The sequence below is a fragment of the Prosopis cineraria genome, unplaced genomic scaffold (assembly GCF_029017545.1).
Source record: "Prosopis cineraria cultivar Desert tree isolate PC_DT_omini unplaced genomic scaffold, ASM2901754v1 PC8, whole genome shotgun sequence".
Lineage (NCBI taxonomy): Eukaryota > Viridiplantae > Streptophyta > Magnoliopsida > Fabales > Fabaceae > Prosopis > Prosopis cineraria.
This window is the reverse complement of record NW_026555339.1, coordinates 3,398,226-3,468,831: the sequence shown is the minus strand read 5'-3', so window position 1 is coordinate 3,468,831 and position 70,606 is coordinate 3,398,226. Positions and strand designations below refer to the sequence as shown.

General features: G+C 34.5%; 7 protein-coding genes and 2 non-coding genes across 23 annotated transcripts; 6 read left to right on the top strand and 3 right to left on the bottom strand.

Annotated features, from left to right (window-relative positions):
* The first annotated feature begins 3,176 nt into the window (after nt 1-3,176).
* LOC129317769 (ethylene-responsive transcription factor ERF069-like) lies at nt 3,177-5,979 on the top strand. 4 transcript variants are annotated; one of them, XM_054962141.1, is made up of 3 exons: nt 3,177-3,279; nt 4,633-4,715; nt 4,935-5,979. In XM_054962141.1, exons 2-3 carry the CDS (start codon nt 4,635-4,637, stop codon nt 5,607-5,609), a joined length of 756 nt encoding a protein of 251 aa, XP_054818116.1. In that variant the 5' UTR covers nt 3,177-3,279; nt 4,633-4,634; the 3' UTR covers nt 5,610-5,979. The 4 variants fall into 4 exon arrangements, with proteins under 4 accessions (XP_054818116.1, XP_054818115.1, XP_054818118.1 ...); XM_054962140.1 differs by having other exon boundaries at nt 3,182-3,279; nt 4,630-4,715; XM_054962143.1 differs by lacking the exon at nt 3,177-3,279 and adding an exon at nt 3,305-3,459.
* A 2,300-nt stretch (nt 5,980-8,279) lies between these two features.
* Nucleotides 8,280-8,603, top strand: LOC129318336 (uncharacterized protein C6G9.01c-like). Its single transcript, XM_054963063.1, has one exon. It carries the CDS (start codon nt 8,280-8,282, stop codon nt 8,601-8,603), a length of 324 nt encoding a protein of 107 aa, XP_054819038.1.
* A 7,650-nt stretch (nt 8,604-16,253) lies between these two features.
* Nucleotides 16,254-21,114, top strand: LOC129318440 (protein NETWORKED 4A). The gene is given in 6 exon segments (XM_054963200.1): nt 16,254-16,272; nt 17,088-17,171; nt 17,616-17,727; nt 19,009-19,173; nt 19,176-19,475; nt 19,478-21,114. Coding segments are annotated over 5 exon segments (1,812 nt in total). The 5' UTR covers nt 16,254-16,272; nt 17,088-17,156; the 3' UTR covers nt 20,698-21,114.
* Nucleotides 21,115-21,204: 90 nt separating this feature from the next.
* TRNAR-CCU (transfer RNA arginine (anticodon CCU)) lies at nt 21,205-21,278 on the bottom strand. Its single transcript has one exon. It is a non-coding gene; the product is annotated as a tRNA-Arg (tRNA).
* A 5,688-nt stretch (nt 21,279-26,966) lies between these two features.
* LOC129318243 (ATP-dependent RNA helicase DBP2-like) lies at nt 26,967-35,738 on the bottom strand. Of its 6 annotated transcripts, none has more exons than XM_054962905.1 (15): nt 35,323-35,736; nt 34,350-34,442; nt 34,089-34,253; nt 33,852-33,947; nt 33,234-33,308; nt 32,820-32,981; nt 31,968-32,048; nt 31,520-31,618; nt 29,819-29,914; nt 29,491-29,622; nt 28,382-28,456; nt 28,097-28,186; nt 27,945-28,019; nt 27,623-27,857; nt 26,967-27,462 (listed from the first exon to the last, which is right to left on the bottom strand). In XM_054962905.1, the coding sequence occupies exons 1-14, from the start codon at nt 35,599-35,601 to the stop codon at nt 27,681-27,683; spliced, it is 1,695 nt and encodes a 564-aa protein (XP_054818880.1). In that variant the 5' UTR covers nt 35,602-35,736; the 3' UTR covers nt 26,967-27,462; nt 27,623-27,680. The 6 variants fall into 6 exon arrangements, with proteins under 6 accessions (XP_054818880.1, XP_054818878.1, XP_054818881.1 ...); XM_054962903.1 differs by having other exon boundaries at nt 26,967-27,410; nt 35,323-35,735; XM_054962906.1 differs by lacking the exons at nt 26,967-27,462; nt 27,623-27,857 and having other exon boundaries at nt 27,960-28,019; nt 28,097-28,282; nt 35,323-35,738.
* A 12,360-nt stretch (nt 35,739-48,098) lies between these two features.
* LOC129318156 (trans-cinnamate 4-monooxygenase) lies at nt 48,099-51,678 on the top strand. Its single transcript, XM_054962769.1, has 3 exons — nt 48,099-48,961; nt 49,218-49,351; nt 50,831-51,678. Exons 1-3 carry the CDS (start codon nt 48,177-48,179, stop codon nt 51,427-51,429), a joined length of 1,518 nt encoding a protein of 505 aa, XP_054818744.1. The 5' UTR covers nt 48,099-48,176; the 3' UTR covers nt 51,430-51,678.
* Nucleotides 51,679-53,795: 2,117 nt separating this feature from the next.
* LOC129319134 (small nucleolar RNA snoR100) lies at nt 53,796-53,899 on the top strand. The gene has a single exon (XR_008595444.1). It is a non-coding gene; the product is annotated as a small nucleolar RNA snoR100 (small nucleolar RNA).
* A 394-nt stretch (nt 53,900-54,293) lies between these two features.
* Nucleotides 54,294-55,646, bottom strand: LOC129317199 (probable glutathione S-transferase parA). Its single transcript, XM_054961566.1, has 2 exons — nt 55,159-55,646; nt 54,294-54,895 (listed from the first exon to the last, which is right to left on the bottom strand). Exons 1-2 carry the CDS (start codon nt 55,486-55,488, stop codon nt 54,551-54,553), a joined length of 675 nt encoding a protein of 224 aa, XP_054817541.1. The 5' UTR covers nt 55,489-55,646; the 3' UTR covers nt 54,294-54,550.
* Nucleotides 55,647-63,162: 7,516 nt separating this feature from the next.
* On the top strand, nt 63,163-70,002 carry LOC129318274 (B3 domain-containing transcription repressor VAL1-like). 7 transcript variants are annotated; one of them, XM_054962988.1, is made up of 14 exons: nt 63,164-63,346; nt 63,636-63,788; nt 64,424-64,462; nt 64,876-64,957; nt 65,086-65,187; nt 65,882-66,531; nt 66,633-66,729; nt 66,886-67,060; nt 67,153-67,229; nt 67,334-67,759; nt 67,903-67,952; nt 68,345-68,458; nt 68,543-68,610; nt 69,162-70,002. In XM_054962988.1, exons 2-14 carry the CDS (start codon nt 63,676-63,678, stop codon nt 69,839-69,841), a joined length of 2,673 nt encoding a protein of 890 aa, XP_054818963.1. In that variant the 5' UTR covers nt 63,164-63,346; nt 63,636-63,675; the 3' UTR covers nt 69,842-70,002. The 7 variants fall into 7 exon arrangements, with proteins under 7 accessions (XP_054818968.1, XP_054818967.1, XP_054818963.1 ...); XM_054962991.1 differs by having other exon boundaries at nt 63,164-63,390; XM_054962987.1 differs by having other exon boundaries at nt 63,164-63,402.
* Nucleotides 70,003-70,606: the final 604 nt, after the last annotated feature.

The window sequence follows — 70,606 nt, the reverse complement described above, 5'->3', positions numbered from 1 at the left end:
CCAACACCTTAGTGCTTCTTCATCTTGAATCCATTCATCACTATCATCTTTTAGAGTTACTACCCTGTTCCTCCTTCCCCTCATTATTATCTTAAGATGGTAATAGCGGGTATTTCTATCACCATTCTTAATCCACTCCGTCCTTACCTTATGGAACCATTTAATTTCTTTAAGTTTAGCAAGTCATCTAGATCTTTCTGTAAATTCCTTTCCAAATTTAATAGAAAGGTAGAGTGAGGGTATGCTCTAGACTTCTGAATTCCTTTTAATCTGGCTAATAGTTCATTCTTCTTAAATTTCACATATCCAAAGACCTCTTTATTCCAATGTAGCACAGAAGCTTTAAATTTGAGGAGTTTTAAATCCAGATCAAATTCTCCATTCCAATTTTCCTTAAGGAAATTTTAGAAATTATCATGATTAAGCCACATTGCTTCAAATTTGAAAGGTTTTAACCCCAAGCAAGAGAACCAAACGCTGTTCAACTTAATCAAAATAGGATTATGATCAGAGTAATTAGTTCTTACAAGTACCTGAACCATCGAATTGGGAAAGGATGACAAGTAAGAGCTATTCACCAATGCTCGATCCAATCTTTCATGCAATCAAGAGAATCCACGAGTCTGAGGACCCCTCCAAGTAAATTTAGGACCAGATGATCTCAAGTCAGTCAAAAAACAGTTGTTTATTCATTGTTGAAACCAACAAAAATGGTTATAATTACCACCTACACCTCCCACACATTCATTTGCCGAAAGAATGTCATTAAAGTCACCGCACACTATCCACAGATCAGTTATGAAAGGGACAAGATTGCTTAATTTCGCCCACAGTACCTCTTTGAAATTGGAGTGAGGAATTGCATAAACTACTGTACAGAGGAGATCATGATTCCCGCTCGAGCTATATCTCATACAAATAAATTGCCTATCTTCTTGAAAGATTGTGACAGAAACAAGTTGACTTTGCCAAACTGTAACAATACCACCAGATCGACCAATGCTAGAATTATTTTTAAGGAGTCAAAACTAAGAGAACAAATACACCAAAATATGGATTCTTCTTAGAATCTCGTCTCTGCCAGTACAAGAATAGTGGGCTTAGGGCCGTTAATCATAGCCTTCAGATTTCTAATGAGACCCTTTCCACAGGCCCCATGATTATTCCAGTAAATAACATTAATCATTGTAAATTAATATTAAATATTATACACTTAAAGCCCAGAACATCATTGTTGGGTTGAAAATTGTGTTTTAGCGACCACAGTACCTTCAAGCTGAGTCTGCATGGTATAGTCATCCAACATTGGGCTATCCACCAGCCCAAAACTACTACTCTCTTCGGGGTCTACTTCTTCAATTCTTATATCTCTTACATTCCCAGTTAATAGGTTGCAAGAAGAGAACTCTGGGCTTGTGTTGTTTTGGGCCTTCATATGCTCATTGTGAGACCATTGGCATGAGTACTATCTTCCCACGTTAGCATTAAAACTTCATCACTTTTTGCATATTCTCTCACCATATCTCACGTCCTTTTCTCAACTTGATGCCTGGTTGTCTCTTGTCGTACAATCTCATTATACGCTTGTTGAGCTATTTTCTGCTGAACCAATTGTTACACCTACTGTTGCACACTTTCCTACTACTTTTGTTCATCCACCATTTTAATCACGACAGCATTGTGCTCTGCAATTTTATCCCAATCGATATCCTGCTCTGTATTAGCAAACTCCCTTTTTATTCTTCTCTTGTCTTGCTTTAATTAGTCGTCCCACCCTGTTTGTATGTAGTTCCTGCATGGGAAGTGCTGTGCCATCATCACCTTATCCCTGCGTCTTACCGTCTTCGGTGAGGACTCCAAAATGAGATCTTGAATGGTCTCGACGGAGGTCTCAGGACCCTTATTCTTCTCTATTCTTTGACGCCTTTGCTTTTGAACCACTATCCATTGGTCTGGATTAGTTACCTCCTTTTGCTTCGCATTCTCAAGAACTTGTTTAGCTGTGGCATGTGTTTGCTCTGTTTTTTTATCTCGAGCATTCTAAGATTGTTTTGAAGGACAGATTTCATGTCGATGGCCATAAATCCCACAGTTTGTGCATAGCATATGTAAACCTTCATATTCTAAGTAATAATCTTCCTTATCTAACTTGAATCCAGCCATTAATTGTTTGCCTAAATAAACTAGGACACAGATTCTAACGAAGTGTCCTCTGAGTTGACAAGATGTATGAATGTCCACTTTGATTGTTTGCCCAATTCTATTGCCAATGAGTGTAAGCACTTCCTCATCGTAATATTCTAGAAAAACCTTTGGCACTTTAACCCAGCAAGTTCCTTTATCAATGGTGGCATGTTGAGGTTTGAAGTTGGCCTCCTGTGGATGGACAGTGAGGTAATGATCATAGAGCATCTATGGACCACTAGTCAAGGCACTAAAATAATCGTTTTTATTGGATAACTTTGCAACAAAGTATCCATATCCAATATTGATGAGTTTTATCACTCATTTCTTTGCCCAGAGAAACTAAAGCTGAGACTCAAGAGCCTTGAATCCAATCTGCCTGTCTAAAAGTTTGACAATCACAGCCTTCCTCCATGCTTTGTACAGCCTCCTCTTCATTCTCATGGAAAAAACAAATGTAGGGAAGTTGTGGTCAGGGTCTTCTATAATTGAGAATTCTGGTTCAATGGGAGCAGCCTTTTCTTTACTAGCCTCTGCTTCGCTAGAAGGGTTGCCATCTTTAAATTCTTCTTCTTCATCTAAGGAGTCATTATCCTTAGAAGTGCCTTTAAGTTTCTCCACAAATGTTGGTTTGCCATAAGAGCTTATTGGTACCTTGTCTCCCAGTTTTGGCCAATGTCCTTGCAGTTGATTCATACTCTATTCACCATTTGCATTCTTAATCTATTTGGAGCTTCGAGCTAGTTGATCATTTTCTTCATCAGATAGAGTATGGTGTTGCATGGAGACGTTCATTTTTCATACTTATTTGGCTATATTTTTGCAAATTGTTAACTCAGAGTCAGAACAAAGTTAATGGGCATGCTCTTCATTTTTTTTTTAAAAAAACTGAGCTACTTTAGAACAAATATGGGCCTACCAGTGGCCCACACTTGAAGGCCCAATACTACTGAAATAACCCACATTACATGCAACGAGGACGGGGAGTGGACAGCTCCTTTGCGAGAAAAAAGATATTATGGAAGGCTAGGCGGTAACTGATGCCACCTTCCCCCTTCTCTCTCCCTCGGCTCTGAGCATATACTTCTTTCTCAGGTTCTGATTCCCTTCCAATCTCTCACTTGCTTTACCATTTTATCCTCTTTCCTAGGGTTTCTTTGCTCTTCATTCATTTCTATTTTCTTTCTGCCATTTCTTCTCCGTTATTTCTTACTTCTTGGTCAAGCTTGTGTGGGCTCGATACAACAATTTTTCACATTTTTCTGTCCGACGCAAGTAGGCGCTGGACTAAAGTTTTATTTTTATTTTTAATTTCATTCTCCCGCTTTCCGTTGTGGAATTTGCTTCTGGAATCGTGTTAATTTTCGTTATGTTTGTTTTCGCATGGACGCATACCTTTGAATTGTGCCATTTCCACTAACTCTGGTGCCATGGCGTCATACTGAGAACAACTGCGACTTATTTTAATGCTGCACTCTGAACTTTATGTCTTTGTTTTTACGTCCATGAGATTTTCCAAGGCATTTCTTTGATTACTGTGGTTGTCCTGTGTATCGCAGCAGCGTGCTGCTGCTGTTTCTTCTTTTTTAAATTCTTGGTGGCTATTCGTGTCTCCTAGTGTGGCCTTGTTTGGTTCGTTTTGTTGATTTTGTTATGAGTATGTAGACGAGTGCACATGAAGTTCTGACATCCCTAAGTACTGAAGTGATTGTTAATTATTATTTTTGCTCACTCTTGTTATTTCTCGAAACTATCAGAGTATATAGGCATAATTTTTTTTTTTTTTGTACTTGGAATATTACGGCTGTTGCCTGTTGGTTTATAATTTTAATCTCTATTTGTGCTCCTCTTCATCTGGAATTCCGCACAACATCGGTGTCTTGACACCGAGTGTTAGCTTCTTGGCTAATCAAATCCGATGTCAAGAAGGGTCATGATACTCATTGTTTCTTGTCTGAGCTTATCAAAGTTGCAGCAGTCCGTTTCATTTAATCTATGTGATTTATCACAATTATACCTCTCATCAACAACTAGTGCAGTGTTTAGTGAAATGTTATTATTAGACTATATATATAAGAATTTGGTTGCTTATACTGTCATGTTTTTGTAATTCACTTGTTCTTAAATTCTGTAAAGTTGAGTGGTCATGTGCTACTGATACTAATTCTTCTTGTTACTTTGGGACTGTCAGAGCGATTAGACATAAACAGTTAAAATTTTAATGTTTGCAATTTTAGTATTGTGTATTGGATTCATGTATCTTTTCTATGCGTGATCAAGAGTAATTGAGATGGTTCTGCTAGATTACCAACAATATAAGTTTGCCGACAAGAGTTCTAAATGCAGTAATTCTGGCATACCGTTAAATATCGTGATATTTGCCCTAATTATCTCAATGCTTGTGGACACTCCGCCAAGTGCTAACTATATTTTACTGTTGTGCAGCAGTCATGGCAGATGACACACATGCTGGTCTTGCAGCAATCATGGCAAGTGAAAAACATAGTGATATTACGGAGGGCAGTGAAGAAGTTAGTGTTTACACCTTCATATTTATTTTATACAATGCTTTTTCTGCTAGGTGTTTCCCTGATTGGCATGAGGACATATAAAGAAGTTTTAAATCATGCTCTAGCGGTTGATATTTCTCATGTTGCCTTGGATACCTAGTCATGAGCGATGTTGATTGGTTGTTATTCTACTTTATTGAAACAATGACACGTTCTGTTGACTGTAATTCTAAATTACAGATACCTCCGTCTGATCCCTTGTTTAAGAAGAAAAAGAACATTTTGATGCAAGATCCTGATGGTGGTTGCTCCAATGAGGGGCTCCAACTGCAGAATCATGCAGCTAACTCTTCTGAGGTGTGTAAAACAAGGCAGAAACCCCGACAAAAGCTCGTCAGAATTATAGTCACTGACCCTGATGCTACTGATACTGACTCTTGCACCAGCGAAGATGTTGAAAAACCTATAACGCCACGAGGAGGGGAGAGGCAAGTAACACAGATCTGCATTGACATTCCCTCAGATTCTGCTTCCTTATTTGTCTCTACTCCTTTTCCTGCCAAGGAAGACTTGACCCATGTTGGGAAACCAAAGAAATCATTCAACAATCATGTCTCAGTTGGCGGCCACAAGAAGTACAGGGGTGTTCGCCGGAGGAAATGGGGTCGGTGGGCTGCTGAAATCCGAGACCCTGCAAGTCGAAAAAGGCTCTGGCTTGGAACATTTGACACTGCAGAGGAAGCTGCCTCAGAGTATGACAGAGCTGCTGTGAAGCTCAGGGGTCCTGATGCCATCACCAACTTCCCTCTGTCGGTGACAAAGGAGGTGAAGCCTGCCACCATCCGTGATAGCTCAAGCACTGATAGTTTTATCTCATTCGGTGCACTGGCATCCCCAACCTCTGTGCTGTCTTAGGATGTGGACTATGGTTTCGTTACATGGACATGGATACCTCTGGTTTTGATTATGTAACTTAACGTGGATATCCAGAGACCCTTGTCAGCAATAGCCACACAATTTTATCTTTAGTCTTAGGACGTGATCGTGGGATGTCATCCTTAATCACATGGGATGAAATGAAACCATCTTTGTACAGTATTAGTATATAATGCGTCGATCGGAATCCCTGACCTATGGTAGTATTGCCAGAACATTGGTGCCATGGTGCCCAATCACTAACCAGTAGGCTTAGCACTGCGGAGCGAATAAATAATTATGTGTTTGCATCCTATTATTGCCCATGTTCCAGGCAAACACTTTCAAATTCATATCGTTTCATTTTGCCTCCTGGTTTCAACTCCTATCATTGATAGCCTTAAACCTTTATTAAAAAAGCCAAGAGGCTTTGGTGGGAATATAACTTATTTTGGTGATTTCTATATTTTAAAAGAGATTAGTCTTTTGAAATAGATCGTTGGCTAATAAAAAGAAAGAAAAAGAACTGTACCATTAATTAACAACCGTGCAACTTTATTTGAAAAGTTACCTACGATCAACCCAACGTAATTCTAGTTGGACTTCGATGTTTAAGAGATTTGTTAATGCCTATTGGTAATTAAATGATACTACTATTTAATAATTAATGAAATTAAATAATAATTATTAGTTAATTGGAGAGTGTGGTCCGAGTCATTTTTTTCCTAACAGTGAATCAGTGATACATCAAAAATAGATTTTAAGGCAAAAAATTTTGAGTGAGTGGAATTTATTAGAGCTGACAATATATCAAGCTAACAATATATTTAGGTTCAAAGTATTTATAGAAATATTTAAATATTATTTACTAAAAAGTCATCACATTGGAGGAAGGATTTGATTTCACAACTTTATAAGTTATGGGTTAAATCTTTACCAACTGTATCAATATTTGTTAGTTAAGATTTATTTATAAATAAGTTTATTATATGTGACTCCTTTGTAATTTTCTCTAATTTTATTTCAAGCAAACGAAGCTTAAAAAGAAAAGAAAAGAAAAAAGGCCCAAACGGAGCCAAACCAAGCCCACTTGAAACCCTGCGATAAAAAATAAGCCGAGATCTGTTCGCTCCATGAATTTCCTCCCTGCAGGCCACTCTCGTATGGTAATCAATTGAAAACGGAACCCTTCTCTCCGCTGCAGTTCCTTAGTCCGGCCTCCCAGTTACAGGGAAGCTTCCGCTCCTCAACCTCCGAACAAGAATATAGAGCTGAAAACCACTGAAAGCCCACGAACCTCTGTTTTGTCAGTATCTTCTTCTTCTGCTAATTAGCTATTCTGTTCTGCTTTACTTTAAAAACTCCGTTATCTGGTTGTTTCAATCTTGCTTTTCCTTTTCTTATTTTCCCTTGATTTCGATTCAAATTAGGACATGAGTTTTTGTACTGTTCCGGGTACAGTATCCAGGACGCTTCCCAATCTCAAATAACCGTATCTAGAATTAGATTATTAAAAATAATAATAATAATAAAGTATGATACTTTTGAGATATGGATAGTTTCCCTTGTGGTAAAAAAGAAAAAAAGATGTGGATAGTTTCCCCTTTTGCCGTGTCCATGCGAAGCTGATGCTTGTGCAATATTGTTAATTGCAGTTGTTTGTTTTGTTTTGTTGTCAGAAGTAAGGGTCAATTCTGGAAGTAGGTTAATTAATGATTATGTTGCTTGTCTTGACCAACTTTGCAAAAGAATGATCAAACATTTATCAAACATGTAAGAAAGAGAGTCAGAGTTGGGGAAGCCTGATATGAGTGTATATTGCCTTATTTCATATTCCTTTTTACCTCTTTAACCTATAAATTAATCAAATTTTTCTCATTCAATCTGGAAACCTTAAGTTTTAACTGATGAATAAATATAAAGGAACTTTCATAACTTATAGTTACCGAGTGGAACTCTGATGGAGCCCCAGCACCTGAATATGAAATTAACACAAGATATATCTCAGAAGAACCCTAAGGCGACACTGACATTATATTAACGTTCTAAATGCTCTTCTGGAAGAGAGTTACAGCAGAAATAAGCTCACACTCCATGGAGATAGGCTACTGGAAATGATAAAACTAAGCACTGACGAACAGATTACACACTCAAATCATTAAAGAAAGTGATTAAGAAAGATGGTCTTCCTCCACCTCCAACCTGTTGTTCAAGGCACCAGGCACTCTCCCCCTCACAATGCTCACTTTTTTGTTTAGCTTGACCTCTAAACCCTTCTCCCCCATATGTATACATGTCACAGTCCCCCCTAATATACGAATAGGTCACGCACGCACGCTCCACATGACTAGTTTGTCACCATCTTTAGCCTGGGTTATTCACTTATTGTTCTTGTAATTGATGTATATCTTCATTCTATTTCAAAGAAGAGGAGAGGGGCTTCTATTGTAAGGAATGGCAAAAGCTTTCTAAATTTGGGCTTTGAGAGCTTTTGACTTGTCAGTGTAGAAGACTCTAAAGTGTTGTAGCTCTTTTATGTTTACATTTTTGTTGTATGTGGAAGATCTCACAATTTTACTACGCATAATATGCAGCTTTATTTTCACTCCAATGACAAAGAACAAGAAGAGTTCTAAAAAGACCCCAAGTCAACATCAAGACACTACGGCTATGGAAGAGCAAAAGCCGTCTTCGGCACAGAAAAAACAAGGTAGTGAGATTGATGAGATATTTGGGGGAAAGAAAAGGAAGAAACCTGAAGCAGAAAAAACAGAAAAATCTGCAGATGTAACTAAGAGACCTAAGAAGATAAAGAAGAATATGAAGAAGAAAACCAAAAGGTCAGATGCTGGAGACTTTGCAGATCCACCTTCTCGACCGAGAAAGACAACAGACGATGGACTTGCCATCTTCAGTGAAGAGGAGTTGGGTATTAACAGAGCAGATGCTGGAAATACCCCACTTTGTCCATTTGATTGCTCCTGTTGCTTCTGATGGTGGCAATCAAGATTTTCCTGGGACGCTTGGTGATACATTTTTGGATCTATACGCCATGGCCCAGCAGTCTGGCACATAGCTTTTAGCTTTGCAGATTTCAATCAAATTTCTGGAGTACTTGTATACGCTGAGCTTGACTTTTTAAGGCTAGTATATTAGCTGCAATTGAAGTTATGGAGTTTATTAATTATTGATTATTAACTAAAAAATATTTAACTTTTCTGTTGTATTTCCAGAATCTTACATGCTCAAATTGTACCAGTCTCTTTCATGTGGTCTTGCATCTTTGTGACTGCCAACCGATTTGCCCCACGAAACTACAATTTGTACTTGCTCTCGATAACATTTAATCTGTGCTAATATTGTTTAAATTTTTGTTGTATATAACCTTGTGTAACACTTCAATAAATTCAATGATAAAAGGTCTTCAACAAATGTAAATTGTAATGCTATGATTTTACATGGTATGTTCTTAGGGCCTAATTGAGCTCACGACCGAACTTAAGTGTAAAGATGTTGCATTTGCAGTTGTGGCCAGCGGACCGAAAAAAGCAAGACCGACCGATTCCAACTTGTTAAACTCGTCACCTTTGTTCAAGAAAATTGATCATTACAATTTTGATTTGTAAAAAAAAAAAAAATCAATGATAAACAATTGAAAATAAAAAGGCTTTGTGGCAATAATATTCTTTTGTTTTTTTCGAGTCACGTTAATGTTAATTAATTATTTTTTTTGCAACTAATGGGGTGTTTATTTTAAACTTTTTTACAAGAAAAACACCTTTATTGAATTTTATTATATTTTTATAAATTGATTACTATTCTGAAAATAAGCAAATGTAGTAAATAAGGGAGAATGCCATAAAAATACGTAAATATACAAAAAATATAAAATTTGAGATCAACTAAATAATAAATTATTTTTTATGAACACAAATGTACAGAAATACATAAAATTTAAAAATCACTAAATAATAAGAACTTTTCTATGGTTTTAACAAAACAAAATAATGTTTATTTTTACAAAATCTATACAGAAAAATATAATTTTAGATCCCTATACTTTACTTACATTTTGCTATTGATTCTTATATATTTTTTTGGTGTTTTTATCCCTATACTTTTTTTTTTCTTATTCTAGGTCTTTTCAAAGTATGGAAACTTTGGAAAGATCTAAAATAATAAAAAATAAAATTACATGGCCAAAAATATTAAAAAAAGTATAGGGGCAAAATATGAGCAAAGTACAAGTTAAAGTTATGTTTTTCTAATTTATACAAACTAAATCATTTTTTAATAAAATCTCTATACCATATAAAAATGACTTATTTTTTGAGCGTAGACAAACAAACCATCAAGGTGGAAGAGATTATGTTGTGTAATGAAATTGAAAATGGAGATTATTTAGGAAAGGAAGTATGATCAATAGAAAGGTAAGGAGAGACTGAGAATGGAGCAATGAGAGAAATAAATATTAAATAACTTAAGCTATAAAGCTCTATAGCTTAGGTTAGGGGTCTCTTCATTTCTCTTTCATCATTTTTCTCCATTTTCCCAATCACTACCATTCATGTTATTTTGTTAAATAATTATTTTTAATTATAAAATTAATGAATGGTAAAGATTGAGGAAGTGGAGGATAAAAGGGGAAAAAAAATGGAGAGGTTCCCTTCGCCAACAGTGTCTAGTCCCCTTCTTTTTATAACAATAAATTGCTATACAATAAAATTAATAAAAAGTATATTATTTACAAGTTACACAAACTTTTCTAATTGCTCTGAAACAGGAACGAAGCCCACAGTTTACAGGATACATAGATAAAGACGATCAAATTTTCTAAAATCTTATTTTATATTTAAATGTCTCGTTACGCTACATGCTCCCTGTGATTTTTAAAAGAGATATTTTCAGATTTGCGGGGTTTAGAATCACTTCCGGCCCGAAACCGGAAACCGGAAACGGAACAGAAACAGGAACAGAAAAAGCCCGAAACGGACGGCACACTCCTCGCGTTTTTTTTAATGATGCTACATTTTCTTCTTTTTTTTTTTTTGGCAACTAATGATGCTGCATTTCTCCACTGTAGTATTTAGTTTGCAAATTGAAACGATCAACGCGGCCTTGTCTCAATTAATTAAATGACTTAAACGTTAATTAGTGATGCCGACATTTACCCCAAAAAATAGCAAAGCCACCAATATTGAGGTGTGCATGTTCTAATTTTTTTTTTTCCAGCTTTCTAGTAACTAGTAGGTGTGCAATGCACAAGATGTGTAAAATTAATCTTTGGGATAAGTTACAAATCTACCTTTAAAATTTTCAGCCAGACGCAACTCACATTCTAAAATATTTTTTAATGTAATTTCACTTTAATATTTTTTTATTTTATACAATGTGGTCCTGAATTAATAGAAAGTAAATGATGATTATTAGTTGGCCCATTTTGCTTAGGTGGCGTGTCTAGTTGGCATCCACCTTACTTTTTTTTCCTCTGACTAAAAGTCCCATGTTGGCTATCTCTCCCTCCTTCCTCATCGTCACTTACCACTCATCCCTAATTGCTTCATCACTCTTTCCTCGTTGAAATTTTACACACACACAAAATTTTCAACAAAAGAAAATTAAGACCCATACTTCACAAAAATGAACAAATCAAAAATAAAATAAATTTTAAAAATCATAGAAGAAGCTTCAACAATTCAACGAACATTGGGTTTCATGACTCTGAATTCAAATAAAAAAATCATAGCAAATTAATGGAATCATAACAATCAAAAGTTGAAGCAAGTTACAGGTTGGATTTCGCTATAGAAGAAATTTTACATCCACACTTCACAAAAATAAACAAATTAAAATATAAAAATAATAAAACAACCAGAGAAGATGAACCCAAATCCACACTACAGTGAACAAACCCAGAAAGATCTAACCCATAAATATAGCAAAGCAAAAACTAGAAAGGTCGAACCCAGAAACATAGAAAATCATTACAAGATTAGACTAAAACCAAAAATAAAAAAGATCGAGGCTATAAACTAGAATGATCGAAGCTTTGAATATCCAGAAGATATCGAACCCATAAACTAGAATGATCGAAGCTTTGAATATCCAGAAGATGCAATCGATCGAAGCTTGAAAGACCCAGATGAAATCCTCGTGGACGAAATCCATCTCTTACCCTTCCTATCGCTGCTTAACCAGAACCCATTGCTACTCACCCATCGTTGATCGAACCATCTAAACTCTGGCACCTCAGAGACGTAATCCCTCTCTTTCCTCTCCCATCGCTGCTCACCCAGAACACATTGCTCTCCACCCATCATTGATAGAACCCACCTCAGCTCAACCACTTCAAAGATGAAATCCCTTGCCTTGGAGATTGTGCGATTATGCGAAGGGGACGATGAAGCCAAAGCATGATCTGCGATGCTTGGCTACGTTTTAAGGTCCAAGTATGTTGATTTGCCAAAGATCAAATTTTAAGGGGAGGAGGAGGTGGCAGCGATGGCGGGAAGGAAGAGGGAAGAAAGAGAGGAAGAGAGTTGGAGAAGGTCAGAACTCAGAAAGGGACTGAGGTTTGGACATGACGTGGAAGTGGAAGGGGAGAGAGAAGATATTACGTGGCCTTATTGTGTGGGTCTATTTGACATGTGGCATGCCACTTCAAGTCTTCACAGTCAAACAACGGTCAACATTAACGGAGGACTAAATCGTACCAAAATAAAAATAGTGGGGCAAAATTATGTCAAAAAATATTTTAAAATATAGGGTGCACTTAATTAAAAACTTTGAAGATAAATTTGTATCCTAATCCTTAATTTTTTAGTATAAGTCATAACTAATTAATTATTATTAACATGTGAAATAATAAAATACAATTAAATAATTTTTAAGAATTAATTAAACGGCCTCAACTCCAAATCACAGGATCATGAAAAGTAAATTTTTTTGCCACTTAACACCTTGGTTTTGTAATCATGCAACTATCCAATTTTTAAATTTTAAAAATAATAATAAGATTATTGGAAATTAGTGGTAGGGATGACGAGTGAGGAATAAGGGAAAAAGGAAATTAAGATTAAAAATATTGAACATGCAATTTTTATATAATTCAAGTAAAAAGCACAAATAAAATTTACTGAAGGGCAGAGAATGAAACTGAAATATAACAAAAATATTTTATCACTCATGACCGCACATATATGAAGGTTTATATAAAACAAGAAAAAAATTTAACACTTTTGTTTGGGCAAGTAATATAGTTATCTATCTTAATCAAAAAATGTAAAAAAATCTAACATCAACTGAGAACTAATAATTATCTTCAACTGAAGTGTTTGTGTTACAAAACTTAATTAAAAATAAAATAAAATAAAAAAAAAAGGGTGACAACCCAGCAATACAAAAGCAAGTTGAATTAGAATACCAAAATTTACAGAGCAGGTTTTGCTAGGAAATTTTTATGCCCACCAAATGTGACAATGGTTACAGATTAAAATAAGGTAATGCTTATATCAAATAGATAGAGAATTAAAAAAAAAAAAAAGAACTCAAGAGGTAATCACCATATAAATCAAAGAATGAATAAGTGAAATATATGATAGAGAATGTTGAAAATCAATAGATTGTTTTTCAACATAATGCACATGGGTTAGTAAAAGGCGCACGTCATTTATGCATAAAAAAGAACACATAAAAATCATAATGATAGTTGAGGGAGGCATTGAGGGAACACATCTTGTTAATTAAGAGAAGGTTAGGATGGGAAGCAACATACAAAAACATGGACTTAAGAATTAGAGGAAGTTAAATTAGGAGGTAATTATTAAAATAAATAATTATTAAATAAATTAATTTAAACGTAAATAATTGCAAATTATGATACGTCACTAATTTTGAAATATGAAATTAAAGAGAATATGAAATGGTATTGGATAATAAGATCATGGAATAAGAATTCATTCATGATTTAAAAATATTGCATTTACATATAAATTTATTAATTTATAATTTAAAATATTTAAATTAATAGGCGTTAAAAAGTATTTATTAGAATGAGAAAATACATTATGCTAATTACATAAATTGATTTATATGTAAATAGTTTTAAAATAAGATACATGACAAATTTTGAAATCCGAAAATAAAAGGACGATGATATTAGAGATTAGAGATAATGTGATACAGAAGTTATTCTTTAATTCAGACATTTCATATTTAAATTTAATTCTTTTTTTTTCAGATTATGAGTAGGTTTTTGCCTCATATTTTAATGAGAATAAAGGTGAGTTGATATGAAATTATTGTATTAGGTATTTTAAATTTTATAATGAGATAAGGTGATATGGAAGTTAGGATAACAAAAATAATGAAAGAAAAAAGTTGAGAAACAAATGAGGAAATTAATAAGGGAGTCAAGACAATGGAAGTTATGATTATGACAATGGAAATAATGAAAATGAGAACTAAAAAATAAATAAGAAATAAAATAAGAGTGCAAATTAAAAGTGATTTCTCAAACTGATCTTACATGACTTCACAAAATGGCAGTATTTGAAAAAATAAAGCACATGTCATCCACAAATGCAAGCTAGTTATTCTTTTATTACACACACACGATTAGTGGATAAAAATTTTATTCACTCGTTAAATTTTTTTCTTGCATGCAATATATTTATTTGGTATTGAATTTTATTTTTTAGAAATAGAATTGTTCTCAAAATTTACGTTTGAGTTGATGTAAAGAAAATTTTTGTTGAAAAATACATATTAATTGTTAATATATTAAAAATCAGACAAGTCATTAAATTGATTAAAAAATTAATTTAAAAATTAATAATTAAAATTATAGTCAAATCTCAAATCGACCATGAACAAATCATTTCATTACATCATTTAAAACATTGTTTAATAGTTCACTAGTTTTCCATGCTGTGGTGGTAGCAACAGATATTTTTAGATTAGAATGTTTATATATAAATAAGAGAAATATAAATTCATGTCTGAACAAGCAAGATTTGCCCAATTTACTTTCAATCCAAATCTTGATACGATCATCTCTTTTTAGTTTGTCAGTCAGTTAAATATGATCGTTTCTTCAGTTGAGAATAGCAAAATGATACTCCCTCCATTTTAAATTATAAAATATTATTAAATAAAATTTCTCATATCCATCACTCTCATCAAAAACACTTAATAACTTTATTTTTTAAAATATAAGTATACAATTTAAAAAATATCTTTCATTTAATAATATTAAATTCACACCTAATTAATACTCCTTTCGTTTCTATATATAAAAGAAAAAAATATATCACACAATTTAAGAAAATTAGTTAATTACAGTAACTGTGTCTAAAAATAAAATAATTAGGCTGAAATACTTTATAGTAATCAACATAAGCATTTATTAATTATTTTTTATTAATGTAAATTATGAGGGATGATTTAGAAAATGTGTAATAAATGTTTGTTGAAATAGGTATTTTACTTATATAAAAAAATAAGTGAAAAGTAATAGTTTTTTCTATAAATAAACATGGAGGGAGTATTAAATGGAAAAGGAAAGGGTAATATTGAAACAAGCATGTTTAATGAAACCTTAATTTTTTTAAAATATCTCATATTTTAAAATGATAAATATCCTTTTAAAATATTTTATAATTTGAGATAAAAGAATAATATTGAAGCTGATCACATCACTGAATGAGGAAGAGGTTCAGTTTTCTATTCTTTTTAATATTTACCATTATTTTTTGAATTTACCTCAAATTAAACTTTAACTGATCCAAGTTAAGCTGAGTTAGACTCCCTCATCTCAAGCACATTTTTTCCTTGTTGTCACAAAACTTAAATTCAAAAAACTAAGTCTTAAAACCACAACAAGGTAATTCTCCCCTTTATCTAATTAATTAGGCATGCACCCTCTCTATTCCAATCATTTTCAGTTTCATCTGAGAAAAATTATATACACTCTTTTATGCTAAAATTGCGATACAATAAATACATTTTCCGCTATTAATATCAATATCATGTAAATACATTTTACATTTTTCGGTTAGTACAATTTAATCTTTTTTCACGTGAAAATATATAATTTAAAATTGAAAGCTCAAGGTTTAATTGTGGAGCATAAAATAGGAAAAGGTAGTGAAACTGATAAGTTTGACTAGCAGAGGAGGAGGGAACATGTGAGCTGGTCATGTGTGCGTGGCCCTTAAATCGGGAACCCCACCTTCCTCCCTTCCTCTACTCTCTCCCTCTTTCGTTCCTTCCCTCCACCCCCCCCCTCTCTATCTCCTCCCTCTAACTCTGCCGGGCCACCAGAAATCCGCCCGAACTGTTTCCTCCGTCTTCACCGTTGCTGCCGAACCGATCTTCCTATCAAAGTAAGTAAACTCTCTGTTTCCTTTTTCCTGCTTCCTGCTATTGCGAATTAGTCTGACTGTTCAATATTCATCTTCCTCCTATGTTTGTTGAAGATGAATTCTTGAGTTTTGTTTGGGGAGAACTGAGCTCTGTGATTAATTTCTATTATTGGATTCTTTTTCTACAAGGGAAATAACGAATTCTTGGAATTTATCCTGGTTTTGTGTCTTCAGTGCCCATTCTTCCGAATTTATTCTTCCGCCCTCTAGAAGTTAGGAGAATATCAACAAGAGCAGGTGTTCGTGTCCTGAATGGATCTTATTGTACATTTTAAAAAATTTTTTGGTGAACTTTCTTATTTCAAATTTGAGAGTAAGCATGCCAGCGCATTTCTGGATTATACAAGGATTACAATATCGCGCTTCTCGAGGCAGAGTTCTCCTAATTGTCTCCATTTGTTCCCGCTAGTGGCACCGATTTTGTTTTCGTCCGCTTGGACCATTATTAATATTATTATTATTATCATCATCCTTTAAAAATCACGTATAGGAACAAATTATTTTGATTTTCTGGGTATATTTTTTCGTCGATATTAAGAAAAATAAGGAAAAATATTGTGAACGTGATTGCACCACCTTGATGGAAGGCGGCTACAGATGTTTACGCGTGGCGATAGTTAAACGTCTGGTTCGCCAGTGTCCTCAAATGCGGATGCATAATTAGTCAATTTCCGCCACCAATTTGAATTTCGCGTGCATAGTTAAACGTCTGGTTCGCCAGTTGTCCTCAAATGCGGATGCATAATTAGTCAATTTCCGCCACCAATTTGAATTTCTCCGCGTGCTTCTCAGGCGCGTTCCTTCACGCCCCCTTTTTTTTGGGGGGGAAAAAAAATCGTACAATGCCTTTTTTTGATAAAATATTCTTTTTTTTTTTGGCCCATGATATCCAATTGAATTCGTATGTGGGATGCTTCCATCACACTCATTCAAGTTATTTGCTCCTTCCAAGCGGCAAAAAAAAAAAAAAGAAAAAGAAATCGTGTGCCTCGCTATGTAAGCTTATCACGTTTATGCGTTTCCGCATTAATTTCGTGGTTTCCATAATGTGCAGGGCTTTTTGTTGTATCCAATAGCTTTTCTTGATATCAGATTTTTGGTCAACGAGTACGGGAAAAAGCTGATGGCTGCTTCTGGGGTAAGATATGAAACTGGACTCTCAACACTTGATTGATTGCTACGCTTTATGATATTTGCAGGCTATCAATAAACAGCGACAAGATGATACCGTTTGTCCATATCTTATAGTAGGAGTCATATCTGAACTGGTATTGCGTTAGTGAGGGCATGGGGCAAACATAAAAAAGAAAGAAAAGACTCTGCATTTATGGATAGAGTTTTTCAGTTAATTGACCGCCCTGTAGATCTGGTAATTTTATATCAAAGGGACATCTAAAGGATGGCTACAACTAATATCTAAAGCTTGCCGTGTTTGAAGTGTTGAAAACAATTATTAACTTGCAAGTATATATGATGCTCCTTTCCCACCTTTTCATTGGTTTTGCTTCAAAGATTGGCTTTGTGCTGCTGGTTGATTCTCGTAAGTTAATTCAGACATAATTGTGCTGGGTTCTTTTATCAGATCACCACTAATAAGCAAATGAAGAGGATGGAATCAAAAAAGTCACATTCCTGGTGGTGGGACAGTCACATCAGTCCCAAGAACTCTAAATGGCTAGCTGAAAGTCTTGAAGGTAAGTAACTATGAGCGCAATGGAATGCTTAAGTTTCTTCTTCCTTTGTTGTTAACTATCAAATAGATGGAAAGCAAACCTAAACAAGAGATGCAGCTTCAGATCATGCTTAAAAGGAAAGAATACCTCTTTTGAATATGTGAAAATTTGCCTAGAAATAATTGTTCATTGGTCAGCTTTTAGTCTAGATTTAATGGTCAGGTTGTTGTATACCATTGAGGAATGCAGAAATTAAGTCAAACTAGTGATGGCTGCTTGGGAATTAGAACAGTCTCTCTTCCTTTGTGGATCAAATAATGTATTGTTAATCAACGGATGTTCTGTTGTTTGACGTGCAATTAGAATTAGAATTTAAATTACAGGTTTATATCACCCTACTATTTTCATAGTCTTCGGAGGTTCTAGCTTAGATGGATCGAAGGGAAGAATGAGAAACTAAATATGGCAGCGCTGATAGGATAGAAGGTTAAATTACTCTATCCTCAATATGTTCCAAAATTACACTGCTCTTCTTCTATCACGAAAAATTACGCATAACTCTCATGAAACCAGATGACCAAAGTACCCTCAGGAATAATTTTTGTTAATATTATTTAATTTTCTAATTAATTGATTGTAATTTATCTTTTATAACGTGGATGTGTAATGTTTCAGAACATATTAGAAGGCTCTATAATCTTGGGATCTCTTAGGAGAGGAGAAACTAATTTACGCTGTTATGTATGTTTAAAAAAAATTACAATATGGAGTTTGGAAAATAAAGCATCACTATAAATTAAAGCGATTCTTTATATTTTTAGTACATTGGTTATGGTTTATCTAAGACCGGGTGCGCCCAATTTTGTTTAGAATTATGCTTTTAACTTTTTTTGGGGCCTTATTGATGCTTGTTGATGGGTTTGGCCTATCTTGATGCCTGTAAACATTTACCTTCTACGCGTCTATGCAACAAACCAGGTTCAGGTCGAAGTAAACAAAGCCATTTCTTTTGTTCTTCTAACGACGCTTGTTGCTTCTATACGGGATAATTAGCTTCTAGGCCATCAATGTTGGGATCTCTGTTATATAATCGAAAGAAGAGAAAGTTAATACGAGTGAAGAAATTAATATTTGGCGTAATCTACTGAAGTAGTTACTCTTTTGCAACTTCCCAGCTGTGGGGGAGGGATTAGATAATATCAATTTGTGTATTTTAAATCTCACAGTAATTACCAATTTATCTTCCACTTGTTCTCATCACAATGTACTTCAAGAGAAGGGTTAAACGATCTTTCTTTACAGAAATGGAACAGAATGTGAAGCGAATGTTGAAGCTGATAGAAGAGGATGGAGATTCATTTGCAAAAAAGGCTGAGATGTATTATCAGAAGAGGCCTGAATTAGCTTCTCTTGTGGAGGAATTCTATCGAATGTATCGTTCTCTGGCTGAACGATATGATAATGTACAGGAGAATTGCGAAAGAATATACCCTACGAACTTCAATCCCAAGGCTCAGGTATGTCAGATGTTGCATCTGAGCCATCCTCTTTTTGGCCCACTCCCAAAAAGGTGGGCCGTCGTATATCTGCCAACCGAGCCGCTGGGTTTGATGTCTTCCTTGGGTCTGGTGGAAATGGCTCTGATGCTTGCCAAAAGGAAGGAGATGAATCATCTACATTAACAGATTCTGAGGAGGAATCTGATTGTTCTTCGGTTAACAATTACTCCATTTTCTCAGGGAATGGTAGTGATAATGGGCTAAACAGAAGATACTTGACTTGGAAATTGAGCTTCGTGAGGTCAAGGGAAAGCTCTGGATGCAAGAAGAGGAGAATGCAGAGGTTTCATCTGGAGGGCCAAGAAACGAGAACGTTGATGCTATTCATGCCAAAGTTAACGGGTACGAAGAAGAACTAAGGATTGTAAATGATAAGTTAAGGCTTTCGAGAGAAGAAATAACTGAACTGAAGACTGAACTTGAAAAATACAAGTCCTCAGAAGCATCAAGTTTGCATGCTTCTGACAAGTTTACTGCAAGTGAAGACATCAAGACAGGAGGGTCACTGCTGAAAACATCAGTGTCTTTGAAGGAGCCGGAATTGTTGGACCCAGATGGTAAGATAAGGTCATTGGAGGAGGAGCTAAGAATCACTAGACAAAAACTTGAGGATTCAGAAAAACAAGTCGCTTCGTTGAAATTTGAGGGCGGTAAATTCTCTGAAAGGATTCAAAAAGTGCAGGATCAGCTTGACTTGGCTCGTAAAGATGCTGCTTCTTGGAAAACTAAATTCAATTCTGAGAAGAGAGAAAGCACCAAACTCCAAGAAAGACTTTTGAGGTTAAAATCTAGTCTTAGAGACCGTGATCATGAGATCAGGGATTTAAAAACAGCTGTATCTGATGCAGAGCAGAAAATCTTCCCTGAGAAAGCGCAGATAAAGTCTCAAATGTCCAAATTGCTTGAGGAACGGACTTCTTTGGAAGCGCAGGTCCGGGAATTGGAAAGCCGTGGTCGTCTCTTGGAAGATGAGATTAGGAAGATCAGCACCAATAAAACGGAGATGGAGGAAACACTCAAGGGTGAGTTAGAGCTGTTAAAGGCGGACATTAAAGAAAGAGAGAGCATTATAAAAGATCTCAAAATAACCGTTGATGCTTTAAAATTAGGGAGAGAGAATCTCAACGCAGAAATTGGTTCACTCAAGGAAGAGGTCGACACTAGGGATACTCGAATCCAAGAACTCGATCAGCATTGGAACCAGCTCCACCAGGAACAATTGCAGCTGGTTGCTGAAATGGAGGAGCTAAAATCGAGAGCGAAGAAACTGGAGGAAGAGGTAGAGAGACAGAAAACTGAGATCTTAGAGGGAGCAGAAGAGAAACGAGAGGCCATAAGACAGCTATGCTTCTCAATTGATCACTATAGGAATGGGTATCGTATGCTAAGGCAGGCTTTCATGGCGCACAAGCGAGTCCCAGTTTTGGCCTAGTATGTGTCCGCGTGTGATGCTCTAAATGTACACGTACCCTTCGTATTATTTCTCTCTGGAGTGTGTGGTTATTATTGGGGGGTTATAAATGTGATCCAAAGTCCATGAGAAGCGGGAACCATGGTTTCATGGCGTAATTGGGATGAAGCTAGTTAGGGAGTTGAGCAGGGAATCATTTCATGGGTGCCCATAGTGTAAGATATTGAGGAATTGCCTTAGATTTACTGTTGACCAGGAAAATGTGCGATGTTTTATCCCATTCTGGTCTGAAGTAGGGTTTTGGTGTATTATTTGTTGAAATTCAATCAGAACTTGGTATTATGTTGATCATGATTATGTAATGTTCTTGAAAAATTCTGTCATCATGTATACTTAAATGCAAAAATCTTGTAGATTGTTTTGTTCTGTGTTGTTTTATATCGTGGGTTGCTCCAATTATTCTTTGAAAGTTCAGCAACCTCAACCCCGCTCAAAAATCAATTACTCAGGTAAAAATACAAGTGGGACTGCGCGCAGGTAGGGGTCGAACCTACGACTTTCTGCTTAGGAAACAGACGCTCTATCCACTGAGCTACAGGCGCTTGCTACCTGCAACGCCAAAAAGTTTAAAATAACTGGATCTTCTTTTATATTCTTATACTACCTTAATTGATTCGATTCTATTCAAATCATATCAAGATAAGTATTGTTCCAATTCAAAAATAATCAAGATGAGGTGAGACATGGGATTGCCTTCGAGATGTTTAGTTTCATCTTGAACTATAAATATCATTTCTTACTTTAAAAATATATATTAAATATGTTAATTATATTAATGTAATTTATATTTATACTAATTATATTAATTATAATTTTAATATGTATAATTAGTATTTAAAATTAAACTTTTTTATATTATAAATTTAATGACACAAAGCAAGCAGTGCAGGTTAATATCATTGTTTATAATATACTAATTAAATTAATATAATTTATTCTTATATCTATTTATTTAATAACTTTTATTTATATTGTATTTCTTACTTTATTTTTAAAAAAGTAATTAGCTTAACATATCTCAATTAAAGAAGAAGAACAATTATATTTATAATTGGCTTGATGTTATATTTAATGACTTGATGTTATAATTGACTTGTCTATTATTGTTGTTTTTATAACTTAGAGATAACTTATAATTGTTATTATAATGTGTTATTACAATTATTATCATAAGGTTTATTTCATAGTTTTCATAGTTGTGATTATGTACTTCAGTAATTGACTTTAAATTATTATATTTTATGCACTTGTATAGTTATGATTTTAAACTTAATAAATTATGTAATTTAAAATTTTAATGAATCTTATTATCTAGACCTTTCTTTCACATTATTTGATTTATCGGAATGATGGTATATCTTGATCCTATCTCAATTTTTAATTGGACCAGATAAGATATAGAACAAAAATTTAGCTATAATCTTTTTTCAAAATAGGATACAGGATAGGGATATCCTAATTCCATCCCATCCTATAAATAACCCTAGTTGATATTTAGCAAACCTTACGAGAATGGACCAGGATCTAGAAATTGGAAATTTGAAAAATTATATCTATACAGTAAAAGGCATACTCTTGTCCTATGCATTCAAGATTGTATGTGTTCAGCAAAATTTAAAAAATTACGTATGCATTGCAAATTTATAATGTAATCATACAATACGAAATGATTTGTATATGCGCTTTTACTTTATACATTGATATTCGTATTAAAGCAATCTCATGAATTTATTATTTGGGTGAATTTAATAAACTTGATTTCAAGGTATTGAAAATAAAAACATAAAAACTGGATCACCCCTATGGCCCTATACATAGATTACCCAAAACTTAATTTTAGATTAATAATGAGAAAAGTCTCTTAGTGTGGTTGCACACAAAAATTGAATTCAAAACAAACAATCATTCTAAAAACAACAGTAACTTTTTTGTTTAAATAAATACTCCTTCTGATCCTATTTATAGGATAAAGAAACAAAAATTTATCGTATTGATAAATCAGTCATTAAATTTTTATAATAAATTTTTTCTTTTACCTTCCATTAAATGTTGGGGAGAAAAAATATATTATTAAATTATATATATTTAATAGGAGTAAAGTTAATAACTTATTAAATTTTAAAATAAAGTTAATGAGTTTTAAGATTTTCTTTGGTACTAATGAAATATGTTAAAAGTAATTTATAAATAGGATCAAAGGAGAAAAATAGTAGTAAAGTAATTGCAATAAGTGATTTTGTTTTATATATATATATATATATATATTACATTGGTTCTGTGTTCAAAATAAAGAAAATTAAAGACTAATATGTATAATGTAAAATTTGGAAGAATGGAGAAACCCTAAATGCATGGCTTTATTTTCATTGGAGAATCATCTTGGAAGATTTTCCTTGACCGTATTTTATCTTTCGTTTTCACTGGTCACAGATAATCTTATCTTTTAGGAAATTAGATTTAAGTATTTGCATTAATCTCCGCATACGACAAAGTCAAATAAGAATATATTGTTTTTAATTTTCCTGATTACATTATAATTACCACACACACACCAACGGGTTATATGATAAATATTATTGTCATTTTGCCAGAGAAATGAAAAATAGGAAACAGAATAATGCACGATATTGGAGGTTTCGAAATGAAAAAGGCAAGACATATGGAGCTTTAAAAAGAAAAAGAAAAGAAATAAATTCAAATACAACAAAACGATCACAAACAGAAATCACAGCAAAAATTCAAAAGGAAAATTTGGCGACGCATGGACGAAGCAGTCACAGAATTAGGGAATTAAAAACGAAAGACGATGAGGACGAGGAGGAGGAGGAGGGTAGTAGCTGGAAGGAGCACAAACTGGACAAGCTTGGCTCCAAAATAAACCAAAGTGATGAATATGATCACCATAATCACTACTTGCGCTGATAAATCACTCCCTGGAGCATCGCTTGTCTCTAGCCTTACTTCTTCTGTTGAATCAATATTTCCAGAGAATAGACAAGTCAAGACCCAAACTTCACTAACACTTCAAATGCACAATCTAGCATTGAACAATCAATAAATCTTGAGTCAAAAACTACGAGACACATGGAAAGCTTATACATATAATGAATCAATGATTAAATAACATACATAGATATCTGCAGTAAGAAATGCTTACGAAGAGACGGTTTGAGTACTCAAGAATTGTGAGGAACGTAGCAGGTAGAGGAGTCATGGGAAGGAGTGTGAAGCCGTGGACGAGAAGAAGGTCGAAGTTCAGAGGACACCAACGCCACCATTAATGATGTTATCGTGAAGAAGATGGAAAGCAGCAAGAGGGAGCTCTTCAGGACAGTCATGGCTTGGCTGCTTCACTTGCCCACCCAGCAAGAAACAACAGGATACGTTATTTTTTAGCCAAAACTCCCTCGTGCCGTGTCTGTGTCTTGAAAGGTCTCTGATTGGTTTATGTAATACTCAGGTTTACCATCCCTTTTCTATTTTCTTTATTTATTATTGTTCTTTTTGGGTGTTTGCGTATTTATGTTTTATTAAAAGAAAAACTTAAATACTTATATTTAAGATGTCTATTTCTAATCAAGCTAAGACATGTTTATATTGTATATATTATTTATCCTGTGTCGAATCATCTTATTAATTAATATTATTAATAGTTTAAAACATAGTTATTTTTATTTGATTTGATGAGTGTATATTAAGTATATAAATCTTTTCCTTTATTAAAATGAGAGGGATATACTTTTATACATAGATGTCCCGTTCAATTCTCATTTAGGGCCACATTGGATGTTAAATATAGCATCCTTTTAAATATTTTTTCCTCTATATTATGTATTTTGCTTTGGTCTACCAAAGCAATGTATTTTTCATCAAAAATAACTTTATGCTATCTTTAGATACACATGAATTTAGATTTAAATTAAATTAATTATTTGGATAATTAAAAATGTATGGACTTGGATTTGACCTAAATCCAAGTCTAAGTTATCATTTAATTTCTTTATAATTTAAAATTCTTTTGAAACCCCTATTATTTCAAATACTAACTCAAGCTCTTTTGTAATTTAACCCAAATGTATGAAGATTTGATTAACCTGCCAACGTTAATTAGATGAAACCACTAAAGTTGAGGAAAACAAGCTGCCACTGTTGACTAGGTAGGACGACCGACTTTCACCAAGACCAAACCGACGATAATGATAGGACCGAAAGCCAAACTTCCAACATGATTGGATCGATAGCGATGACTAGGACTGGACGCTCGATTTCCACTAGGACCGGACCAACGGCGACGGCAAGGATTAGGTGCCCAACTTTCACTTGAGACCGAACCTACGATGGGGATTGAAAGTCTGACTTCCAATGGGAATGAACTGACGGTGAAGGCGGGTACTCAATGCCCGACTTCCAACGGGAATAGACGACGATGACTGCAGGGACTGGACGTCGAACTTCCACCGAAACTGAACTGACAACAACAACGAGGACATGATGCTTAACTTTCACCGGGACCGAACCAACAGCAATGACGAGGACTTGATGCCCAACTTTCACCAAGATGGATCGATGGTGATGATGGGAACAAGACACCTGACTTTCACTAGGGATTGGATCGATGGTGATGGCGGGGATCGAACGCCAGACGTCCATCGAGACAGAACTAACAACAATGATGGGAACAAGATGCCCAACTTCCATCGAGACAGGATCGATGGCAACGATGAGAACCAAATGCCCGACTTCCACCATGACTTGACCGACGATGATGACTAGAATCGAACTGACAACGACAAGAACCAAACAGCCAACTTCCATTGAGACTAAACCGAAGGTGATGACGAGGACTAAAAGTCTCACATCCATTACGCAAGATTGACCGTTTGGTCCCAATCGTCGCCATCGTTCTTGTCCCGATGGAAGTTGGCCGTCCGGTCGCCATCAGTCTAGTCCTGTAGAAGTTGACCATCTAGTTGCCGTCATCATCATCAGTTCGATCTTTATGGAAGTCAGCCATCAGGTCTAGTGGAAGTCGACCATCTGGTTGCTGTCGTCACTATCAATTCGATCTTAGTGAAAGTCAGCATTTCGATCCCCATTATCACTGTTGGTCCAGTCCTTGTAGAAGTCGGCCATCCAGTCCCCGTCATCCCCCTCGATTCGGTCCTCATCATCTTTGTTGATCTTGTCCCTATCATCATCGTAGGGCCGATCACAATGGAAGTCGACTAGGGTCCCGTCCCTGTCGTCACGATGATCCGGTCCTAGTGGAAGTCAAAGGTCCCATCCCAATCATCACCAGTGCCACAGTCCCATTCAGCTTTGTTTGTCTAATCCCGTTAAAAGTTGGCCATTCAAATCGTCAAGTTTGACCAATTTTTTAAATTCAAATATAAATTTTAAAATTTGAAATTTTACTTTAGATCAAAATAAAAAATTGATTTTGTAATTAAATTTTTTTTTATCATCCAAACAAAGAATTTAAAATCCATGAATTTTAAATATAAAATTTTAAATCTAAATTCTCTGTGAAATTCACCCATCCAAATACAATCTTAGTTAACACTCCACTATTTCAAGTAAAAAATTTTATTCTCTCTTATTCTATTTATAAATCACTGTTAATATATTTTATTTGAAGCAAAAAAAAAAAAACCTTACTCTATCTAAATATTAAATCCATAGCAAGATTTTTGTATTTTCGGAGTAATACATAATTATGGTTCGGAAAACAAAGTGTCACCAAGGAAAAAGCGAGGGTGTCAATTTCGCTTGAAACATTATTTGCGTTCCATAATAAATTCTTCACATAGTTTTGATGACATGAGGCATTATTAATATAATGCCTTTCATATCACCATAGACTACATCCTATCTGTCGTATTAGATGTTTTTGTATAAGCATGTACATGAATTTTCCTCCTCACCTTCACATTAGATGTCTATTTTTTTTTCACATCAGTTACCATAATTGAAGAAAAATTCAAATAAATTAATTACAAGCATAAAATTATGTGCATATAAGAATTAATGACCATTGATTAAAAAAATACTGATACTCCATTATTTAGATACTCGTGCTTCCATTGATTTAATTAATAACATTCATCCATAGCGAGGATAAAAATGTAGAGAGAGAATACGAATAAAAAAATTGTAAAGAGAACAAGACTGCAAAGGTGACCCGCGAACAAAATTCCGATCATGGCTTGCAATCAAGCCGAGCAAAGGACTAAAACATAGAAGTAATTTTCTTTCTCTGGATCAAAAAAAGTCTCAATATAAGAACATGACATTGCAGGCATTCTATGCTGAAACAAATTGATGTTGAGTGCGGGAGTGGAATACATGGAAGGTGGATATACAATTATGCTGGAGTGATTGTCAAAGTCTTGTTTTTTTTTTTTTTTCAGGCAACAAAATTTGAAAGAGAAGGGAACTTGCGTTCGTGGGATGCACAAGATGCATAACCTATGCCAGTCCTACAAAGTCTAGGCGTCTATCTAGCAAGCTACGCTTTGCTGATAGCCAATTACAATGGTGTAAAAAGTCAATACACGGAGACTCCCAGCTTCCATACAAACTAGTCCATCCATCTCCACCATCCTCGCACAGCCACAGCCCCATGTCTCTGACGAAACAAGCCTATTGATGGATCACCCATAGGTGTAGTCCAACTTCTCAAGCGAGGCCAACAATATCAATGCACAGCAAAAATTTCAACAATCTCTACCATATATAATTATATCATATAATGAGGGAAGGAAAAGCAAGGAAATTTAGAACCACATACAGCAAATCTAAGCATGCACGAGTAGCCCCAACCTTCGCCATGGAAAAATATACTCGACAAGGGAAAAAAAAAAAAGAAAAATTACTAGTTACAAACCTTGGAGCCTTTCGTAAAGTTCCATCAATTAAATGAGGGCCGCCGTCAAACATCTGGTTCAATCATCCCACGCACTATCAGCTGCACCTTCTCTTTTGATATTCGATGAGGTAATCATGAACCTATACTTATCCTCAATAGCGATTGGGGCAGTTCCGGAAGACAAGTTCTTGGATAAAGCTATCTTTGCCTCTTTTTGTGCAGCTGCCGCCTCTTTCTCCTTTCTTCTAGCAACCTAGAAGCAAATGGCAAGGAAGTTCCCCTATCATACCGACAATGGAGGATGATGATAAACACAACATCATGGAGAAAAATAATATACTTTCCCAGTTGCAAATGCCACGGCATTCCCAGACTCAGCGTCAGCTATAGCCTTCCTTATATTTGCAACAAGGAACTAGAGACCAAAATCATGTTAGCGTTAAAATCAAGCAGAAAGAAGAATGGTTCAAAATAGAAGAGGACAGCAAGCACCATATCACGATCAGTGTAAAAAGAAGTCGCCTGGCCTGTTGATCCCGCACGCCCTGTCCTGCCAATCCGGTGTACATAATCTTCCATGGTCTATAATTGAAGCAGCCATAACTGAAGGACATTAAACTTGACTGAAAATACCAGGCCAACAAAATCCCAATATAGCAGTAGCAGAATGGCAATCCTCTATCAGAGAAGAATCCCAAAATCCTTCTTAGATATACTTTCTTCTTGGACGTCAGGCAACATTACTGATCAAGTAAATTTGGCTTGTGGAAGACATACCTTTGGAAGATCTAAATTGATGACATGTGACACTCCTGTGACATCCAAGCCACGCGATGCAACATCAGTGGCAACCTGCATGAATTGGTCCCAATGAGTACCATGGAAAGCGAGGAAAAGGTCCCAAATTTAAAATGGATTATGTAAGAAAGAGAGGAACAATATCAAAATTGCCAATGTTAAGCTGACATAGCAGGAATCCTAGCATACAACCTGGGCACTACATAGTCTTTTAATATGACATTTGTAATAAATTGAAGAACAAGTTACTGTCAGTAAATCCCACAAAATATTGTGTTTTGTTCCTTTCCTCCTTGACATGAAAAGTAATTTCCATCCAAAAGCAGACTTCGGGAACATAATTACAGGATTATGATTCTTTTAGACAAAATGAGGAAAATGAAAAACACAGTATTACAAAGAAGATAGGCCTCTTAGCTTGCCATTCTATTCAGACATAAACTGATGAGATTATATTTGTAGTTGAATGACATCAGAAAAATCTTATGAATCAGCTATCCAATCATATTAGTTGATTTAGAATAGCTTCGGAGAGTCGACACACTAGAATTTTTCCTGTTACCCACTAATGAGACAAACCGTTATATCAAATTTTAGAACTAAATAATGATGAGAATGTTAGGTCGGTGCTCATTAACAAATCTATGGAGCACAGATGTTTCATAGGTTAGTTTCAAAGTTTCGCTTCCTGCCTTGCCGTGGCTGAGTTAAAGTAAAATGTCCTCACCTCTCTTCAACCCCCCTAAAAACAATCCAAAACCAGAAATGGCGATTGAAGTTCCAATTTCATCAGATCATTATGCACAAAATGAAATGAAATGAAAGAAAAATGGAATGGAAAGTAATCTTGTGAATGAGAAATGCTGTGTCCCTAATTTTTTTAAAAAGTACCAGTAAAAGATAGTTACTTTTTAGTAATTACAACAATATAATAAATATTGTATCTTGTTTTTCAAGCAATGGAAAAGGAAAGCTTTTCAATCCACCAAACAACAGCCCCTTACAGCTTTTGTAGCTGGAGGGAACCACAACGTCCTCACAAAGTATAATAATTACGTTTCAGAGCAGACAATTAGTGGACAGGTTACCAAAATGTTAGTGGAGCCACTTCGAAAATCATGCAAAGCAGCCTCTCTTTCATTCTGACTACGGCCACCATGAAGAGAAACAGCAGATAAACCTTGGGCTACCAATGCTTCAGCAATTTCATCACACCTTGTCTACAAGAACAAAACAATTAACAATGAGAAAACATAGAGATACAGCCACTCCCCTTGAGGGAGGGAGGGGGAGAGAGAGAGAGAGAGAGAGAGGAGATTCCAATTTTTTTTTTTTTAAAAAATGCCACTTCAAAAGAGTTCAATAAATGTCTTTTTAAAACATCTAATACAGATACTAAAACTAAATGAAATAAACCTTTCTTTCCACAAACACTATTGTTAATGGAAAAGGACGATTGCATTTTTCAGCCTGTGACGCCTCCTCAACAAGCATATCCAGAAGCCGGTCAATCTACAAATACGTAATAATTTCAGAACAGAATCCCATGAAATGAAGGCTGAGGCCATATAAGAGAAAAACTAAAGAAATACAAATTCAAGAATAAGATATATTTGAGAGTTGATTAAAAAAAAAGTTTTTAATCAAAAGTTTTAGGAGAATCAAAAAGTTTTGATCTGAGAGATAATGAGTCTTGGTGGTGGAGTGATAATATACAAGAAAAAATCAAACAAAAGGAAAAGTATTTTAAAGCCATTCATCTGTGCAATAATGATAAAAATTGGAAAAAATATCGTATGGCTAAGAAGAAAACTAAGAAAGGCGTGAGTAAATCTTGTTCTAAACTATTTGAAGGGTTTTATAATGGTTTTGGAATAAATAATGGAGAACAAAAAATTTATAAGATTGCTAAGAGTAGAGAAAAAAATCAAAAGAAAATAGATAGGAGAAATTTTGGTCATAGATAGTGATAGGAGACCTACTTTTCCAAACTTTTCAATGATAGAGGGGGTTTGTCTAGTAATTTGAAGATTTAATAACTCATGAAAAACAAAATTTGTCATTCTATCAAAGAATGCAGAATAGTGACATAAAGGAAACTCTTAAGAAAATGACAAATGGTAAAGCCAATGGACCTAATTATGTTCCTATTGAAGTGTAAAATGTTTAGGTGAAGAAAGGGTGTAGTGCCTAACTAAGTTATTTAATAAGATCTCACAGTTCAAGAAAATTCTTGACGATTGAAAGAACAGCATCTTAGTTCCTCTTTACACAAATAAAGGAAATATTTAGAATTATACTAACTATAGAGAGATTAAACTCATGAATCATATAATAAAATAGTGAGAAAAAGTGATTGAGAATGTAGATGGTATTTTTGAAAATCAGTTTGACTTCATACCAGTAAAGTGACTACAAAAGCGATTTATCGACTAACAGGATTAATGGAAAAGCATCCATGCAAAGGTAAGGAAATTTGTTGTTATGAATTTAAATCCTTTGAACTGTGACTGAAATTTGTTTTGTTAGAGATTGTCATGGATTTATTATGATTAGCTTTTAATGTTTTGTGATAAATTTTATATGATTATAAGTATTTTTGTTATCATCATCGAGTTTATTAGATTGAAATGAATTGTTGGCTCTCAAAGGAAAAGGGGAAAAAAACAAAGTAAGGTATTGAACTACCAAATCAGTCTCCCCCCAATCCTATGGACCAAGTCCAATCTTATTCAATTTTAAGTTAAGCCTGCACTAGACTAAACTACAAGTTGCCTAACCCAATCCTTTCTATGACAAGAAACCAACTTCGAGTTAGGCCAAAGTCTTGTCATGTCTATCCTCTGCGTAGCCCTCACACAAACTTAATGACGTTATTTAACATGTCAACAATCTTAACACCGTTTGTACCACTACCACATCAACATCCCTTTGAAACTATAGAGACCGATGTTATAGACAGAGAAAAGTATAAGCACCAAGAACACCAAAAAAAGTGCATGGCTTATAACAAAATTCAAGCAAAGTATAAGAATCAAAAGTATTATTTTCCCTAAATTAAATAAGCAACCAATCAAGCCTTTAACAACTAAAATATCATTAGATAATTATTCATACCTTCTCATCTTCAGAAACCTTCACAAGAGTTTGACAAACGTTTGCTGTTGGGCTACTCACTTTCCCTACCTTTACCTGCACGGGGCTTGCTAAGTACTCCTGAAAGTAGAGAATGGAAAGGCAAACTTAATAAAGTTCTTGCACAACTGAACTTATAGGGAATATGTTGGCAACAAAATAACGATGATTACAGATGTCTTTATGAGGCTTGAGAAGCCAAATTCAACAATCAAAGAGAAATTAAGTAGGTTGCAAGTCACTCAAAACTAGAGTCACAAACAGCTTAGGGAAATTAATAAATTGGTCAGCGGTACCCATTGTATGCTGGAGATTATTTTTATTTCTCCAAGCACGAGCAGCAGAAAGTCTCCTTAAAATAAGAAAATAACAATTCCCTACCCTTTCAACATAGCTCAAAAATAAACAAATGTAAAGGATGGAACCGAACCTTTGCTAAAGCTTCAATCTCCACAGGCATAGTTGCACTAAACAACAATGTTTGATGCTTCTCTGGAAGATTTCTCATGACCTGATGATACATTAGATAGTATATATTTTCTTCAGCAATCTAGATGTTAGATAGACATATTGCAACACATTAGCGTCGGGTAATTTCTTATAGTTGATAATTCATTCACAAGAGATCAAATTTGAACAAATAAGGCATCTAATTGTCAAGCAACATTCGTTATGATAAAAGAGATGCATCAAGAGACAAAAAATTAAATTGACATGATCTTTGGTCTGATTTTAAAATAAAATTTCGAATCCAGGAAGGGAGATTCCTTTTTGCCAAAGAAATTGTGCACATACCAAAGCAACCTCATCTTGCTTTCTTCACTACAAAATCCTTACCCATTCCAGCTCTTCCATGAAGGAAAATGGACCCTAACTAACAAATCATCTTGTTTAAGCATCATCCCTAAGTTCCAACTTCAACAATCAATAAAATCAATAATTGTTTTAAATAGTGAATATGAAATTAGAGGAAGAACTGTCAGGCAAAAAAATAAAAAATAAAGGAAGACCTGCACGGAAACAATAGGATCTAGTAAAGCATAAACACGAGTACCAGAATGGAACGGAAATCATTGTTCAACAGTGTTTATCGCATTAAAAAGGTCATTTTCCATTCTGTCATTCACATTCTTATTTCCTTTCCCTTTCAACTCCTAAAATTCTGCATACAATACATAGCTTCAAAACATAAAAACAAGATCAACTTATCAATCATACATTTGAAATTGAATTGTTATCAAGATGAACGGAACATTTGAGGGAGAAACTTCACACCACTAACCTCTCTTATCTGCGGTTCAAAACCCATATCAAGCATCCGATCTGCCTCATCTAGAACAACAAAAGAAATTCTAGAAAGGGAAGTATTGCCTTGTTGTAAATGATCGATGAATCTTCCAGGGGTAGCAACCACTATGTCAACTCCTGCTCGTAGCTCAGATCTCTATAATATTGATAAGAAACACATAAACCCCCAAAAATATGTTTCCTTAAAGCATAGGAAGATTAAAAAGTAAAAAGCACGTGAGGACTCAACAACATCTCATAAATGTTTCAATTGATAGTAAAATAGTAAAAACATCATGGATATAAAATCATTATACGCCATTATAAAATTATAAAATGTTAAAATAACATCGCTAAAGCATACAATTAAAGTTTTGACATACAAAAATAAGACTCAGCATTTAGTTACCTGCTTTTCAATGTTAGTTCCACCTACAACTATTGCAGTTTTTAATGATTCAAGTGATCTGCTAAAAGCTTTAACCTGCAGAATTTCAAAAAACACCTCATAATAATTAATGAATAGTGGGAAAAGATTACCAATAAAGAAACAAATCAGTATAGCTCCTAGATTCAGGCATAACAAAAGAATTATGATAATTCAAAGAAAGATAGAAATATTCTTGTGTTCAAGAAACAAATAATCTTTAGTATAGATAAAACCCTATTTCCAATATGGAAACAGCAAGAAGATGCATATAACTCATGAGTCTCAAATGCAACATAATCGCAACTTATCAAAAAACTGAAGGATAGATTAAAATTGTTCCAATAAGGAAAACCGTAACATAAGAAACTTTATTAATAAATCATCATACTTTGATTCAATGAAATAATGATTCAACATTACAAAAAGGTGAAAAATATGTCCCAGGTGTCATGCATGCGTCAAGGCAGAGTAAAAGTAACAAAGGACAGTCACAAATTCAAAGGTATGACATATGAATAAAAACTATAACTTGGGAAGCATTCCATCCCTATACATTTGGATAGCCTATTTATATACACTTAAAATTATAAACATCACCTCTTTCTCTATTTGTTGAGCAAGCTCTCTAGTAGGTGCCAGAACCAATGCTAAAGGACCATCACCGCGCCGAATCGGAGGTTGAGCCAAGCAATGCTACAAAATAAAACAGGAATGAAATTAAGTCGCAAGCAAAGGATGGTCACTTAATTTGCTATTTGTTTGATTGCCACCGCATGATATCTAAGGAAAACAATACAAAATTAGATAAACATTCCAAGTATAATGAGCTTAGACCTCTATCATAGGAATGGAGAAAGCTGCAGTTTTTCCACTACCAGTTTCTGCACAACCCAATAGATCCCTTCCACTAAGAGCAATTGGCATGGCTTGAGCCTGGATAGAAGTTGGCCTTGTGTATTCATGATAAGCAATATCCTTCATGATACTAGGGTGCAAGCACTGTAAATCAATGAGTCCATACTTTTGTCACTTATTTGACAGAATGACTAAAAATTGAATACAAGAAATATGGATCTGATTTATAAAATTAGCTACCATGTCTGAAAATGATTCTATTGGTGCAGGTGCAGGAAGAGACTCAGAAGCAACAGAAACATCAAGATTAAGCCGCAGTCGGACCTCTTCAATCTGCAAATGAGAAGCATGTAGTCTGTAGAATTCAGTAACTCAATAATTGCTGCTGTGATTAAAACTAATTGAGAAGAGGTAGAAATAGAACAATCAATAAAGCAATAAACAAAAATGAAGTTGAAAATTAATACAGAAACAAAGTAGGTGGTTGTACTTTAAATGAAGCAGCCAGTGATATGTGATAGCTTTTAAAAAGGTGGCTAGAGAGAGACAAACCCAGGGAACAAAAAGATGAAAAAAGGGAGGAAAACTCGTCAATAATGTTAAACATCAACAACCGCTCCGAAGAAAACATAAGATTGAAAGCCAACGTCGTTATTCGTAATACCCATTGTTGCATGGCATTTACTACCAGCACATTGTACCAGATCTTCAACCTAATTCCTACAGAACTATACGTCTGAACAATAAATTACCTAGTAAATCCTTGTGATTAAAATAGACAATTTAAAAAGAAACACAAAAAAAAAATTATCCTCATGATTAACGTAAACAATTTAGCTTCTTATGCATGCCACTTCAATTCTAGCAAAGTTTTCTCCACTGACAGGATGGAAACACTATATACCACTTTCCAACTCTTCGAACTACAAACGAACAGGAACTTTTTTGTTCAAAAATGATATTCATCTGAAAAAAGCATTTGTTGAAAGTTTCACGACCAAGAAAGGGCAAGTAAAGGAGAAAAGGAACGCAAGCCATTAAACTAAAAACGACCCGTGACCACAGAAATGAAACACGGGAAATCGAAAAAAACCTCAAAAACCCTAAACACAAGTTCAAATATACACATTTCTCCGAAATGATCGAAACTCAAAGCATTTAAGTGAAAGGAGGAACGAGAAAGAGTAATCGGCAAAACAACAGAAAATGAAACCTGCTCGGGCTTCATACGAGAAACGCGTTCAGACGGTTGCCAGTGAGGGAACACGGGGTCGGGGACGGAAAGAGTGCGGTTTAGAGGTGGAGCTCCGGAGCTCCGGCGAGAGGAATTGGAGAAGCTGGAGGAGGACGAAGGAGTAAGAGAGGCGTGGAAGTGAGAATTAGAGGAAAAGGCCAGCTTCTTGTGATCGTTAGTGTCTTGGGCGAGAGACGAGCTTCTGGTAGCAACACTAGTGGAGCTGGAGCTCCTGAGGTGAGGAGGAACATACGACATCGTCTTCCTTCCTTCGTTCCTTCTCTCACAATGGCAGGTTTTTCTTTCCTGTCAGGGAGAGCACAGCCCACAGATAGGGTAGTGATAGAAGCACAGACCAGATCATCAGATATTCCTGCCTTGCTTAGTTGAGTGAGCCTCGAGATGATGGCGACACACAACCTAGTGATACATCCCACATCTTTCGCTCTTTTTTTTTTTTTTACTTTCTCGTTTTTTTTTAACCGACAGTGGGCTTAGTTGGCCCTTTTAATGTTTAATTATGGGTCCATTAATCAAATTGTCCACTACTACGAGGTGATCAAGCAAAAACATAACGACGAAGAACTAGGTTGGGCACTTGTTTAAGCCCACTCACTTGCTAACAGGGCTCGATTGTATTTCGGATATTTTTATTTTGGTAAGATGTGTTTCGTATATTTACGCAAAAAGACATAATTTGTGTTTGTGTTGTAAAAAACAAATATTGTGTGTTAACAAAGGAATGCTAGATTCTCCATCCATTTAAAAATATATAACATTTTTAACTCAATCTTACATTTAATAAAGTAATTATTTATCTTTAAACTAATATTATTTATTATATTTATTCATATTTAATAAGTTATTTTATTCTAAAATAAATATAAAGTGATTTATTTAGTGAGAAAGTAACTTATATTTAAAAATATATATATAATAATTACACTTTAAAATATTAAAAATAACTTATATTTTTTAATGAGAAAGTATTATTAATTGGGATTTACTTATCCTAGCCATAAAAGTTTTGATTAATAAAAAATCTCAATATTTATTTAACTGGTTTTGCCCCATCAAAAACAAAAGATTTAAAAGATATATTTTAAAAATCAACCATATTATGTTAAAATGAAATTGAATTCTTTCTTCCCGATTTATCACAGAGGAAAAAAAATTGAAACCGATTACTATATCTTGTTTTTGAAGCAGAGAACCACAAAAAGCACACTCCGAGAAACCCAAAATGATGAGAGTATGGGAAGAAAACGTCAACGCCAGGGTGCAGTCAGGAATAGCAAATGACAGGGAAGCTTAGACAAATTCTAAAATAAGAAGGTAAGGCAAAGTCACCCCAAAAAAAAAATATATATATATATATATATATATAAATTTAACCATTAAAAAATAAGCATTCTGACGGGCCATTTTGTCCACTTAGTGACTCAGATAAATACGTTCTAGTCTGGTATTCCAATTCATGGCGGACGATATCAATAATTACTACATTACAGTGTATAGTAGTGTATGGGTTGCTTTCTACTTGCAAGTGGGGGACTGGTTCCCAGGCTCAGCACATGTGATGAGCATTAGGTGCTCCGTGATCGTCACCTCAACCTCAACAAGAAGAGTTTCACTAATTTAAAACAAGAAACTTTCATTTTGATGAAAAGCAAAGTCATTTTAAAATTGGTTTTTGGTTCCCCCAGTTCTGGAATATGCTTTCGCCAGTTCTCCCGTCCCTTCTTCTTGATCAGCCTCCTTTTGCTTCCACTATTGACTCTCCATTGAAGTCATGCCTTTCCCTCCCCACAAGAGACGCAATTTCCTCTGTCCCAAAATGAATACTTTTATCCTGTATATTCATTCTCCAATGGTTCGTTTAGATTTTCAAGGATAACAAAACCATTGGAATTCTCATCCAGCTCCTCAAAAGTGCTAGATTAATTTGATTAGGTGGAGGTTTCTTCATTTTCATGCTTCCAAGCTTTTCTCTCCCTCGTTGAGCGGCTAGTATCCTTCCTTCTTTTATGAAAATGGTGCCTTTTGGTGACGAGCAACCTGATGAGCATGAAAACCAATCCCAACGAGTGGAAGGTTCTGGTCCCTTAATTTTTTTTTTCTTTTGTATTTTTTTCTAGGTTTATAATTTCGTGCCTACTGTGAAAATTAGCCATCGCACGCGAGGAGCTATCATTTTCCTATACCGTCATTTTTTTCTTTTTAATTTCCTTCACATGACATGCCAAATTGCACCGTCAGGTGAAGATCACTTGGCACCAAATGTTAACTTATCTATTTCGTTACTTCCTTGTGATTTTACAAGTTTGTTTATTTTGATTGCAGTGAATGAGTTAGAAACTTTGATCGTTTTTATATTTAATTAGCAAAATATGGTAATAAGGAGGATTTGTTTTCGCTATCAAATAGCATCAGGGTTTGGATAGAGAGGAAGTCACGTCACCAGAGCTTGTTTTCAATTGAAACCCAACCCAAGCGCAGTATGGGTTAGTTAATGATATCGAATATTGTGCGATCTATTTTAAAAAGAAAAAATTGTCGTACTCCTCAACTTGCGTACGCCTTTGAATTTTGCTGGAATTGATCGCCAATGTTTTTTTTTTTTTTTGGTAGAAAGATCGCCAAATTTAAAGGGGAGAAAAAGATGTGAACTTGAATGGGCCAACCAAGGTTTGCCTAATTCTCTCAACCTCCTCCTTTATTGGATACGGTGGACATTTCCCTAATCCTATTTATGAGACAGACAGATTATTTATTTTGATTTTACTTGCAGGAAACCTCGTTAATTGTTGTGTTTATCACCATCATTTTGTCCCTATTAGCTATTTTGAAAGATTATTAAGTATTAGAGCATCTTATTTTTAAGTTGTATTTAATAGTAATAAAGTTAAAAATATATTAATTTTTTAAACATAATTAAAATGGTTAAAAGTTTTCTTTAATTTTAGTAAAAATATTGAAAGTAGTCCGTAAATAAAATCAAATGATGTAGAACCATTTGGACTCTGATAACTGACGCCACTAAATCTCATATTTAGTTTGCCGCTTGAGCAAGTCCAAGTGACCAAGCCACCCGCGAAATTATTGGTTTGAAAAATTGGCATCGTTGAGGGGGGCGATGAACGGATGGCAAGTGATTTGTTGAAATCTCTCGTTAACCTCACAAGGCACGCACGTTGCTAGCGCTTTTCACCAAAATGCAGCGCCTGACTTTGCAGTCAAAGTATGCTCATCACCCTCCCACGCAAGCCATCGATGGTGGAAGATCAATCAAACACCCTCTTCATTCAAGAGGATAAAACCGCACGTCGTTCTAACACCCAAAAAAAAAAAAAGAAAAAAAAGGAAAACTAATAATTAATCAAAATCAACAAGTTATTTTTTTCAATCATATCTATAAGTCATTTTTAACATATTTTATGAAAATAAAAAAACTTTAAACTTCATCAATTCTGTTTAAAAATTCAATAAGTTTTTAACTTTAATCTTATTAAACACACACACTAAAAATAAAAATATTTTACCATTTAATATAATTCACAACATTTAATAAAGGCAAAAAAGAATAAAAATGAATGTAAAAATTATAGAGTGCCCTATTATAGCCAAAATAAATGCTCCCTTTATAAGTTTTGTTTTATTCAAAATATAGAATATTCGATAAGTTTTATATATATATTTTTTGTTATATCCTTACTCAATTATATTCCACTCAAATAATTAATTAAACGATTTTGAACAAATCAAACATTACATTCATTACACTAAATTATACAGTTAGAAACATGCAAATTTTTTTAAAAAAATTAAATTTGTAGCTAACTTTTTAAAAAATATAAATTAATTAACAATAATTTATATTGTAATTGAAAGTCAAAAGACGGTAAAAGGTAAGTTTCATCCACTTTGATCGAGCCTTTGCTGTGAATTTCTTAACTGTTTAATTAAAGCAAACTGGTACCTCGTTAAAAAAAAAAAAAAAAGAAACTAGTATTGGAGCCCCGTGTGTGTGTGTTGAGCGCACGGAAGAGCAGGGGCGGATCCAGCTCGGCATACATGATGGAAATTTCAAATGATATAAACCATGGGAGGCTAGCTAGAATCAATTTTGGTAATTTTCATGAAGAGAGGGTGCTCGTGCTTTCCCTGGATCTGTCCCTTCGCAATAGACAAAGGAGACAAACTTTGAGTTATACGAAGCTATCAATTTAAACAATTTAACGACGTGAGGGGATATAATTCAGGGCTTTTCTTGCTGGGGCAAAAGAAATTCACAAGTTGAAAAGTCACATGTCAGCAGCGTTTCGTCAACCGGCGGTTGTGGGTGTGAAGCGCTGTGAGAGAAAGTGGGACATGAATGAGTTTGGTGAGCCGTTCAGATTGTCCTTTCTTGCAGCTGCGGGGACAAGTTGTCTCCCTCTCTCTCTCCTTTTTTGCTTATTCTTTCCAGTGAAATTTTTGTGAGGGAGCGGCCAAACCAACCTGCAAGTACATCAACAAAAATACATGTACTCACAGTAGATATCAGCTCAGTTAAACAATTGCCTGGTCCTTGATATAAAAACAACTTATCAAATTCGATGAAGCATTAATAAGTTATCTTCAAAAAGTTCACATGTCCAGTTTATTCATGCCACAAAAGTAAAGTTAATAATTTTAATTAAGGGTAATTTGATAATTTTATAGAAATCTTTGAAGAATCGATACGTTTAACCAATTTTAATCACAATTCTTAATCCAAGTGATTTGATTAAATTTTTCTTATAAAAAGAATCAAATGAAGTAATGGCTGTAGAAAAAAGACCTTGCCCCTCAAACCACCAGCTGTCTGGACCACCTAATTAAGGAATTGTTTCGTAGTCAATTTTAAGATTTAGAAATGCAACAGCATTAAAACTCGGTAGCATAGCTCATCCTTTGAAAGTATACAGTCCAAATTAGTTTGATCCTCGTTAAAAAATTTTTAGGGGGCTTTTGGAATGATAAATTTAGATTTAAAATATTTACATTTTAAATCTTACATTTAACATTTATGTATTTAATATGAACAATTTAAAAATACAGAATACAAAATAAAATATTTCATTCATTTAAAATTATAAGACAAATTTTATGTATCAGTAAACCTTATTAAATATACTTAATAATCTTATTTTTTAAAAAATAAAAAGATAAAAATTTTAAAAATATCCGCTATTTAATATATTGAAAAGATAAGAGATAAAAATAAATTATAGAAAGGAAAAAGGTAATATTAAAATCAATATATTTAATAAAATTTTAATTTTTTTAAAGTGTTTTATATTTTGCAATGAACAAATTTCTTCAAAAATACCTTATAATTTAAAATAAAAAAAGTAAAATATTTTATAAGAGATTGAATATGAGTTATGACTTGATCTAATAGTTAAAACTTAAAAGAAAGAGTGGAGGATGAGGGAATCATCTCCTCGTCTTGTTCATTACGGCAATGTCGTCATTATATTCCCATGTCAAGACCAGAAAACATCCATGTAAATAAAAATATCATATAAAATGAAATAAAGGGGACAAACATTTTTTAAGAAAAATTAGATGGGTGCATATAAATTATATAATTTGTTGGCATTTAGACGAATAGGCTTACTTTTCGTGCCATGAGAGAATACACGAACTTGTGGCTGTGGGCGAGCCCGACAAAACGCTCCGCCTCCATAAATTTCACTCGTTTTTTTTATTACATTTAAGTCTTATTTCTGTCGAGTTATCAAAGTGCGTATTCTAACAATATTTTAAGTGTTCAGATTTTAAATAATTCCTCCTCCAATTATATAAATATTTTATATACTGATGAGACTTAATTTGTTTGTCTACGGGTTAACCCTGTAGCCTTCTATTAAAAAAATGTGTAATCTACTCCTTTTTATTTAAAGAAAATCATATTCAGAAACTTAACAAAAAAAACTTATTTGAAAACAATAACTACTAACAAGTTCATTAAAAAAAAAGCTAATATTCTCATTTTAACAACAAAATATCACTTCACATTACTTATTGCCCTTGAATAAATTTTTTATCACATTCTCAGATGTGATTCTTCCTTTTATGTTTATGTATTACGTTACGTGGACCTTTTCTCCGAATCTATAAGGAGTGATAATAATTTAATTAAATTAATTATGTGGACCTTCATGGAGCACACTCGCTCTCACGCAACTTGCTAGATATTTCAGTCATTGAGACAGAATTAATTTATTAATAGTGCAAGATATTTGATGAGTTCGAAGTCAATCCTTTTTTTTTTTTTAATCAGTCTGGTTAAATAAAATCAGATCAATTTTTGTTACTTAAAGAGTCTGGAAACAATATCAAACTTCTAATAAACTCTTATATGACTTGGGAGAAATAAAAGCTTGCTTAAGTCTACATAGACATGTGTGCCTAAAGATTTAATGCCCTATTCAAATTAATTATCTTTGAAATATTTTGTGCAACTACTTGTAATTTACATTTTACTCGTGGTGACAAAAATAATATTTTTGCAAAAAGAAAAAAAAAAAGAAAAAGAGAGCCTCTTTACCAACATAGTTCTTGTTCATAAGATAGCTTCATGTTGTTGTGCAGAAATACAAGGAACGAGTAACATTACTCGCGCGAGTAATACAAATTATTGTGGATTTTATATTTTATAAGGCAAGAGCTTTGAAACTTTCAACAATGCAGGGTGGACCCGTAATTTCTCTCGGCCTTAAAGCCTCTCCAACCTATCTTGAAATAACATGTAATTCTTCCTATGTCATTCATAAGATACATTTTAAAAAAATTATTTGGTTTTGTTTATAAGTTATAGTACAATTATTACATAATATTTAAAAAATATTTTTAAAATTATTTTTTATAAGAGAGAAAGAATAATATAATATCACTTTTTAAATTTATTATATAAATATTAAAATTTTGCATACTTTTATTTTTTGTATTTTTTATTGATATTATAAAATTGATAAGAATAATTTATGAAGAGGGCTAGAGGAGTATGTGATAACTAGTCAAACTTTTGACATTGAGCAAGATGGACTAAACTACTCCAGCTGTTGCAAAGCATGAAGCTTTTGAGATTAAAGCAGGTGGATTAAAAATGTAATCAATACATTAAAATATTATCTATATCACCAAATTGGCTCTCAATTATTGCGCTGAATAAATAAAAATTATTGAAGCAACTAATAGTATAATAGAAAAAAAATCTCGTTAACTTTTAGAAAGGCATATAAAATGAAATTAAAAAAATCTTCTAAAGAACTTGTATTTTGAGACTGAAGGAGTATGAAGTAAATATTCACGACAAATTATATTCCTCGTCAAACAAATAAATAAGAAAATTGAACCTAGGGCCATAAGACTCATTTAATATTATGAAAGATTCTTTTATAATATTTTATTTACCTTACATTAACTAGTGTTCAATAATTCCTGTCCTTTTAACTAAGCACACCAAAATCGTTTTTTATTTTTTTCGAGTCAACCATATTATTCAAGTCCAAAACTATATCTGGCCAAAAGTTCGGTTTTTTTTTTTTTTTTTTTAGTGTAACTTACACCAAATAACATAGGCTTGTCCAGGTCCAAGAAAATACTACCTCGCGTCTCAATCAAATAATGACAAAGTCAAGAATTATTAGAAATAAATTAAATTTTGATATATTCTTAGAACATTAAATAATCTTACAATTTTCTAAAAATAAGTCACTTGAAAATATGTGAAAGCAACTTCAGAGTTATCCTATAAATTTCTCCCTTATACATTTTCTCAATCATGATGTTATGTGAGGAAAAATAAAATAAAGCTGTGGCTCTGAATTTTTGAGTGGGATGAATGAATTTAATTTTTTCCTTTTTGGGGAAAGCTGACAAAAGGTTAAAAAAGACCAGCATAATAAGACGTTAATTACCACTGACTGAGCAAATGTGTGGTGGGGGAGGGTAAATGCATCCCCTCACATGAGGCAAATTATATAGGTAGTATATAAAAATTATAATCACGTAATACTTGTAACTTTAGAATTTTAAACCCTTTAAACTTAATAAAAAATATTTAAATTTAAAAACTTTTAAAAGAAATAATATTTTAACTCATATTTTATAAATTTAAACTAAAAAAATTATAATCATTAAACATATTATTAAAAAATGAATCAAGAGTTGTTTATTTTATAATAAAATTAAAGCATAACAAATTAAAGTCATCGATAATAGTTTTTTTTTAAATTAAATGGTATATCAACTTTTTTAACATATTTTTTTTGCCTAAAGAAATCCTCAATATATATGTTTTTCAAATAAAAATATACATAATTTTTCATATCTTATTATATTTTTGTTTAATGTACTTATTTTAAAAATTATTATAATATTTTAAAAATTATTAATTTCTAAATTGAGGTGTCTCGCACCCCTTGACTCTGAATCCTGTCTCCGCCATTGTTAACTATCATGGGATAGACCCTTACTTTTATCTATCAAAAGAAGAGGATTATATCATCTAGGTACTTCAGTGATATTCATCCATCGTCTAAGAAATTTTGGACTAATTTGGCTAGGTAACCTGCATAACTCATGTATGATTTCAATTAGATATAATTGATCATAAAAAATTAATTAATATAATTTACTTTAATTATAATTGATTATGTTATAATGTGATCATGTTTGAATATTATTTTTTAAAATTAATTTTAATAGAATTAAAGATGTTTGGATACTTTAATCATAATTAAATTTAAATGCACAAGTTACAATAAAGGAAGTGAGTTTCAAAACGTAAATATTGATAAAATTGCATATAATATTATTAAAATTTTTTATCTATTTAAATTCAATGAAGCTAAAAACAGATAGATAAATAAAAAAAATAAAGAAAGAAATAAAATATATATTATAATGTTATTATAGTTCAAATAAATGAATATATTTAAGTCGTTGAAAAAAGGATATATTTAAATGAATGAATAAATAATAGCACACAATGCCTACACATTTTGGCGAGGGAGAATTTACAAACCCTGTTTTGCAAGAAAGAAGAGTGGTGTAAGGGTGAATTTGAACCAGTACAATTTTCAACAAGACGTGTGCCTTCAACTTGAAAATTGATAATAAGAAGCTGACCAGAGTAGGTTCATCAAAAAAGGGGTTTTGAAAGTATAATCGATTAATGGGGGAAAAAAAGGTCCTTGGCTTGCCCTTAGAACAGTCACTGTGCGGGGGCCAACTAATACGTGCGAGACCAAAACCAACAAAAAAAAATCTCTTTATTAAAAAATATAAAATATTTTTAATCAAAATTATCAATCAATAAAGCAGTTCTTTATTTTTAAATTAATTCTATTTTTTTATATTTTATCCCTATAAAATCATATATTTCAACCCAAAATAAATATAAATTAATTTATTTAATAGAGACACTTTTAAAAAGAAGGTAATAATTACACTTTAAAATATTAAAAATGTCTTACACTTTTTAACATCTAACCTTTTAAAAAAATGTTTTGTATTTATAAATGGAGAATTTTTTTTTTGGGTGGGGGTGATTTTACGTATACAAAAACCATACCATTTGAATTTTTATGACTATTTTTTCAGATAGTTCAATGTTTTGACGAAAATGTGCAGGCAATAAATCTTTTACAATAATACAAAACTCAGTATATAAAGACACACAAATGAAACGCGTTGTCGTCGTCATTATCTATATATTGATGGTTACAAGGGAGGCAAACAAGGGCGATTGATATATGCTGTATAAAACTCTTTCCTTTTAATGGAATGGCAGCACGTGCACAAGGCGACCTTGTGATACTAGGCTCACTTTTGTGCCGATTCCGTGCCGTTAATTGTTCAAGTTGGTTCCAGCTTGTCCTTTATGCTAAGAAGAACTAGATCGGGGGTTCTAATAACCCAGCCCGTATGTATACAAATAACCTAGCCAGCATGAATACACATGATAAAACTCGTTTTAATTCAAGCCACATATTGTGAAGGAAATTGCAAAGTCAGAGTGCATGTTTTGGTCAGATATGGTGACGATTTTTTATTGTTGTTGGAATTGGCAGTGGTCTAAACGGTAGTAGCAAAACAAAAAGTTCGCCCATATTATAATAGCGGACTTGATGGGGGTAGGAGAGTCAGCGGCGCAAGGTGGTAGTGTTGGCATATCTGCTTTTCTTTATCTTGCAACTGCCTGGAGTCGTCCACTCCCTTCTCCGCATTCCCTTCTTCGTCCACATGTTCGCAGCTTGGTTTCTTAATTATACTCGTGGGTTTAATGGTTGGACTTGGGGAGCATCTCCCAAGGACGAGGAACATAGATGGGCTATCCAAAGAAATATATAAGCAAGTATAATATTATATATTCACTCAAAATTTTAAAGTATCAAATTTACAGATTTTTTATAGTTATATGTTTCTTCTATAGGTCAATTTTATCTGACATGAGACTTCTCTCTATATTGAACCAAATTAACTCACATATGACGATCCAATAATTATAAGGCTCCTGGTCCCTTCCCCAAGCCAGCCATTCAATAGTTTCAATACAACTCGCATAAACAAATGTGATATTATATTTTAATCTGAAATTTTAAGATGTTGAATTTATGAATATTTTTTTTTTGTATATCTATCCTCTAGTCTACCTATATTTGACGTGAAACCTCTCTCCATATCAAGCTAAATTCATTTATACTTGACAACGCAACATCACACCATCTTTTGTTGTTAACAACAACAAATCAAACACTATATCACTATCTACTTTTATAATTTACTATATGTTGTTTGAATTTTATTCTTTCGATATCTTTTATTGCTCAATAATGTAGACGGCCGTTAATTAGGAGAGGCAGATCTAAAGGGACGCACCAATTGCGCAGTATACAAAACATATACGTGTGCGTGATATTTACGTTATATATAGCTAGTTAACCCATTGGCTGTTCCAACCAGTAATTATGATTTCATGTGAACCGGAAATGGACGAAGTGCTGAATCCGACCACCTTGTTTCCTTGACATCTAATTCGTTAAGCTTTGCCCACATCTCTCACTCAAAAAAACAAAAAAAAAAAAAAAGGTTGGGGGTGGGGGTGGGTTGGTTTTGCCCACATGTCACTCCATCACCTTTCGTTTTTTTTTTCCTTGGTTGACCTTGACCAGAGCCTTTCTTTTGATATATATATATATACACATACATATATATATGTATGTATATGAATAGGATGCATAATTCATATGCATTTACTCCAAGCTAATTGTTCCAGGTCCAAGTTAGTGTCACTGCAATAAAATATGGATGTGGCTTTTAAAATTTCCTTTTGTATCTTTAAAATAATTGATTTGTATTTCAGTTTATTCACAAGTGCGTTGACATTCACCTTGAGAATAAAAATGGTGTGAGATGGGGGGAAAAAGGGTAACATTTTAGTTCCGAGCCACTGGAAAGATCGTCGATCGTTCTCCAACTCGATGGACAAGTAAGGGATTTTTGAAGCCATCGAACTCGCCCTCCAACTCTCGACACCGATGGCAAGATTAATTAGAAACAGGGATGAATTTTCTTTTCGACAGCATCAAACATTACAGTTTCCTACAGTCCTATTCTCCATGCACTGTATTAATTAAATATGTCCTCCCTACAGCAGGATCAATTTGAATGTATAAATAAATATCAATGCATGCCTGAGGTGAAGTGCGTAAAACGCAATTGAGGCGATCCAATCCCACGGTACGTACTCTGATAATGAATTAACTCACTTGCAACTTACAACTTCTAACGAGCTAAACTTTCTAGTTTCTACTGATTTTCCTATGAAAAAACAGGAAAAATTAATATTTTCGAAAAAGTAGTCACTTGACCTTGATACTATCTCGTCTTATTACTGGTAACTATATTTTTAGAAAATGGTTCGGATAGAGGCAGTATTGATTCCGATACTGTCTCATCTTCTCATCGTTCTAATCTAATTTAGAAATTAAATATATATATATATATATATACTGCCTCCATTTTTATTTATAAAAAATTACCACTTTTAATTTTTTTTATATAAGCAAAATCACATATTTTAATAAATATTTATTGCAAACTTCTTAAATTATTTTTTTATGATTTTATATGCAAAATTATAATTAATTAATGAAGACTTGATTAATTATAATTAATAAAAAATATTATAATCTAATTATTTTAATTTTAAATATAATTAATATAGTTAATTAATTTTTTTAAATTATATGATATAATTTTTTGTACAAATAAAAATAGAGGGAATATACTATACAAAGAGAGATTAAAGGGTGATCAGGAGCGAAATGTCACGATTGCGTTATCTTGTCTGCGTGTCAAAAGCGCAGTGGTTGCCGAAGTCACAACTCACGGTAGGCCCCACACCATGGCCCATTTATTTATTTTTATTTATTTTGTTATCTTTTCTTTCCATCCACCTCAGGTCCTCCACCAACCCCCGCTTACCTACTACGGGGGAGGGTGGCGCGCACGCCCAACTTCCTTTCCCAAACCTCTGACTCGCCTACTCCTCAAAATCACCGTCAACTAACGCCGTCAGCTATCCCCCAACACTCCCACTTGACCATTTCCTCATGCCACGAGCCTCGCTTACACGACCTAACGCAACGTATGCCACCTCACCACCACACCCTCCCCTGTTTCCTTCCCCTATAAAACTCTTGAAAAACTTCAGCCTCTCAACCAACCTCCATTTCTGAAAATTATACTTCACACTCTCCACCATCGCCCGTTCAATTTTCCCTCATCTACCTACCATGGATCTCCTCCTCTTGGAGAAGACCCTCCTCGGCCTCTTCGTCGCCGCCATCGTCGCCATTGCCGTCTCCAAGCTCCGCGGGAAGCGCTTCAAGCTTCCCCCGGGTCCTCTCCCGGTCCCCATCTTCGGGAATTGGCTCCAGGTCGGCGATGATCTTAACCACCGGAATTTAACCGACTTGGCGAAGAAGTTCGGCGATATCTTATTGCTCCGGATGGGGCAGAGGAACCTCGTGGTGGTGTCGTCGCCGGAGCTGGCGAAGGAGGTGCTTCACACGCAGGGGGTGGAGTTCGGATCTAGGACTCGGAATGTGGTGTTCGACATCTTCACGGGCAAGGGTCAGGATATGGTGTTCACGGTGTACGGGGAGCACTGGAGGAAGATGCGGCGGATCATGACGGTGCCGTTTTTCACGAACAAGGTGGTCCAGCAGTACAGGGAGGGGTGGGAGAACGAGGTGGCGAGCGTGGTGGAGGACGTGAAGAAGAATCCCGAGTCGGCGACCAATGGAATCGTTCTGAGGAGGCGGTTGCAGCTGATGATGTACAACAACATGTACAGAATCATGTTCGATCGAAGGTTCGAGAGCGAGGATGACCCTCTGTTCCAGAAGCTCAAGGCTCTGAACGGAGAGAGGAGTCGTCTTGCCCAGAGCTTCGAGTATAATTATGGCGATTTCATCCCTATCCTCAGGCCCTTCTTGCGAGGATACCTTAAAATCTGCAAAGAAGTTAAGGAGACGAGGTTGAAACTCTTCAAAGACTACTTCGTTGATGAGAGGAAGTAAGTCGTTTCTTTCTTTCCATTCTCTATTTTCTCCCCTGTTTACCCACGCAAACAACTCTCCTTTTCATTCAACTTCATCATAACTTTTTTAGATACAGAGACCTTCACATTTTTATTTAGAAGGAATTGAAAATATATAGGAAAGAACTTCTGGCACGATAATGGGCTGGTAGATGCTTAATTTGTTGAGCCAGTATGTCAAGTCTTGATTTTTTCTGGAAATAAGTATTAAAGAATGAATGTTTCGTAACAGGAAACTGGGAAGCACCAGGAGTTCGAGTAACGGGGAATTGAAATGTGCAATTGACCACATCTTGGACGCCCAGAAGAAGGGGGAGATCAACGAGGACAATGTCCTCTACATTGTCGAGAACATTAACGTTGCCGGTAATCTTCTTTTGTCCATAAAAGGACATCTTGGTCTACCTATTTCCAGAGGGTTAATATTACTGTTTCGGGATCTAAATTATAATTATTTAAACGAGCCTGGGATTTTCACCGCAATTGGCCATTTAAGACACACCTTAAAATCAATTCTGGTATGATACCGTATGGGGTATTATACAATTATGGTAAAATGTACACACATACTATGAAGTTCCTATAGTATAGATAATATACTGTTATTGTTTTTCTACCAAAAACTTCTATTATTGTGTGACAAAAAAAAACTATTATTGTTAAAAACAGTCGTTTATGAGGGAATACCTGATACCACGGTGAATAAATGAGCCGTGATGAGCTGATAATATATATACCTACTTTCTTCTTTTCGCTCTGGGGGGCGACTGGCCCACATTAATTTTTTGGATGTTTCAACGGGGGTTGAGTGGACGGCTAGATATGTACACGGGGTGAGGGTGAAAATTCTAAAATGCCCCTAAATTCGTCCGAGCATATAGCTAAATTTACATTGTTATACTAGTATATTATGATTATTATCTCAACGAAGTTCCAGTTTAACACGAGAAAGTGATTCATACCATACCGAACCAAGAATGAAAGGTCATGCCAGAGTTTACCCAACCATTCCGAAACTAACTACCTAAATTCTTGTGAATTTCTGCTATATTTATTGTTTTGGGTTTTTAAATGTCACGGGGAACTACTTCCGTGCATAATGCGGTGGAACTGGAAATCTATTTTGTAAGTGCAGAGGGAGTCCGCATCTCTGTGAAACTATTGAGATTTTTCTTTTTTGGGTTATCCAATGCGAATATTTTCATTATCGGGGATAATTTTGGATGGTAAGTTTCATGTGAATACTTTTTTTTCATTTTTTTAAAAATAAAATATAAGATGAAAATCATATTTAAACGATCTAAATAAAATTTAAACGAAAGAATGAGCACACGCGGGTCCAATCTGAAAAGTAGGTTGTGAATACGGTTTGGACGTAAAAGCCAGATTGCAGAGTCTGGTGAGTGACACTGTCTCAATACTCTCCACGATGGTATGATTGCAACCATCGTCTGGGATTCCCTACCCCCCGGATTCCATAAATATTGAGACTATAAGTGATGTTAATTTTACCAAATGGTGATTTACTGGCCTCTTTGAGGTACTGTCTTGGGTGGACAGTTGCAGTATATTTATTATTCTATAATTTTCAGGTTTTTATACTTGGTGGCACAGGCATCCTAATTTTATAGGATTTGATCAATAAATTATTAGGTGGCCTGCTTTTATGGGCACTCAATTTTATGCTTTTATAGTTATAGTTCCCACGTGCAGCGCACATATAGCCCGACGGCATCCGCGGCTCTTCCCTATGCCCGTGCGATTATCTTGTTCTTTATTAGGTGTTTGTGTATGACAATAAAACGACACAAGGACTCACTGGTTAGTGTGTGTGTTTGATAACAGCGATCGAGACAACACTCTGGTCAATTGAGTGGGGCATCGCCGAGCTAGTGAACCACCCAGAGATTCAAAAGAAGCTCCGTGATGAGATCGACACCGTCCTGGGACCAGGCCACCAGGTGACCGAGCCAGACACCCACAAGCTCCCATACCTACAGGCCGTGATCAAAGAGACCCTTCGCCTGCGAATGGCCATCCCACTCCTGGTCCCCCACATGAACCTCCACGACGCCAAGCTCGGTGGCTACGACATCCCAGCCGAGAGCAAGATCCTCGTCAACGCCTGGTGGCTGGCCAACAACCCGGCTCACTGGAAGAACCCGGAGCAGTTCCGACCTGAGAGGTTCCTTGAAGAGGAATCCAAGGTCGAGGCCAACGGGAACGACTTCAGGTACCTTCCTTTTGGGGTTGGCCGGAGGAGCTGCCCCGGAATTATACTGGCTTTGCCCATCCTGGGGATCACTCTGGGTCGACTGGTTCAGAACTTTGAGCTGTTGCCTCCTCCCGGACACTCCGAGCTCGACACCTCCGAGAAAGGAGGCCAGTTCAGTTTGCACATATTGAAGCATTCCACCATTGTTGCCAAGCCACGGTCCTTCTAGTGTTGTAGCTGAACGCGATACATGCGATCGATCCCGTTACGTTGATTTAATTTTTTTTTTCCTTAGTGTATTTTATGCAGTTCGGACCGTTGTGTTGTGGAATGGGGAACTCTACATGGTTCTAAGAAATGTATTATATGGGGCCTGTCACTGAATGTGTCATTGTAGATTACCAACTTGAAATCACGGCCCTGAAGAGATATGGATCTTGGAATAAGTCTACACTTCCTTCCATGGCCTTGGTTGTGAGATCTTTGTTTTGATATAGTAAATTTACCATTCCAGAAGATGAAATTTTAATTAAAATACCACTCCTAAAATTATGGGCCGTCCAGTTTCTCATAAATGCAGGGGCTGGCAGAGAGTCAGGGAGCGTGGAGGGCACGTCTGGCTTAATAATAAACTACGAGTTTCGCTGTCTTTCTGACTCGCGAATTCAGTCATTCACGGGACGGGGATAAACATTGAACACAAAAAGAAAGAAAGGCTGGGTGTGCGTGCTATATGTAATTATCCGGCACCCAGCTGTAGAAAAGCTCACCGGACAATTGACATTAATTGGAGCTCCTAAATAGGCAAGTCTTAGAACACAGTTTTTCGACCAAAAAAACGAGAAGGATCACAATTTTCCCTGACATAAAAGGTCAATCAGTATTGCGGGCACGTGTCATTCGCCTAATTCCCTATAACCACTCCAGATGTCCTCTAAAATTGAATCTTGCCTTGTCTAAATCAAATTCATCCTGTTCAAATGATGAGAAAAAAAAATGAAATTAAACCTATAAGGGAAATGTCTCAATGAACGAAATTTCCCAAAACGAAATGAGGAAGGCTGTGCGTTTGGTGATCTCCACGTTTAAGAGAATCCATGACACAGTCCCGTTGGTGGATTTGATCAATTGGACTTGGTAAATGGACTAGGGCAAGTCCTTTGGGTGGTACATATCATAAGAAAAAACAAACATAAAATTACATTTAAAGACCTTTTAAAAAAATTATTCATAAATAAAGATTAATACGGAATTATTTGTTGTTAAAATGATAATAAAAACCTAATTTTTTCTTGAATAATGACTTGTTGGTTGTTCTTATTTGCAAATAATTCTATTAGCAGGTTCTTAAATGTGATTCTACCAAAAACAACCATGTGTCTTACTGTTGCAATTAATATTAAATATAATAAAATATCGAAATAATTCTGACCCTTAAAAGCGATAACTTGAATATCTTTAATAGGTGTCGTGTTCCATGGTCTATACAATTGACAAGCTAAAACTTACCTAAATAAAAAATTTAGGCAACACCTTTTTAAGATTTTTTTTTTAATTTGGAATCAGTAGGGGCATAAATCAGGAAAGGAAAAATTATTACCAAACCTCCAAATTAGGGTTGCTCAAGTGGCCTGAATACTCAAGTTGTTCAAGCTTATTGGGCTGAGTATTAGGCAAGGGTCAAACCTGCCTACCTCAAACATGTTATTTTTTTTATTTTTTTAAACAATATTTATTTAATAATATTATTTTTGATTAAATGTTATCATGAATTATATTATTTTTATGATGTTTTTGAACATTTCTTATCCTTACAATTTTTTTAATATATTTCAAAATCTAAAATTTGTTTTTAACTTAATAGTTAATATCAAGTAAAAAAAATTGACAATGGTTGATCCTATGCAATTTAAAAAAAATTTAATTCTAATATTATTTTTATAAAAATATATTTTTAATGATAAAATTATATTTTTTTAAGAAAAAAATGTTATACATTTCTCAAATTTTTTTTTTTAATTTTGGGTCAATCAGGTCAAATCTTGTCCGAACACTCAAGTATTGGGTTGGCCCGAAATACACATTGGGCAGCTCGTTGGGTAGGATGACAACTGGCTCGATCCTGTCCATATACAGCTCCATTCGCCCTGTCTATGTTTTTCCCCTCCTCGAGAGAAAACGCTCTGATATGTTTATTTTGCAAGATAGACCAGCTCTTAATATAGCCACCATCATTAATTTGGGCCACTCTAAGTTTCAAGACTAACCCAAATTGAAAGCCCATAAGCAGCAGCAGAACGAATTTCACTTGCCCACGGAGCAGGAAAACCCTAACAGCAACCTCCTCCTCTTATAAATATCGAGTGCACCATCAACAATATGCAGCCACCAAGGCCGTCCGTTATTTCTTTTTCTCCTGCTAGGATTTTCGATTTCTCTTCATATCTCTTCCAGTCTTAAGGCGGCGAGTATTTTATCTCACACCTAAGATCTGGGAAACATCCTATTCTTGTAGCTGTTTGTCTTTGAGAAAATAATTTTGGGGTTAAATATGAGTGATGAATCTGTGCACAATAAGCCGATGCTCTGGATTAACAATGAAGGAAGCATGGTAATGTGCACAGAAATTGAATTATCTTGGGTCCACATGTCTGCTCTCTCTGATCCCTGATTTGAGGGCCTGGTTGCGATCCACATTGCGCAGTTTCTAAGTTATTTCGTTCTTTGCGATTTATAATCAGTTAATCACCCTGATAAGTGTTCAGAGTTTATGGAAAGGCGAAAAAGTCTTCGGACGATTTCATACATGAACTTCTAATCAATCAATTGATTTAGAAAGTCGTGTTTTTTTTTTTAAATGTTTGATCGTTACCCTTCTGGAACCAAGGCGAGCGATTCTGGTAAAGGTTTGAACGAGTTATTTTGCCCAGAAGGACTTGACGAATTAAAATTGCATGTTTAGAAGATTTTGATGTTTTGAAAAACGTTGATGGTTCTTGTTTATTCATCACGGGACTATGCTTTGAAAGATGCGTTTCTTCGATTTGTAGCATCGAAGGTCATATGTAGAAGAACTCGATTGAAATGAGACTGTGAAGGGTAAATTTTTTTGGATGTCACGGGCCAAGGCATCTTTATTCTCCCAAGCTCCAGGAATACCAAGCGCTTCAAGCACATGAAGCAAAAACAGCAGCATGACAAACAATGAGGCAAAACAAGCATAGATAAAATAGATTTTGACACACAGATCCTAATTGTTCATTATTTTAGCGGACGACGGACTAGTAACGGATCATGCGTTCTGGTTTAATGGCTACTTGTAATCCAAACTCCAAAGCATGCCTCCATCTCTATGCCAACGCATTTCTCTTTTTATATTGAAGGGCAAATTCATGTATGCTGTGAGGGTGAGGCAGGGACTTAGCCACGCTCTGGCTTTGCATGCACCTGTTGGCCCAAGCCACTAGCTTTGGACACTCTGCTCCTATGCTTAAATTGCCAAATGTCTCGTAAGTGTAGAACCAGCTGGTGAATGGAACAAGAGCCACGTCCACATACCCTAGCTTCTCCCCTCCAAAATAAGCCTTTTCCCCGAGCTCTCCTTCCAGCCTTCTCAGGCACTCTATGAACTGTTTCTTCCCTTCTTCTTGCTCCTTTCCTTTCATTGTCCACACTTTCTTTCCCATGCTGTATACCTGCGTCATTCACAATCCACCCAATTGATTATGCCTGTCTTGCGTCTGTTTGATTGCTTGTGAGAGGCGTGACAGACCCATTTAACTCAAGACTAAGTAATTTGTCATATATAGTTTTATTAAATGTCTGTTCCATCCTTTAAAGATTATTTGGCGTTTTGTCATGGTATGGACACCTAGTATTATTTTAAATGCTTTTTGAATGACTATAACAAGTGTGAGTGGAATAGTGAAGCGGGAGTACAGCAAGATAGTAAGCTTACATTCTTGTCAATGTAATCACCCCAAAATCTGGCCTGGGATCTCTGGTAAGGATCAGAGGGAAGCAGATGAGGCTCGTGGTTCCAGGTCTCGTCAATGTACTGAACAATATTCAAAGACTCACAGATGGGTTTTCCATCATGAACCAAAATTGGGATCATTTTGTGAACTGGATTCTTCTCCAGAAGCAGAGAGCTTTTGGCTCGCAGGTCTTCTTGCTTGCACTCGTATGCAATGCCCTTCTCGGCCAAAGCAATCTTCACCCTCATCGCGTAAGAGCTTGGCCAGAAATCTAACAAAACCACACTGTCTTGCTCCTGATGACGAGCCATTTGCCTTCTGAGCTATGTAGATCAGCTGTAAAATGGTTGATTCAATTGTCAGATTCTGCCAGGGCCTGTGTGGGAAAGAGATATTTATTGTTGTGTGAGATTAACGAGATCGGTTTGTGGCTTTGCGACGATGATGTCATTGCTCAAGTGGGATTGGGGAACCTTGTTCTCCAAGTTCAGCATAACTTAGAATTCAAAGTCATAACCAGCTGATTTTTTAGCATTATCTGATATCTTCTTATGCAGAAAAAGCCAGTAATATTTTGTTTATTTTAATAGAGAACAGGTTTTCTACTTTCAGGTTTTTTCTGCCCATAATAGGATTAGCTGATTGCAAAATCTTATCACGAGAGTGGATGGATAAGTATACCGATTATCAGTTTCGTGGCGCTTTACCCTGGTGAATGGCAGGACATCGCAATTTTTTTTAACATGTCAATTAAAAAAAAATACTAAAACTTAAATAATGTGTAAAATATATATATATTATATATATTGCTTTCCTCACATGCCCTTAACTAAATGCTTCATCGGAAAGCAAGTCTTACAGTAATTTTAGAGAAGGTCGCTAAGTTCAATTTTAGAAATTTAAAAATTTTTATTGGATTTTATTGTAAACAATAGATAAAATGTAATTAAATTGAATAATACTTCCTCCATTAAAAAATATCTTTTAAGAAGTTACGTGTTAAAAAATATAATATATTTTTAATCTTTTGAGATGTAATCATTGCTTTTTTAGAAGTGCCCCTATTGATAATAATTTTATCTTTATTATAGGTGTTTAATAGGGATAAATATGAAAAGATAAGATTAATTTAAAAATAAATAATTATTTTATTAAGAAGTAAGATTTAATTAAATATTAATATTTTTAAACGGAAGAAATAATAGAAAGAAAAAAAGTGTCGGGGAGTTGAGATGGAGTCTTTCACTCACGTAGATCAGGGTCTTCCTAAAATTGGGCCTTCTGGGCCTAAGTTAAAACAATCCTCTTATTGCTGGACCTCTCTAAAAAAAGATTAGTAGCGAGTGGCTCATAACGGATGAATTATGAAAGAATTACTAATCAGAGAGTTATGTCTAATAGAAGAAGTTAGTTTTTTCAAACTGAATCTCATACGATAACTCAAGTAAAAAGATATTGATGCAAGAGTTAATATTTAAGAGGAAAAAACCGTGATCAAACAAATATTTAACAAAAGAACTACTGACGAAGAAATAAAATGAGAAACCATACACAAGATTGACACACTACTATTGTGACTTTACAACCAAAAAAAAAGGACAAAGAGATATCAAGAGTTTTGCGTGCATATTATAATGTCATTATTTTTTATTAACAATAAAATCCATGAGTATATTATTTACCAATATACCTCATTCAGTAATTTACTAGTGTTCTGTTTTGTATTCTTCCACCCTTATTTGCTAGACTTGAAATTGATTTTTCAGCTCTCTCACCAACATCTCTAATAATATCTTTTGTGCATGTTTGATCAAGTGGCGTTGTTTGGATTAATAAGAATTCTATTTGAATTTAAATTTAAATTAAATCTATCATTTAAATAAACAATAAACAAACTTTTGTAGATTTAGATTTAATTTAAATTTAAATCCATCTCTTGTTACTTTTTTTTTTGTAACTTCGAATTCTTCATATATTTTAATCACCTGAAATTTCAATTATTTTAAATTTAATTCTTTTCTTATTTTTATTATTAATACTTTCATAATTCTTATATTTTTTTCTTATTTCTTGATAATTGAAGAATGTATGTAAACTTGTTACTTTTAATTTTTCATTTTCTTTTAAATCTCAGCTCATTTTTTTTATTTATTTAATTTTTTTAAAACACCCAAATAAATAAATTTTAAATGTGAGATTTAAAATTTAAAATTAAAATTAAAATTAAAATTAAAATTTATCAATCTAAATACTATCTAAACAATTTTCTACCATTATACCACGTCAACTCTTTTTCGTGCAAGATTATTACAAATGTTAGATTATATATATATATATATATAATCACACGTTCATTACAACATCACGGTATTCACTAAACTTCATGCTTTTGAGAAGCATGAGAAGGGAACAAAAATAAAAGGAGGCAAGACAAAAGTAGCAGAAAGTGCAGAACAGAAAGGAGCGAGATAGGCTGATAAGAAGGAAAATGTGAAGGAGATAGAGTTTGACGTGGCAAGATGTTACGTTCTTGGGAATCTGCTGCCGCACTTCTCTTCTTATTCTTAGTCTCATTTTGCAAAGAGTCAAGCTTTATCATTGCTTCTGCTTGCCATCTTCTTCAAACACCCCGGGCCAAAAGTAGAGGGTTTATTTTTTAATTTTTAAAAATTATTCAAAAGTAATTAACTTCAAATAAATTTAATAAAAATAACATAAGTTCATTCATCGACAACTGTGTACAGGCTGCATGGCTCCGCATTTCCGCTCATAAAAAAGATGAGCACTAAGATATCATCATTTCTAAACTATTCATATTCAATTTTAATGGTTCAGATTTATAGTCTTTTATTTTTTTAAAATATTTGAATTGATATAAAATTTAAAATAAAGGCAATCTTATAGTCGTCAATTTTTTTTAAAATAATTATTTATTTAAAAAGCACCAATTGAAAAGGTGTAAATTTGTGCCATGAAAATTAGATCTGAACCATAAAGAGATAATGAGCACTGAAGCAAGTTGCTTCATATTAACGCTTTAATTGCTGCAATAAATATATTATAATTATTTTAAACATATTATGATTTTATGCTCGTAGAAAAGTAAAATGAGTAAGTAGCTAGCTAAGAATTTTAATTATTCAACTGAATATTGATATTATATAAAATTAATTTTTGGCTCAATTATACATTATTTATTTTAAACCATATACATATAGTTTCCTTAACTTTTAAAATTTCACAATGAATTCCCTCAATTTTTATATTTATACATACAACTTTATATGATTAATTTTATACATTAATTATATACACATAATTTAAAGTTTAAGGGATAATCTATATATCAATTAATGTTTGGGGGCTTAAATGCATAAAAAATAAGGTTTAAGGGGATATATAATTAATAGCTATAGATTATTTGCATAAATTTAAAAATTTAAAGACACTTGTTATTAAGTTTTAAAAATAGAATTTAGAAAGTTTATTGTAAATTTAGCTTTACCCCAGTCATTGAAAAGATTCACTGAAGATTTGAATAGAAATTAAAATTCCCTTCACCGCCAAGCATTGATTTAATTACGCCCTAATTAAGTCCCATGCGATGTTTTGCCTTGTCATACCAGCGGTTTTTTGGTTGACCGAACACCAAATATTGATATATTCCCCTGTTAGTAATTTTTTTTTATTCACTATCCAGCGTCTTCCGTATATTGAGTATTGACATGATCATTATTGATTGAATATTTTTGTGGTCCTTCAGAAAATTCCATGCATGAAGGCTGGAACAGAATTTCCGTCTCTGAACGAATATTAATTTACACCCTAATTAATTCCTGGCCTCCTCGGCGATTTTTTGCCGTTTCATTGACCATAAACAAAATATCATCGTCACTTGAGCATACTGTTAGTTCTTAATTATTTGAGCCCTTTTCTCTCGATTATAAAGTTTTTCTGGATGAAGAAATGGCTGGCATTATATAAATTTTGCTAAATTTTTTCTTGCCTTTTGTTTTGTACATGCGTGTGAACTTCCAATGACATTTATATATAATATGAAACCATTACAATCATGCATGCGAAAATCGTGCTAGATATCCTGAATCATTCGAGTTGATGCCAGGAACTATAAGGGTAGAAAACTCTCTTAACAAGTTAAGTATTTAACACAATTACACGCTTAATTAAAATTAGAATTCCAGATAACTAATTAGTACAACTCTTATGATCCAGCCACACGTTGGCTGATCCAGCCACACGTTTCACTTTTCATATACACGGAAGATGAGAGTTGTTTGACGTAGACTTGTACTTGTATATACCATATTGATAAACCGATATGGGTTTTAATATTTTAGTCATCAATACATAATAAATCTGTATGATGGGCATGTGGCATGCATGCATCAACATAAAATCCATAAACGATAAAAAGTGAAATCGCTCCCAAGTTCTATAATTGTTTTGTTCTTTAATAATTTTTCCACGTGTTTTGTTGAATTGTCATGTATGTTTTTTTTTTTTTTTTTACTTTAATCTTTTTTTGACACGCAAGCATGATTTAAATGTTAGGAACTGTTTGAAATTTAAACCTTTTTAACTTATTATCAATCTTACCCATTGTACTAGGGAAAGATAATCATATCTTCTAATCCATCCATTAAAATAAAAAGAAATTAGAGCTGGTCAAATCAACAACTCGGTCATGTAATTCTAAAAGCGAGATGCAGACAAGGAATGAGCTGGATTTTAAGTGATTTGTTAAAACTCGATAAAAAGCTCTCTAGGAAACAAAATCGACAAGTTTTGTAAATTCGTCTCCGAGATCTAAAACCAATTCGTTTTCGAGGGCATGGAAAAAAATATTTAACATCGTTTATGAAGCTTCTAGAAAATAGGAAATTTTGGGCACTAAATAGAGAACGGTGAAAAGTGCAAATGACTAATATGACAAAATAACTATCTAAACTTTTAATAAAAGACTCGGGTCGGGCGAAAGATGCTGAAAGACAGCGCCGAACTAATTTATACACTATATAATTATCAAAGTACGTAAAACTAGATAGATCATTAAATCAGTTATGACACTAAATCACGAGTTAGTGATTCAATTAGGGTTGAATCGGGGGTTGAACTGGTGACAAACCGATCATAATTAAAATAATATAATTTAAATAAAAAGATATTAATTATAAAAATATTCAATCAAATCTAACTACTCAAAAGTTTAACAATAATAAAATACACACTTTAAATATCTATTATTAAAATTAAAACTTTTCAATCTCAAAAGTTTAGAAAAGGGATGGAGATAGAGCTGAAGAAGAGACGGAGATTGAGCTGGAAAAGAGACGGAAAGTCAAAGACTAAGTTGGAGAAGAGATGGAGATAGCAAAGACAGAAATAAAGCTGAAGAAGAGACGGAGATAGAGTTAGAGCCTAGAGAAGAGACGGAGACTAAACTAGAGAAGAGACTCTAATTAGGTTAGGGCAAGAGAGGAGCGACACAGATGAAAGGCCGAACTAAATACTGTTTGAAAATCTGGATTGGACTTAGCGTGCTCTACCTCTAATTTTTCATTTTACTTTTTTACTTTTTTGTTGTTATCTTATTTCTGAACTCAGCACTCTGAAAATTAAAAATGAAAAAAAATCTCCAAAAAAAACCCGGTTAACCCAGTCAACCCACCGGGTTAATTGGGTTGAATCCGGGTTGATCGGGTTATACCTATTCATTTCCCTCACCGATTTAGGAGTAAATCCAGACCGAACAAGGGATCAGGTCACCGATTTTCGGGTTGACCCGACCGGTCCGAGTTTCCATGCCATGATAATCATAGATATTGATTGATTCTGTCATTCATTTTTTATCTATATAATTAAAATTAAACATTACTACAATTTAGTTTATTTTAAAAACACAATGTGTATTATTATTGCGGACCAATCCAAACATGAATTTCAAACCGCCACACTTGATTTCACGTAGACGAGGGATCCATATAATGGCATATTTGTATTCCCGTAATATAATATAAGTGCGCATAATTTAACAACTAATTAACCATATTAGACTACGTAATACTGTATTTTATGATGATCATTTTCTCCGCTCAAAAAGGCTCCATTTGCTTCCATTATGTTACGAAGAGTGCAATCATAAGCAAATACTGAAAATGATCGGAAAACGCAGTTATATTTTCTATTGTCTGTTCATGATTTTGGTCAAATCAATTAATTGTCCAGTTGGCTTGGTAGGTGATCAACGAGGCTTTCTCGTGAAAGTTTTCTTATTTAAACATTATTCTTTAACATATACATGCAATCATGAAATCGTATTGATATAGAAATTAATTTACAATATTGTATCAACAAAAGAAATTAATTTACAATATATGGTCCACGACACATTTAATGTTGTCTATAAGCAGTTGGGAAAAAGAAAAGAAAAAAAAAATCGCGCGACAGAAAGGCTTTGCTATCTCTTTTTTGGGCCAACGCATTGCTTTAGTTTCGGACAAAATCTTTTACCCCCATACGCACAGGTTATAAACAACATCAAGTAATATTGTAAAAATTAGTATTCACAAAAGAAAAAATTGTACTATATAAAATTTTAAATTGCACATACTTAAACATGAAAATTTTAAAAATACGATGTTCTATTTTTTAAATTGTCATACAAGTAAAAACATTAAATACCAAGAATGAATTAGCATTGGCATTATAAGAAGACGTGGGTTCAGAGTATTTGATAAAAAATTGGATGAAAAATTATTTTTCTTCCACGCGGGGGGGGGGGGGGGGAAGAAAGATGAAAGATGATTTTATTTAACAGAAATCCGAGTGATTTTCATTTTCATCCCCACAGCAATTAAATTCAAGATTTCGTTTGGGTAGGGTTGAATTTGGTACCACTTAATCCAACGGCAAGTGATTAAAATATTCAAGGATGACCAGGGAGCATGGAAGGGTGTACGGCGAGAACAGTGTCGTTTTCATGTATGGATATTCTTGATTAACTAAAAAGATATTTTTTTAAAAAATAATAGAAAAATATATCTATTAATTTTTACACTTTTTTTTATATTTTAAATTCTATACTTTTATTTTTTCAAAAATAATTTATGACTAGTTGTTAATTTGAAATATCTAAATCTATTCAAAATTATTAGTTGGAAAAATAATATATGGCATGGTCTTCAAAAATAAAAATAATTTAAAAATTAAAATCCATAGCCGATAAAATCGTAAGGAGATGGAGCGGATGTGGTGAGAGGCGGCAGCATTTTTCTTGGTGGCGAAGGAAGTTAGGTGCTTTTAAAAAGAATTAATTGTTTTTAATTTTTAACTCACTTGTAAATCAGTTTTTTAATTATGACTCGTTGTGATTTAATTCCTTAATTATAACTCACTGTGACTCAATTTCTCAACTTTTGATTCACCTATAATTTGATCTTTATTTTTTAATTTTTTTTTAAAAATTTCTTATTAAATAAGAAGGATAAAAAATGCTCATATATTATTTTAAATTACCTTCCTTTTACTTGTTGGTGTGAGATATAAGTTAATATAAAAAATTAATAAAAATTTAGAGATTAATTTATAAGTGATTAAAAATTAAGAGATTAAGTTATATGTGAGTTATAATTAAAAAACTGACAGTGAGTTATAGTTAAAAGATTGAATTATTAATAAATAAAAAATTAAAATATTAAAAGATTAATTTTTCATTTTAAAAAACGTTGTAAAAAGATAAAAACAGAGTGAATGCGCCTCTCCCTGTAAAAATCATAATTACTTTCCGTTGCGCCCACAGTAATTATAATGTCACCCTAGTTCTGAATTCTACGCACCGAAACCCGCGGGTGAATGTAAGATGGTCTCTGCAAAGTAAAACAGAGTAAAAGGAGGGGACGACTTGTTAAGCGGTGGGGGGTCTTCAAGTGTCGTGCATGCATTTTATGCATCTGTTGCTTTGCATGCACTATATCCCTCCCCCGTCCCCCCCCTCTCTCTCTCAACGCCCACACACGCTTACGCCTTCTCTCTCTTCCTCTCTCACACCCTCTCAAATAAATCGCTGATGGCCGTTACACTCATCGCTTCTCTGATATATGCCTGCGTTTCTTCTTTGACTTTGATTGACTCTGTTCTTTGCCTCTGCTGGTAGCAAAATTTTGCATTTCAGGGGTTTGGTTACGGAGATTTAAGTGAGAAACGGGGTTAGGAAGTTAGGATCTTTTTATGCTCTGTTCATGTGAATGAGTAGCTCCTAGGTTTATTTTGCATATTCCCTCGTCAGGGATAATGTTTGTTTTCTATTATTGCTCTTATTCCTCTGGCAAATCTTAAAAACCCTGCATGAATCTGTGTGATGATGGGTTTAGCTTATAGTATTTCCCTTTTATCTCAAAAGGGGTTTTCAGGGATTTGATTTGATTTTTGTGATTTACAGAGATATTTTGTGGTTCGGAGAGTGATTGGTTTTCAAATTCATGGGATCCGAGGTTTGTGTCGGTGTTTCCGGTGGGTCGGCCACGGCTCATGAATGGAAGAAGGGGTGGCCTCTTCCATCTGGTGGATTCGCCCAATTTTGTAACAACTGCGGGTAAATTCTTTATGCCCCAATTTATTTGTTATTATCAATGTTATTTCATGATGTGAAGGTAGTTTGGGATTGAGTACTGCATCCTTTTGACTTTGCCCTTTAACTAAGCTCAAATAGGATTAGAAAAGTTAAATTTTTTTTTAACCCTCTGCAATTTTGCCTTATATCTGGGAACTGTAATATGATGGCTTTGATTGTATTATAGTCAATGGATGTATGATTACTATATAATAATAATATCCGTACTAATTAAAATGAAGTATCCAATGCTTTGATGTTTGTTAAAAAAATTTTCTCATCTTTTTATTCCTTTTTTGTGTTTTATGCGTGTTAATAGAAGTTATAAATTAATAAAATGGAACTGCGGAAGGGTCTTAAATATGAGAAGTCTGGTCAATTTTTGTAGTTCTTTGCCAGTCTTTATATCTTTGTTTCTAAAATATTTTGAACTTGCTCGTTCATTTATTTTAACAGTCAGCTTGAAAATAGAACATGAGGATCAATGTATCTAATTTGAGTAATATCTCTGAACATTGATATTTTAATATAACCGTTCTTAATTGTTGGCATAAATAATTTGTTAATGGTATTTCACATCATATATTTTGCTGACCAATTTGTTTCTGTGGTACTAGAATTTCGATTGAATGCAAGCTTGACAACTTCGATTCCATGTAAGTGCAGCTAAATGATTTATACGTTTCTATTATGAGTGATTGTTGTCATGATCGTTTCACAACCATCAGATCTTTGACTTTGATGTGCAACTTAAGATTATGTGGCACTATGACCTTTTGGTATTCTCAATTCGTTTCTTCTTGTTGGTCTCACTTTTTAACCCAACCTGGTTGCCATGGATCTACTGTTTCTTTGCCTCGTTTTGGTCATCGATTATAAAACTAAGGTTTCCAAATATTACTTATCAACAAGTAGGATCCACTGCATATTTTAGTTCAACTTCTCAAATCACTCTTCATTCTTTTATATGTTGTGTGGATCTTGACATGGTTTAGGTTGTAATAATTTTCTACTTGATTTGGTATTTCCCATGTGGATCATCTTTGATGTACTGCTCTATGTACTTTAGATCTGCCTATGAGGCATCCATTTTCTGTAATAAATTCCACCTCGAAGAAACAGGTTGGAGGGACTGCAGCTTTTGCAACAAGGTAAGCTGATCATTTTTTAAAAAAAATTATTTTTGATGATTGTTTGTCAATCATGTTTCCTTAAAAATTATATATAAGCCTTCCCTTACTCTTCTTAGATATTAAATCTATTTGACTTGGTTTGGCAGCCTATCCACAGTGGATGCATAGTATCAAGGTATTTGTTCGACTACCTTGACTTTGGAGGTATAGGTTGCATCAGCTGTATAAAGGCTTCTCGATTGCTTCTGGTATGTTTAATGTGGACAATTGTTCACGCATAATGACTTCTTGGTGTAAATTTTGTGCTTGCATTGGTGTTGAAATGTTCTTTTTATGTCAAAGTTTATTTTGTTTGTTATTGTTGATAAACCATGCTTCTAGCCCCACCTAGGCCAGAGAGCCTCCAGGAGAAGGGGGTGTTGGTCAACCATTCACTTTTGAGATTCAGATCGATCAATTTTAGTGTTTAACGTGGATATCTGAATCATGGTCGCAAACACAATGATTTAACAAAAGAGTGATTGCTTGTATCAGCATCTTGCAAATTTAAAATATTTATAATAGCTAATCAATGATTGTTTGAAGGGCCTTATGCTTCTGAATATGGTTGCAATTATTTCACACATGTCTACCACCAAACTTCAACTTGCTGTAGTATGGCGGTGGTGCATGTGTGTAGTTCTGATTATTTAAGGGCCTCCTGCTTCTGTCTTACTGTTATTTTCTAATAATGTTAAGCATATATATATATATATATATTTTGCTTCCTTGTTGGTTCTTTTAACGATTCTGTGCCAGATACCCTGTTACTGCTGTTATTTTGCTATCCACTTTATGTGGTGTAAGGTGTTGTAAGACTGCACAAAAGCATATTACGTTGTTTGGCTATCTGACATAGCAAATTCAATGGCTCCTTTTATTTATTTATTTCTGCATATGCAGAACACTAAAGAACCTGATGGGGCTGTTACATCTACCACAACAAATGCAAGTGATTGTACTCCTCGTCAAATGGATGGGAAACTGTTGGTGGATAGTGTCGGTGAAGGAAAACTTATGCAATTATGCAGAATTGTTGAAGCTAGTGAGACTAATGGTTGGCATCAACCTCAAAGAGATAAAATGATCTCATCTAGTGGGCTAAAGAGCCAAGAAATTAAGTGTCTGACAAGGGATGTGGATTCAAGATTTTCAAATATGATTAAAACATCTATTCATTCACTAAAATTTCCTTTAGAAAATACTAGACCAACATGGGAGATTAAAAATATTCGTGAATCACCTGCACAACCATCTTTGAGTATGTCCCTGGGAATTCCATCAGGAAACTCTGCCCCTGCTTCTGCTGGAGAGATTGTAGAAGAAAGGCTTGAGGGCAAACCATCTTCTGTGTTTCATCAAGGGCAAAGATCTCACCCTGTATTTGCTAAACCATCAAAGACTGGTCTTGCCATGAACATAGAAACAAGCAAAGGAATGAATTCTCAGGCATGTGTTGCCCGGCCATCTGTTGAAGGAAGGGGCAAGAGTCAGCTACTTCCTCGGTACTGGCCTAGGATTACTGATGAAGAGCTGGAGCAATTGTCTGGAAAGTATCCTTTTGGATTTTTTTTTTTTTTGGTCTTTTGCACTTATGCAGAATTTTGGTAATTGCAGATCATTTGATCATTAGTTGCCCTTAATGTTATAAAAGTTTGAAATCCACTGTAGTGCCATTATTTGAGAAGGTGTTGAGTGCCAGTGATGCAGGTCGAATTGGGCGCCTTGTTCTTCCAAAAGCTTGTGCTGAAGTAATTCTAGGACTTTATTTTCTTTGATGCCTCATTTTGCTTCTCTGATTCTTTATCTCTTTGTATATCTGTTTTAGACCTATACTTTCTTTTACAAGAAACTTCATTTTGCCCTGTAATTCCAATGCACTGAACAAGCTAACATATGAATTGCAGGCTTTTTTCCCTCCTATTTCTCAGTCAGAAGGTCTTCCTTTGGAAATGCAAGATGTGAAGGGAAATGAATGGACTTTTCAGTTCAGATTTTGGCCTAATAACAATAGTAGGATGTACGTACTGGAGGGTGTGACCCCTTGTATACAGTCAATGCAATTGATTGCGGGTGACACCGGTATATATATCAATCTAGAGAAGAAATTGGTTCCACCTATTGCATTATCAGTTTTCAATTTATACTTTTTTTAAAAAAAATTTTTACTGCAGTAACATTTAGCAGGATTGATCCTGGGGGCAGATTTATTATGGGTTTCAGAAAGACATCAAATTCTCTAGAAACACAGGTTTTGAAATAGAGATTCCCACTTTACTATGTGCCGCTACTTCTTAATATAACCAACTTGTAGTCTTCTGAGCCATTGTTGAATGTGAAAACTATTTTAAACAGGATGCGTCTACATCTACACATTCCAACGGGATTACAACAAAGGAAATAGTCAGTTCTGGTGCAAATGAGAACCTTCCTTCAGGAAGTAGTTATTCTGATCTTCTTCAGTCTATGGAAGGGAACAGGGAACCTCACTTAAATAGACAATCCGAACACCTGCATTTGGGTAGGAGGGTAGCTGACTTCCCTCAAACAGAAAATTATGGCCAGATGACAAAAAATGATTCACTGCAGCAATCAATTTCAGTTTCAGAGAAGAAAAGGACTCGGAATATTGGGCCTAAAAGTAAGAGGTTACTCATTAATTGTGAAGATGCTTTGGAGTTGAAACTGACGTGGGAGGAAGCACAAGACTTACTTCGTCCACCACCCAGTGTTCAGCCAATCATTGTTACGATTGAGGACCACATTTTTGAGGAGTACAATGTACGTGTGTCACTTTCAAATTAATATATTAATCTGCAGGTTTTACTATTTAGTTGAATATGAACTGATAGAGTCTCAAGGTAGTGTTTAAATTTCCATTTGGCTTTGCTAACAAGTGTGGTCCCTCTCCTTCATTTCATTAGGAACCCCCAGTTTTTGGGAAGAGAACTATATTCATTGCCTGTCCATCTGGGTAAGATTATATGCAATTTTATTGCTGTATTTTTAGCATTATATTTAAAAATAATTGGATATCTTGAGTGAATACCAGGATTTCTAGATAGTGTTCGTCACTTGGACTTGCCACAAACAGAAACAATAATTTGATATTTTTCTGGACCCATGTCCTTTGTGCATTGTTGCTCTAGCTTTTTTCCTGTTAATTAATTAATCATGACCACTTTGTTAGCTACTTGACTGCTGTAAGACTGCTGACAGTATGTCTTATGTCATGCCTTTCCGTGCTTGTCTCCTCAGTAAATGTTAAGACTATGGGATGGGAGTTATAATAGTTTTTCCTCTTTAAATGTTATATTAACCTTTTTGTGGTACCTGTGATTCAATGTGTTTAACTCTTTCATTCAGGGGACAGGAACAATGGGCTTCATGTGATGATTGCTCTAAATGGCGAAAACTACCTGTTGATGTTCTTCTACCTCCTAAGTGGACTTGTTCTGAAAACGTTTGGGATCCAACCAGGTACTTAATTGTTGCCTTTCTAGACTTGATATGAGAGATTGATCGTACAATGAGGCTGTTATTAATGTGGGAAATATTCTTTAGGTCTTCATGTTCTGCACCTGAGGAGCTAAGGCCCAAGGAGTTGGAAGATCTTTTGAAATCCAGCGAAGGTTTGATCATAGTATCTGTTTCTCACTCCAGCTTTGCATTTGTTATGTTTTGGACAGGCTTTAAAGCTAGCATTGCAGTCCAAGGGATTGAATGCTCCTAGCGTATTATACACCTATGGAAGATCTTCACTATCATAAAATTATTGAGATGTGTTTTTTAATGATACATAGAATGATATAACCTCACTTAGTGGGATAAGGTTTCTTGTTGTTGTTGTATAAAGATTGATATAATGCTTGTCAAATTCTTCTCTGCCTCCCTATCCTTAAATTCTGCAAGTTTTTTTGCTGTCTGTGTGGTACATGGACGTTAAGTGCCTGTCATATTTTTGTGCGTATTGAAAGTTCGGAAGTAGTGCATTAAAGATAACTTTCCTTTCCCCCACCCCCCTTTTTCACATCAAAGGGTAACTTGCGGAATATGAGTCCTCCAATGCTATTATCACGTTCCTTTCCAATGTTCTTGCTAATTGGATTGTACCTTTTTAGTCTTTTCATCCTTTAAGATTTAGTGTAATAATTCCTGAATCATTGCCCTGAATTTTTGCCAGACTTTAAAAAACGAAGATTTGCTGAAAATAATAAGTCACCCCAAGAATTTGAATCTTCAGGCCTTGATGCTCTTGCTAATATGGCAGTATTGGGAGATAGTCTCGGGGATCCTTCTGGGTCATCAGCAGGGCCCACCACCAAACATCCTAGGCATCGTCCTGGCTGCACCTGCATTGTCTGCATTCAGCCACCAAGTGGAAAGGGAAGACATCATTCTACCTGTACTTGCAATGTGTGTATGACTGTGAAAAGGCGGTTCAAAACCCTTATGTTGCGCAAGAAGAAACGCCAATCTGAGCGTGAAGCAGATGCTAGCCAGATGGATCATAGAGAAGAGTCAGATATGAATGGCGCACCTAAGGAAGACGCAAGCCATGCGGAGAAAGAGGGAAGCATAAATAGAGGACAGCTTGAGGTTTGTGAATCCAGTTCTGTACAGATAGATCTGAATAGCCATCCTGATCGCGAAGACATGCAAGTTGATGCACCAAGCATGAATGGTCATGTTGAAGGTCCAAGCTATCCAGTACAACAGGTATACGTGGATCAAAATGTCCCTAACGGAGGTCAGGGATACTTCTCTAATGGAGGAAGCTTTGGACCAATTGTCTGGGAGAATGAAACAAGAGAAGACAAGGCATTCTATGATCCCAATTCAAGTCAGAACAGTCCACCTTGATTATCTCTTTACTGTATTTTTTTCTCCTATCTTAAATTATATAGTTTGCTTTCTTTTTCCAGTATATATGGTAAAACTTAATTTCTTGTCAACCTGGATGTGATTCTGGTCGCATATTGTCTTGATAATTTTATTCACAAGGAGATGGGTTTATATATTAACTTCTTCTCGTTCTCAGATTATGAAAGATATGAACAAGGTTACTTTGTTCGTCTGTTTAACAATAATTTTTGGATGTTTGTTGTTATTAGTTGTCTTTAATTAGTAAAAGCGTGATGACTGGATAACTTTTCATAAGTCTTGAGTCTTCACGTCATCAACGATGAGAGACGCAAGAAAAGGACAACAATCCTGGGAAAAGTGAGTTACAGACCAGTATTAGTGCATGTGAGTTAGCTTAAGCTTCCGTATGCATATGTAGTTCACAGTTTGTTGTTCATTCTTTTAGTTTAGTTTCCGACCACTTGGATCGATCCACGAGCTCTCTGGCTCCATATGTTCCACGTGACTCAGTGCCTTCACATACAGTTCATTCGTCTCCTTGTCTACCTCGGTATGATATCTGATGCGCATTGGTTTACATACTAAATTTGACATCCTGTGAGTTTCAAGTTTAACTCTACTGTACAGACCCGTATAATAATATAAATCTAGTACACCTCATCAGTGGTATTAACGAATCTCACAAAAATGCTGGAGGTCAGGCAATTGGTTGGTGCTGTAATACAGACAGTAGTATATATAGCAAACATGACTATAACTTTC

What these genes read in the sequence shown, in the direction of transcription:
- LOC129317769 (XM_054962141.1), top strand. Translation starts at nt 4,635, where the DNA reads ATGGCAGATGACACACATGCTGGTCTTGCAGCAATCATGGCAAGTGAA. An exon ending in TTACGGAGGGCAGTGAAGAA is followed by an intron (nt 4,716 to 4,934) that starts GTTAGTGTTTAC and finishes TCTAAATTACAG; the next exon opens with ATACCTCCGTCTGATCCCTT.
- LOC129318243 (XM_054962905.1), bottom strand. Translation starts at nt 35,601, where the DNA reads ATGTCGTATGTTCCTCCTCACCTCAGGAGCTCCAGCTCCACTAGTGTT. An exon ending in GAACTAACATTGAAAAGCAG is followed by an intron (nt 32,982 to 33,233) that starts GTAACTAAATGC and finishes TCAATATTATAG; the next exon opens with AGATCTGAGCTACGAGCAGG. An exon ending in TAGTGTTTGTGGAAAGAAAG is followed by an intron (nt 29,623 to 29,818) that starts GTTTATTTCATT and finishes TTGTTCTTGTAG; the next exon opens with ACAAGGTGTGATGAAATTGC.
- LOC129318274 (XM_054962988.1), top strand. Translation starts at nt 63,676, where the DNA reads ATGGGATCCGAGGTTTGTGTCGGTGTTTCCGGTGGGTCGGCCACGGCT. An exon ending in AACGTTTGGGATCCAACCAG is followed by an intron (nt 68,459 to 68,542) that starts GTACTTAATTGT and finishes AATATTCTTTAG; the next exon opens with GTCTTCATGTTCTGCACCTG. An exon ending in TCTTTTGAAATCCAGCGAAG is followed by an intron (nt 68,611 to 69,161) that starts GTTTGATCATAG and finishes AATTTTTGCCAG; the next exon opens with ACTTTAAAAAACGAAGATTT.
- LOC129318156 (XM_054962769.1), top strand. Translation starts at nt 48,177, where the DNA reads ATGGATCTCCTCCTCTTGGAGAAGACCCTCCTCGGCCTCTTCGTCGCC. An exon ending in TACTTCGTTGATGAGAGGAA is followed by an intron (nt 48,962 to 49,217) that starts GTAAGTCGTTTC and finishes GTTTCGTAACAG; the next exon opens with GAAACTGGGAAGCACCAGGA. An exon ending in CGAGAACATTAACGTTGCCG is followed by an intron (nt 49,352 to 50,830) that starts GTAATCTTCTTT and finishes GTTTGATAACAG; the next exon opens with CGATCGAGACAACACTCTGG.
- LOC129318336 (XM_054963063.1), top strand. Translation starts at nt 8,280, where the DNA reads ATGGAAGAGCAAAAGCCGTCTTCGGCACAGAAAAAACAAGGTAGTGAG.
- LOC129317199 (XM_054961566.1), bottom strand. Translation starts at nt 55,488, where the DNA reads ATGGCTCGTCATCAGGAGCAAGACAGTGTGGTTTTGTTAGATTTCTGG. An exon ending in GTGATTACATTGACAAGAAT is followed by an intron (nt 54,896 to 55,158) that starts GTAAGCTTACTA and finishes TGAATGACGCAG; the next exon opens with GTATACAGCATGGGAAAGAA.